The sequence below is a fragment of the Carassius gibelio genome, chromosome A7 (assembly GCF_023724105.1).
Source record: "Carassius gibelio isolate Cgi1373 ecotype wild population from Czech Republic chromosome A7, carGib1.2-hapl.c, whole genome shotgun sequence".
Lineage (NCBI taxonomy): Eukaryota > Metazoa > Chordata > Actinopteri > Cypriniformes > Cyprinidae > Carassius > Carassius gibelio.
The window spans coordinates 9141405-9202352 of NC_068377.1; the positions used below are offsets into that span (position 1 = coordinate 9141405).

A 60948-nucleotide genomic window follows, 5' to 3' on the forward strand; every position below is an offset into this window, starting at 1 on the left:
CATTGTAATGTCTCAAAATATTCCTTGGGTCATGACGACAACAGACATACAACTTTTCTGAAAAAATCTGAAATCTCTGTCCTCCATTTTGATTTAAGTTGAAAACCTACTTTTTCTATCTCCTCTTCAACTGTTGGTCAGATTTTCACCAAAATCAAGTCAGATCATCTTCAGACTGTAAGATAATTAAAGAAAAAACACTTTTAGCCCGGTAAAGCATGTCTAAATGTCCATCTTTGTTATACAGGTCCTTCTCAAAAAAATAGCATATTGTGATAAAAGTTCATTATTTTCCATAATGTAATGATAAAAATTAAACTTTCATATATTTTAGATTCATCGCACACCAACTGAAATATTTCAGGTCTTTTATTGTTTTAATACTGATGATTTTGGCATACAGCTCATAAAAACCCAAAATTCCTATCTCAAAAAATTTGCATATTTCATTCGACCAATAAAAGAAAAGTGTTAATGCAAAAAAAGTCAACCTTCAAATAATTATGTTCAGTTATGCACTCAATACTTGGTCGGGAATCCTTTTGCAGAAATGACTGCTTCAATGCGGCGTGGCATGGAGGCAATCAGCCTGTGACACTGCTGAAGTGTTATGGAGGCCCAGGATGCTTCGATAGCGGCCTTAAGCTCATCCAGAGTGTTGGTTCTCGCGTCTCTCAACGTTCTCTTCACAACATCCCACAGATTCTCTATGGGGTTCAGGTCAGGAGAGTCGGCAGGCCAATTGACCACAGTAATACCATGGTCAGTAAACCATTTACCAGTGGTTTTGGCACTGTGAGCAGGTGCCAGGTCGTGCTGAAAAACGAAATCTTCATCTCCATAAAGCTTTTCAGCCAATGGAAGCATGAAGTGCTCCAAAATCTCCTGATAGCTAGCTGCATTGACCCTGCCCTTGATAAAACACAGTGGACCAACACCAGCAGCTGACATGGCACCCCAGACCATCACTGACTGTGGGTACTTGACACTGGACTTCGGGCATCTTGGCATTTCCTTCTCCCCAGTCTTCCTCCAGACTCTGACACCTTGATTTCCGAATGACATGCAAAATTTGCTTTCATCCGAAAAAAGTACTTTGGACCACTGAGCAACAGTCCAGTGCTGCTTCTCTGTAGCCTATTTCCTGCACACGCCTGTGCACGGTGGCTCTGGATGTTTCTACTCCAGACTCAGTCCACTGCTTCCGCAGGTCCCCCAAGGTCTGGAATTGGTCCTTCTCCACAATCTTCCTCAGGGTCCGGTCACCTCTTCTCGTTGTGCAGCGTTTTTTGCCACACTTTTTCCTTCCCACAGACTTCCCACTGAGGTGCCTTGATACATCACTCTGGGAACAGCCTATTCGTTCAGAAATTTCTTTCTGTGTCTTACCCTCTCGCTTGAGGGTGTCAATGATGCCGTTCTGGACAGCAGTCAGGTTGGCAGTCTTGCTCCATGATTGCGGTTTTGATTGATGAACCAGGCTGGGAGTTTTTAAAAGCCTCAGGAATCTTTTGCAGTTGTTTAGAGTTAATTAGTTGATTCAGATGATTAGGTTAATAGCTTGTTTAGAGAACCTTTTCATGATATGCTAATATTTTGAGATAGGAATTTTGGGTTTTCATGAGCTGTATGCCAAAATCATCAGTATTAAAACAATAAAAGACCTGAAATATTTCAGTTGGTGTGCAATGAATCTAAAATATATGAAAGTTTAATTTGTATCATTACATTATGGAAAATAATGAACTTTTATCACAATATGCTATTTTTTTGAGAAGGACCTGTATATACCAGTTGGGTGCATACAACATTATAAGGGTTAATCCGTTCATAAAACTTCCACCTTCAGTAAGTGTCTTTCTCTCTCTTGGTGGGCTGTCATCATTCCATGGCACTATGGATGGCACACAGCTGTGGGAAACCTCTCAGCAGGGACACATCATTTCCTTCTGTCCCCTACCCAGGGTGGTGCATATCTAGAGCAGCACAGCGGCTGTGCATGCTCTGAGAAAGTAGGGGGTGAGTGTATAGAACAACAGAAAGGAACCACATTATGCACCTGTTCCAAATTTTCCAACTCGTACAATTTGTCATGGTCATTTTGTGCCGCTAAAGGAATTTTACTCACCTGCACCTCGTTTAAATGGAGTTGCACTTAGAAGGGGACACAGGCAGAATTTGCAAAAGAAAATCTCCAGCTGCTTCATAGAAATATGAATGACACCTGTTAACTGCATTTTGGCTGGTGTACCTTGTAAGGGAATGCACATCTCAACATCTGCTTGACTATCGACAGATGAAATGATAGATGCTTTGCTACACACTCACAGAAAATAGCGTATGGACATCATCCAAGAATAGTATCAACACTGAGTGAAAGTGTGTGTTATGTAAATGGCTGTTGGGAGTTTGTGTATGTCAGACGACACACTCAATTTAGCAGGTGTGCTTCGACAGACTTGAATTTGCGCCAAGCCGGCGGTGAAAAAACACAGAGAAAGAGGGAGAGCGAGAGAGATAGAGAGGCCATGCATCTGTGTGATGTGCTGACAGATGGGGACGGTTTAACTTCTAGAGTTCGGTTAAGATCCCAAGCTTCCTTGGGCTTGTCTGTGCCAAGCAGGTGCACACAAAAATACCAGAGAGGAAGAAAATTGCAGCTGCTTTTCTCAGTGGTTGTTAAGGAGTCATTCATAAAAGCTACCTTCCATTTGAGAGCCTGCCAAGGCCAAGAGTGCAGGTATTCTTTAATGGACACTCCATGTCTTGACCATAAGAATGGCTATATACATAAACAGAAGCACTTACCAAGAGAGAGACCCTTTAACAGGGCAACAAGGTCATTACCTTTATCTGCTACTTTATCTCTATTTATCTTATTCTTTAATAGCAAGGTTGTCTACTGACACATTGGATGAACAGCGGCTCATTTCTAGACTTCTGGCTATTTGCATCAAGTCTGGTCCACACCGCAATTTATTTACTGCAAGACCTGGCACTTGCCCTTTACATGATATTTACAAGCAGGTAAATATGAAATTGGATACAATCCTGAGAGCAATGCAGAATTTTTGTGCGTGCTCAGTGTGCTCTTGTTTACTTAAACAAAACTCTTGAACATCTGTCAAAAATCCTATCCAAACAGTTATTGTTTCTCATGGGTACATCTGTAGAAATCAATTTGCATGGCAAATCAGTGATAAAGTTCATTAGATGGCGATTTATTCGTGGAGTATGAGTGAGTTCCTGAGTTTGTGATCCTACAAACCTGGGAACATATTGTCAGTTAAATTATTGTCAGCTATAAATAAATTTTACAAAATAAAAAAAAATATAAATAAAATGTACAGAATTAATAAATTCATATATTTATCTATTTGATTATAAATGTTAACTTATTTTTAAAAAAAGAAAGAAAGAAAATGTATATGCTTTAGTTTAAATGGTTTTCGGTTTCAAAAGGAAGGATTTCATTTAACAATGTAGAAATTAGTAGAAATAAGTTAAAGCAAACTCTTAGGTCCCCATAAGAGGCAAACGCCATCTGAATAGGGCTAAAGATCCTCTGTTATGAACTCTGTAACTTTGTGAAATTAAAATATCGCTTCTTCTTTGTAAGTTTTAATTATATCAGACTTGGACCTTTGTTTCCAGCTTTGAAACTTTGTGTCTTTGTTTCTCAATGAACTGATCAAACCAGTGTTTACAAAAATTGTTGAACAGTCCAGACAGTAGGAGAGGGCATACAACAGTGAAAGTCCAACAGGAAGGGATACTGGGGCAATGACTGGATAGCTGAGGGTGACCCCTGGAACCAGCATAGGGAGGCAGCAGCTAGGACCACTGCTGGGAGTTGGCAAGACCAAACATAATGTAGATGACCAGGCGAGAGACAAAGGAGCAGAGAATTGCAGCTTGAAGATCACTTGCCAGAACCGATACAGCTGCAAGGGTGAGGGAACCAGTGGTCAGGGTACCACAGACGGCCAGGCAGGACTGGAGGGGGAGAACACAACAGACAGACAACACAAGACCGGACAAAACAACTAGCACACTAGACAAACAAAACAGGGAACAAGAAATTCCTTCCCAAAAAAAAACAAGAAAAAAGTAAGAAGTAAATAAATAAATACCAAGAAACTAAGGGAAAACACAAATAAAAGGTTAGGCCCTTACAGGAAAAAGCTGAGGGAAAAAACTAAACTAGAGATTTGAATCTAGCAAAAGACTAGAAGGATAACTCACGGGTAATAGGTGAAAATAAGCTTAAACTAAAAAGGAACTAAAAGAGAAGACCTGGGGAAAAAATAACTATTGGAGAAACAAGTAGCTGGGCTCCACAGGAAAGTCCAAAAGGCAAAAAACTAGATTTGACAAAAAAAACTTGAAACTGCAAAACACACGTAGGCAAACATTCAGCCAAAAACGAACCGGCAGCTACAAGAGGAAAGAGAGCACAATAAGAAGCATACAGCGACATGAGGAACAGGTGACAACACTCTGACTAATGAGGACTAAACAAGGGGGCGTGACCCGGGAAAACAAGGAGGTGGGACAAGAGGAGCACGTGGCAGACACAAGAGACACAACCATGCGCTCAGGCACAAAATAAACAAAGACACATTGAACAAAGACAGTACAAACAAGGCTGACAAGGCAGGATCCTGACATAGACAACCATTTACAGACATCCTTACAGCTCCTTTACTTTCAGAAGTCTTCCCATGAAAACATTGATCTTCAATAATGTATAGAATAACAACATTATTAGACAGAAGTGGGTTTCCTTGCTGGAAAACTATAAACCTTGGTCATTTGTATTTTTCCCTGTAACATAGCAGGGTATATTTAGAGCCTTCTCTTTTTAAAATACACTCACTTCCCGCTAGCTCAACATGTGCACTAACGGAAAACTGTGTTATTTTGTCATTGAGCTCAGTCGCTTGGTTAAAATCCTAATTAAGCTCTCCCCTGTGCTCTTGCTGTATCTATTTGCTGAGGAGAGCCTGTATGCCGCTGATATGCGGATCTCTCTGACATGACTAGTCTAGTCTGGTGCTGCAGAGGGCTGGGAGCAGCAGCCGCTAGCTGAGATAAGGCCATGCTAGCTGCCTGCATAACGTTCCCTTCTATCCTGACCTTATCACCGAGAGCAAAGCAGGTCTGGGTCACGCCACAGCCACCATCACACCAGTGCAGAGGAAGACAGGGCCACAGAGATTATAGAGAAATCATTATCTTCCTTTGTCCCAAAACTTATTTAATACCTGACAACATCTGAGGACTAAGAGATACACTCACACTTAAAAGATAAACACACAAATATACACTAATATATACAGTATACTAACATACTCATATACAGGAGCATCTAAAAAACATTTTGAACATCATGGAAAAGTTCTTTATTTTTTGTAATTTAATTAAAAAAAGCAAACTTTCTTATATTCTAGATTCATTGCAAATCACAAACTGAAATATTTAAAGAGTTTTTTTTTTTTTTTTTTTTGCTTGTTTGTTTGTGTGTTTTTCTGATGGTTATGACTCACAGCTTAGGAAAATAAAAAAATTCTGTATCTCAAAAACATGCAGCGTGGCAAGAAGATGATCAGCTTGTGGCACTGCTGAGGCATTACTGAAGCCCAGGTTGCTTTGATAGCAGTCTTCAGCTCCTCTGTATTGTTTGTCAGATGTTACTTCTCTTCCTCTTCACAATACCTCATAGATTCTCTGTGAGTTTCAGGTGAGGCATGTTGGCTAGCCAATCTAGCACAGTAATATCATGGTCATTAAACCACTTGGAATTGGTTTTGGCACTGTGGGCATGTTCTAAAGTCCTGCTGCAAAATGAAACCAGCATCTCCATAAAGACTGTCAGCAGATGGAGACATAAAGTGCTCCAAAATATCCTGGTTGTTGGCTGCATTGAGTTTGGACTTGATAAAACACAATGGACCAACAACAGCAGACGTCACCCCAAATCATCTCTGACTTGGTGAAACTTCACACTGGACTTTGGATTCTGTGCCTCTCCAGTCTTCCGCCAGACTCCAGACCTTGATTTCCAAATGAAATGCTAAATTTACTTCAAGAGGACTTTGGACAACTGAGCAACAGTCCAGTTCTTTTTCTCCTTACCCAATTTGAAATATTTCAGAAATTTTCTTCTGGTTCAGGAGTGGCTTGGTTCTAGGGATGTGACAGCTGTAGCCCTTTTGCTGAAGACGTCTGAGTGTGGTGACTCTTGATGCGCTGACTCCGGCTTCAGTCCACTCCTTGTGAAGCTCTCTTAAGTTCCTGAATCTGCTTTTCCTGACAATCTTCCCAAGGCTGTGGTCATCCCTGTTGCTTGTGCACCTTTTCCTACCACACTTTTTCTTTCCAGTCAACTCTCTATTAATGTATTTTGATACAGCACTCTGTGAACAGCCAGCCCTTTCACCAATGACCTTCTGTGGCTTACCCTCCTTGTGGAGGGTGTTGATGATTGTCTTCTGGACAACTGTCAAGTCTGTAGTCTTTCTCATAATTGTGGTTGCATGTTCTAAACTAGCCCAAGAGTTACCCAGTATTTACACTCAAAATTAATCAAACTAATCAAACTCAAAACGGAATATTCTAAAATATTGAGATACTGATTTATTTATTTTTTTCCTAATCAGTAAGTTTTTACCGTGAGAAAAAAAAACTTCTTTATTTCAGTTTGTGTGCAATGAATCTAAAATATAAGAAAGTTTGCTTTTTTTATTCAATTACAAAAAATAAAGATATTTTTCATGATATTTTAATTTTCTGAGATGCACCTGTACTCATGCATTGCACTGAAAATGTATTGCTGGATATTCCTATTTGATATCTTCCATGAATGTAGCAATATGTTGTCTGATGTTCGGAAGATGAAGGAACAAAATGCACTGCTGTTAGATTTGCAGAAGATGATCATACCAAATTTTATACTTCTGTCTCTGTTAACATTTGTTAAATATGTTTTACGATTTCATACATTTTATTTGCTGTGAAATCTATGTATCCATTTATCCAAGTGCCACCATGTCCATGTGAAGAAACTTCCACATCTATGCTTAACTGAGATTAAAAATCTATGCTTGAATTTCAAAGGTGGAAGCCAACTTTAAGTGCACTATCATTTTCCAGGTACTATGGAAGTATGGGAATTCATGCTTAAGACATCAAGCTTTGAAGTACAGAAGAAAGTTGCATGCAGTTTTACAACAATATACAACAGCACAGGTGCAAACACACATCTGGCCCATTCAGGTTCCAGCAGAGCAATAAACTGTGTTGTTGTGATGATTGTAAATGACTATATTTAAGCCATAATGGTTCACAACAGTCTGGCTGTACATTGAGCATATGTATCAACCTTTATCTCGATAGAAAAAGAAAAATCACAGATGAGATCTCTGATCAATATCTCAGATGTTTCTTCTAGATGGCAGTGACATTGTAACAGCAAATGTACTTTTATGCTGAAGTCTCTTAATTTTCTGTCAAAAAAAATGTTTAAGGGATCTCTAAAATGTCTCACACTGGGTTCCGATTTGAGTAACTCAAAAGTCAGAAATCTCTACAATGTAATCTGTTATTACTGCTTTATTTGGTTCCAACTCTTATTTGACTCTTATTTTAATATTGTACCATACTTTTAGTTTGTATTTTGTTCCTGTGTGTCTGTATTTCCATTTCCATTCTTATTGTGAGCATGATTTATCATTAGCAAATTAAACTGTGACCCAGTAGTCTTTGATTATGCTTTTCCTGTATTCCTGTACATGCTTTTTTCTGAGTTTCTGTTACTAAAGCAGTTTTATATTTCTCCAAGACAAAATATAGTGGATACATGTGTCAGAGCACTGATATGTAGATTCATTTGAAAGAGCAACCCCTGCGCGTAACAGTTTCCACTGTGAACACACAAGGAAAGTCCCTAAAGTATTTTGTGGTTTTGGGGGACAAAAATATTATATACTTAGGGCTCTGTTACAAAACTTCCACCTGCAACACATGGCCAAACTCCCGCACCCACACACATACACTATTCTCATATCCACTCTGCTGGCCACCATCTGTGTGAGTTTGGCAAAGACAGCCTGTGCATCTGTGTGCACATCCCCTTTCACTTCTGTCCCCTGAATAAGTGCGTGTGTGGAGGCCAGTGGGTCACAGCTGTGCACAAGCTTATTTCTCAGTACCAGCATTACTGCAGCGGGCCACATGCAAGGCTGCTACTCTCCAGCCTTTAGAAGAACGTATGTTAATTTTCTAAAATCTCTTCTTTTTTTTCTCTCTCTCTCTCCATTATCTCTTCTAAGAAAGTTTTTTTTAATTGTGTTGGCCAGCTGTATTACTAATACTAATTCTAAGAATTAGGGATATGAAAACTTTAAGTTTTTGAGATCATTTTCTAGTGACTAATTTATACAAGAGACATTTGACCTAAGTCAGTCAGCAACATAAGGAATAATCTGAATCTTCCAACCTAAACCTCTAGCAACACATATCAATACCAGGGCAACTATCAGTGCCCTAGCCTCACATTTTCTTCCCAAAATGCAAAAATAAAAAGTTAATTGGTGGCACACCTGTGGATGCATATAAAGGCACACCTCAAACACAGAGCCTTTTTCTTTGACATCATAGGAAAATCAAGAGAAATCAACCAAGACATCAGAAAAAGAATTGTGGACCTCCACAAGTGTGGCTCATCCTTAGGTGCAATTTCAAGGTGCCTAAAGGTCCCACGTTCATCTGTTCAGACAATAATACACAAGTATAAAAAACACGGGAATGTACAACCATCATACGGCTCAGGAAGGAGATGGATTCTGAATCCCAGAGAGGAAAGTTTTTTGGTGCAAACTGTGCGAATCAACTCCAGGACAACAGCAAAAGACCTTGTGAGAATGCTAGCTGGAACTGGTAAGACTGTGTCATTATCCACAGTAAAACAAGTCCTGTACCACCATGAGCTAAAAGGTTACACTGGTGCACTTCACAAAATAGATGGCATCATGAGAAAAAATTTTTTTTGGATATATTGAAGCAACATCTGAAGACATCATCCAGGAAGTTAAAGCTTGGGTGTAAAGGGGTCTTCCAAATGGACAATGACCCCAAGCATACCTCAAAATTAGTTACAAAGTAACTTAAGGACAACAAAGTCAAGGTATTGGAGTGGCAATCACAAAGCCCTGATCTAAATCTCATAGAAAATTTGTGGGCACCACTGAAAAGTCGAGTGCGAGCAAGAAGGTCTACAAACCTTACCCAGTAACATAAGTTCTGTCAAGAGGAGTGGGCCAAGATTCCAGCAAACTATTGTAGAAAGCTTGTGGACGGATACCCAAAATGTTTGGCCCAAGTGAAACAGTTTCAGGGCAATTCTACCAAATACTAAGGAAGTGTATGTATACTTTCGACTTTGATGAAAGTGATAAAAAAAGAATACATAAAAGTTCTCGCTCGCTTGATTCTGACATTTAACAAATGCAACAACAACAAAAAAAATGTTCATATTTATTGATCTAAAACAGAAAAGGTTTACTCTGATTTAATGTATGACAGTAAAGAAATAAAAGTTTTTGTGTTTTCTTTCAGAAGCGTATGTAAATATCTGGTTTCAACTGTGTGTGTGGGTATGTTTTGTGACATATCAGGACACAACTTTGTATAATGACATTGTATAAAACACTTATAAATCATACAGAATGTGGTTTGTTTTTTTGTTTTTTTGATAAAGTAAAAATGCACAACGTTTCCTGTTAGGGTTAGGTGTAGGGTTGGTGTAGGGAACATAGAATTTACAGTTTGTACAGTATAAAACCATTACACCTATGGGATGTCCCCACTTTACACAAAAACAAACGTGTGTGTGTGTGTGTGTGTGTGTGTGTGTGTGTGTGTGTGTGTGTGTTTGTGTGTGTGCGTGCGTGCGTGTGTGTATTTATTTATTTTATTTATTTTTTTATTCTGCAGATGCCAACCACATAACAGTATTATAACATAAACAGGGCTCTGAACAAAGGAAACGAAAACGAAAACTGGAAACAAACAACATTTTGGCAGGAACAGAACCATAAACAGAAACAAAATTACATTTTATAGTTCCAAACAGAATCGAAAACTTGAAATGGCCATTAACCGGTTAATAACGTTATTTTATCGTTCTATTTAATGTTTGAAATTTGCTGTCAACCAATCACGAGTTCCAGTAGTAAGGCATATGCAAATGTAACGCTGAAATGTTGCTCAGCTGTGAACTCATCATAGGTAAGTCGCAATGGCAATGCACCGCCCTTCGAGTTAATCTGAGGATAGTGTGAGATGAATTCAACAGATCACACGCACCTGCAGCGCTTCTGTGAATGGAGAAAACAGAAGATGTATAGGCTTACATTAAAAGGAATATTGGCATATACACTAAATATATTTTGCTTAAATCATATTGATAGATCAACGGAACGAAAGAAAAAAATTGCTAAATTACGGTTCATTGTGACACGTTCCAAAGTTTTCAGAAAGGAAAACGAAACAGCAGAGAGTTGGCCCCTAGTTTTATGTGATAAAAGTACAAACACTATATAATAAATCATTTTAGCATCCAGATATATTAGTCCAGATAGGAATATATTAATTTGTTTTTGGATTGATGTTTGTATAGTCTAAACTTTAGATGATTTGTTTTGGAGAGAAACTAATAACTGTTTTCAGAATGTTTGTTAACATTGTGCTTTAGCCTAAAGGCATTTTAGCCTTCATTAATTCAGAAAGTAATAGGGCTAATAAAATGCGACTTGAGACAAGACTTATGCGGGGGCTTGTAAAAAGTATTGTTTTTATTATTATTTTTTTATTATTATTATTATTTATTTTTTTACAATGCAGCAAACTTTATTCAATAACTTAAAAATACTTTAATGTCTTTAAAGAGTTGACAGATTTTTTTTGTTTGTTTGTTTGTTTGTTTAGTAGCCTGTATACTGTACATTTGGCCAAAATCTAGAAAAGAAGAAGTTGGCTGTGACTTAACTCAGCGGGTTATTGGCTAACGTTACCAGATCTCTCTTTTTTCCTTTTCTTTTTGAGTAAAGAAAATGCTTTACTTTATTATTATTATTAGGCAAATTATAGGCAAATAATATATATATATATATATATATATATATATATATATATATATATATATTTTTTTTTTTTTTTTTTTTTTTTTTTTTTAATTACGTTATTAACCGGTATTTCTTCCACCCAAACCAGTTTCGGAATGGGAATAATATCAGAGGGACGCAGGAACAGAAACTTTAAAATATTGATTCTGCTCAGAGTGAACCTATTTAATTTTTATTTTTTTATTTTTTTCGTTTTCAGGCCCTGAACATAAATATGTTAAGCATATGATTCTGTGGACTTAATCAGATGAACAAATCTGAATATAAAAAATGCCATGATGAAATGAGCAAAAACAGTATATTGCAACAGTATGTTGCAACATGCCTTCAGACTTAAGAAACATGCCTTCAGATGGGAGTCCTACAGAGATTCTCGCCCTTGAACCTGTTTGAACTTGTGTGCAGACCAGGAGGTGTTAAAAAGGAAGTCCAGGAGGAGCCCTACTGTCCAGTAGGAACAGGAAGCATGATCTGCCCGCAGACACAGCTGGTTCCTGCTAGAGGAAGCCTGGATGTGAGCTACCACAGCCACTCAGCCCTGTTTACTTTCGCCTGGGGAACCACCTGCTCACAAGGGGACAGGACACACACACACACACACACACACACACAAATAGCTTTAAGCAGAATTAAATATACACATATATACACACACACACACACACACACACACACGCACACACACACACACACACACACACACACACACGCACACACACACACACACACACACACACACGCACACACACACATATATATATATATATATACATATATATAAATATGTATATTTAATTCTGCTTAAAGCTATTTAATTCATACATTATTACAGACTCACCTTACATTTTTAGAATAATCAGCTTTATGTAGTATTGCCACAACTTTGGCCATTATGGTTGTTCCAAAAAGGAGACTTTGTTTAAACTCAATTCTGGAAACAAATGCATGTAGTGTAAGGCGTATGTATACGCATTGCCCAATTTAAGTACAGTCTCAGCCCACAGTCAGGCTGACCTCGCTGCCACCCATACCACCCCTTCCTTTTTAACTGTTGCAAAGAGAGTGAAAGAGATAAAGAGAGAGTGAGAGAGAGAGAGAGAGAGAGAGAGAGAGAGAGAGAGAGAGAGAGAGAGAGAGAGAGAGAGAGGGGCTAGTGGGAGGAACATGTGCTCACTACATGTTCCCTGCTGTGACAGAGAATATCACTGTTTGTCCAGAAGCCCATACATTTTGGAGAACGATACTGGCATTGCTACCTGAGCTAAAGAGAGGAAAGGAAAAGGTTTGTGGTCAGCATTTGAAAGGAGAAGAACTTTGTTTCAGTTCTGTGAGGGCGTGAGTCTTGCATCTGGTCTTCTCACTGAATTGTGCGATTGTCCATGCTTGAAGACATTTGCGTTGGTTACGGAACTGGACAACATGACAGACTATTGAGGGTGGAACTAGCTAACTGACTGTGAGTATCCTGCGGTCCTCTGGAACTCTATAAAGGAGTTGATTTGTGGAACTCTGTCAACCAATGCATTGAAATGAGATGGCTGGAGAGATCCATGCAAAGAGACGTAATAGGTCTGGGATCAGGAGAGTGTCTTCCACTGCTCTCCATGCACCCAGAGTGCCAACATTCATGCTGACCAGCCACAGTGTTACCCTGGATAAACGAGCCCTTCGGCGATTGGCCCTGCCTGCTCATATGTCTAAGAGACACTCCACAGGTAAGTGAAAGAGACACACACATTTCTAGAGACAGCATGTGCAGTGGAGTCTAGGAAAAAACTGCAAAATACAGTTGATGAGAGTGAACAATCAAAATGGCCTTTTTTCTGTGATGCTGGTCAACCAAACAACATTAAGTATTGTAGTAGAGAGGTCTGGTGGGATGCCATGCTGGTGCACAACATCCAAAACATATGCTGGTAACCCTATGCTAGCCTTTTTAGCCGGGCAAACATAAACTGGTACCTCTGGAAAAAAGGTCTTGTTTTTACTTTGTACCCTTTTTGGTGTAGTCAATAGCCAGGTAATGAAGGAGATTTTCATGTTGGGTGATAGCGGCAAACCATCCTGTGAGGAGGCAGATGTGGTGCGACTTGGGCAACAGCTGTGGCGAAATGATAACCGCAGCGGTGGAGAGATGTCAGAGCACTGGCTTCTCTCCCTTTGCTTTATCATCATACACACACACACTGCATACACACCAGTCTGCAGTGCAAAACAGACACCTACCACACATATAACAAGAAAGGGGAGTCTGGTCTGGTTCTCAGCCACACTAATCCACAGCTATTTGAATATGTATGCTTGGATGATATGTTGGGTAGAGTACATTAAGTCCTTCAATGTTGACATATTTGTAAGCTAACCTGGAAGTTAGCATCACCATGGTTCCTTTGACAAAATCCCAATTGATTTTTCCATTATCTTTGGATTATTGCAGAAAATAATCTCTGCAAACAACAAATGTTTATGACATTTTGTTATTTTGATAATCTGAGAAAAGGAACAAAACATTTTTGAATTTTGAAGCTTAAATACAATCGGCAGAAGCAAAAAGCTAAACGTAGGATATAAATGAACTACACCACAGTCACACATCACCACCATTAAACTCCCAACAACTCCTTCAGACTTAATTAATAATAATAATAATAATAATACAAAATAATAAAATAAAATCCCTGAAAGTTTGTTTTGAATAGTACGCAAGAGCACAGATGAACACAATTTGGCTGTGAAAGCGGATTATGAGTTGAGAACGTATATAAAAATGTCCCTGACAACCTCAGTAGTCTCATTTAACTACTTATTAGCAACTGTCTTTTTCAAGACAATTAAAAGCTTTTTAAATATAAATAAATCACAAGGGGGTATTCCTAATGCATTTTATGTCATAGAATAATACATGAAAAAATTGTTTTTGTTACCCCCAGACCTTATTTCAAACCCATTCAAAATCACTTTAGGATGATGCAACTGGAAGAGCTGAAATACTAACTTCCGGATTTTGGCTTACAAAGAAACAACATCCCTGCAGCACTCTATAATAAAAATAATACCAATGTTAAAATGTTTTGAACTCAAAGAATTCAGTGAATTTAAACTTGAATGTGGCATTGACATTGACCACACATTCTTTGATGTGTCCTTTGGTTAAATATTATTTAGCAAAATCATTCAAGCAACCATTTGACAGTGTACCACTATAGTACTTTCTAGTAAGGAGTCTGAGCATATACAGTATGTGTGAATAATGTGAGAATGCAACATGGGGAGGACAGGGGAGGGAGAGATTGAGACAAAACAAGTAAGAGAAAGAGTTAGACAGAAAGGAAAAGAGCAGTTATTCTTCCAATTTCCTCTGCACCAGCTTTGTGGTCTCTATGAGGAACAGATGTTCACATCTTGATACTGTGCATCAACCCTCTCTTCTTCCTATCTCTAGTCCCAGCACTGCAACTGCCTGAACGCACAAACCCAAAGTCAGGGTTTAACTATCAACACGCGCACCTGCGAGGGCACATCCATGAACAGATGTGCACTAGCAAATGAATACTCAACTATTTCTACAATTCACACTATTCACATTAAATTTATCTAAAGGCTTTATTACGTTTCCATACATGAGTTACAGTACATGAAGTGCACCTACCTTAATCTGCATTTGTGGGTGTCACACACTACCAAAAGAGACAGATACAAACCGACATTTTAAACTAATATCAGTGAACCAAAAAGTGTACAGTAGCCTATAGTGGCTGTTCTTTTGCTAAATGAAAGTGCTATTGCCAGGTGAAATAAATAAATATCATGGTCACTGTGTTTCTCTACTGCATGTTTTATTACAAATCTTGCAATCATACTCACAAATAAATCACAAATTTTGAGTCATATTTACTTATCCTTGCCTGTCTATTTTCAATAGGGATAGTCCACCCAAAAAATGAAAAATTCTATCATCATTTACTCATCCTTATGTTGTTCCAAAAATATTTACAACTTTATTCTGTGGAACATAAAAGAGGATATTTTGAGAAATGTCTCTGTGTTTTTTACCATACAATGGAAGTCAAAGCGCTGTTTGGTTCCCGGCCACCTCCTAAGTGTCTTCTTTGAAGAACATATTCTTTAAAAAAACCTGAAAAAAAAAATACTGTATGTATTTCTAGACCTTATTTACAGTACAGTAGGTGACCTGTAAGCCCCCTGTCTTCCATCCCAGTCCCTCTAAATCAGAGGTCTCCAAACTTGGTCCTGGAGGGCCGATGTCCTGCAGAGTTTATCTCCAACTTGCCTCAACACACCATCCTGGAAGTTTCTAGTATACCTAATAACTAATAAGGCATTAATTAGTGGGTTCAGGTGTGTTTAATTAGGATTGGAGCTAAACTCTGCAGGGCACCGGCCCTTCAGGACATAGTTTGGAGACCCCTGCTAAAAAAAAAAAAAAAAATCAATACATTTAGCTGTTAACACCATTAAACATCTGTGATTACAGTATATACGGTTATTTCAATATGAACTCTCTGTTTGCTAGTTGTTAAAAATTTAAAATGTATAACATTACATATTATCTTTTCACACCTTAATTTGAGAACGTTGTGCCCAAAACATTTTTGGAGCATCAAATGCAACAGATTTTTGTAATTCTGCATTATCGAATGCAGTTCATTATCTCTTGCTCATTCTTTCTCTCACTTCCTGTCCTGTTTCACGTCCTCTCTTTATCAGTGTTACCCTGTTGAGAAATGTCAAGCTCTTCATGCTCATACACACATTTCACCATCGCATCTTCTTTTAATCTCTGCGATTCAGAACTCTGATAAGCAATGAAGAAACATGTTGACGACACATCTGCTTCCGCAGTGCACCTTGTTCCTTTCTCAGTGTAAAAGCAGATGACTCCATTCCTCGTTGCACTGCCTGTGGCATCCTTCTCATTAGATAAAGTCCCTCTCTGAGCAGCCGTGCTTAAAATAACTTTCATTTACTGCAGTCTGTAAGGGTGACTCAACAAGGCCGTTGAATGCCGGAGCTTCAGTGGGAGAGGACAAAGGGAGAGGACAAAAGAGCTGTGTTTCTCTAGCAGCAGCCCCGTCTTATCTCTTTCCAGCACTCTTGATGGTGACTGCAGCCACAGGAAAGGATTTATAATGTGCAAGTAAAAAAAAAAAAAAAAAGATCTCCCTTGCTTTCTCTTTTGCTCTATTTCTACCTCCACAGAGACCGTCATTTCCATATGAACACAATAAGCCCAATCAGACGGGAAAATCTCTGCCACTTCATCAGATGCAGAGGAAAAGAAAGACAGACAAGGACGTTCTTAATGTCACTAGATGAGGGTCAGAGTATGAAGGGTGGTGTAGGTATAGAGATAACTGCTCATAATGGAGAGGTGTGAAACCATCCTCAAAGTGATCACTTGGAGGAGTGTAGACAGCAGTGGTATAGTCACATCAACAAAGACCTAAATGAAGCTAGGAAGGAGGACCTGTCAGGCACTGACATTGACGGGCTGTCTATGGGCGTACACTCATGAGAGCATTGCAATGTCAGTCAAACTGCTGTCAAGACGCTAAGAAGCCCATGCTGCACCCTCTGCTCCAGTCACTGTTACACTCTAAGACCAGAAACAAATGTAACTCTGTGTAACCATGTGTATATTGTGAACGCACAGTCCCATTATACATACTTCTGTTTGCGTTACACTTTTTAAAAAATGCATTGTTTGAAAATAACATGGCAACAGTAATATTCAAGAGCTGAAAATTTATTGGTAGGCAAGAACACCAAGAAATTGACAAAAACAAGCAAGATATAGCATGTACATACATATATGGCTGAGAAAGTCCTAAAATAATGGCATTTTATTTTATTTTTTTAATTGCATCTATTACAGGAAACTTATCATAGATGTGCTCCCTGTGGCAACATGTTGTCCAAATGTAATGGACCATAAAACCGGGATGTAGTCCGTTTCTGGCTTCACCCATCTATTATATTTAACCCTTTCTATTCAGCCATAGTTTCACAGCAAGAGGCGTAACAGGATTGTGTAAACAGCACGTGTGGGCATGGAAGGACCTGACAGGGTAGGACATGCAGGGCTATAACTCCCCAGCAGGGAAGAGAGACATAAACACTACATCAAGACCCAGGACAACCAGTGATCCATCTTCTAGACAACCAGGAACTTATAAAAGGAAATATAAAAGAATTAGATGAACAAAGTTTGAACCATATCGAAAAATGACTTCGGTATCTTGCCAATCTGAACACAGACATTGCTGAGATCTTCTTGAGATCTCTTTTGAAACTCTCTAGGACATGGAATTCAATCAATCTTTTTCTCAGTAGACAAATGCAAGAAGCAGGGGACTAAACTAAGCCTCAGTTTATTACTCTTGTTTTGCTCAGGCGAGCATAACTATGACTAGTGTTCATACTTTTTTTGTGGACAATGTAATCACTGGGGGGATATATATATATGTGTGTGTGTGTGACTGGGTTGGTCTCTTTATTGCAAAAAAACAATCAAGAACCACACAGACTGCTGTAGGTATAAAAATAAAAAATTTTAAAATGTGTTGCTTTCCCTTCAAATACTTTTAATATTAGCTGTCATGTTTCATCAAGTATATATATATATATATATATATATATATATATATATATATATATATATATATATATATATATATATATATATATATATAGTTAGTTAGTTAGTTAGTTAGTTAGTTAGTTTTATAATATTGGGAATAGTCTCAAAATATCAATTTAATACTTCAACACTGTATGCTTGTTAATAAGGGCCTTGAGTCTCTCAGACCTCTCAGAACTTGTAGATTAAGTGCAAGGTCAGAACACTTTCCTGACAGATTTTTTTGTAAACCAATTAAAATGGCATGTTTGTCAGCAGAAGTATATCAGTAATGATGATGTATTTGGCTGCATATTTAGAGAATGAGAGCCTAAGAATAAGCTCTTCCCAGTGCTGTGGTCCATTACTGATTAGAGGGAAGGATAAAATCTAATGTAATGAAATGTAAAGATTTTCAACAAATTATGCAGCCACTATTTTCTGGGATTATAAATAGAAATCGTATAATTAAAAAAAGTGTTTTGCTGTCACAAATAATTTTGCTCGTTGTCTCTTACAAAAATAATCACTTGACTAGTGTCATCCCTCATGGAGCATCTAGTTTTTCAATTATTAGCCCCAAGATCAGTGGTTCACAGAGGAATCCAAAGTTGTTGTTTTTTTAAGCTAAAATTTAAAAATGCAGCCCATTTGTGTGTTTGTGTGTGTGTGTGTGTGTCTGTGTGTGTGTGTGTGTGTGTGTGTGTGTGTGTGTGTGTGTGTGTGTGTGTGTGTGTGTATGTGTGTGTGTTTAGATGAATACATTTATTAATGTCCATTTTTTATCAGTGTATAACTCAATGTTTTACGCGGAACACAGCACTTAATATTTCTTTTGGTGTCTATAAAATGCATTCAAATTTGTTGTAGACCATTAGACATGATGTTACACTGCATTGAAAGCCCGTTTGATTCCAGATTTCTTAAAAGGAAACTTCATACAAAAAAACAATGGCTAACAAGGCAGTAAGGCAACTGCTTTAGGTTAAAGCAAAGCCAGGGTGTATGCACAGGAGACAGATCCTCACGTTTCACACTTGATAAATTTAAGACATTTGCCCTTGCAAGAAAAGTACAGACTGACACATCCATACATGTAGCCAAATTGCATTTGGCTGTAGAAAAATCCTCAAATATCTGGGCAGATATTTCTTTTCCACACCAGAGCTGACCACATATCAGTACGGTGGATTAAGAATAATGGGTATAGCAGAGCACTCAAGTCATGAAGAATATCTTAAATATCTGTGAACTGGGTATTAGCTGTCATGAGAGAAAGAGAGGTGGAGCCAGTGCAGTGAGGGCTACTCTTTTTACAGAATTCCTCAAGGCTGAGAGTTTTGATCTAGTGTAGTGTTCAATTCTATTGACATTAATTCTCTTCACACCCATACGCTAAACTCTGCTCCACTCCCACACTCCGACACACACACACATGCTTTTTCTCACACACTTCCCTTAAGTCTGTGAAGTGCATCTAAAACATTTTACTTCAATAATGTGACGTATATTTAGGTTAAACATGATAATCAGGAAAAAATATATACTGTAGGTAACATTTTGTCATTTTATCCATCATTCAAATAATAAAACAAACATTATTTGTTTTTATTTTTGCAATAACGTGCACAACTAATCTGTTGAAATACAATCATAAAGTAATTATGATCTATGCTTTAGCATTATCTAAGGGGCCACTGTAATAAAATGACTTCCATTTATTCACCATTTTCCTGGTGAAAATCTGTAACCATAACTAGTCACAGATTTATGTTCAATTTGTGATTTTCTGAGAGTGTTTTGACTGGAGGCTGACCAGGCGAGTGGTGGGACTAAAGAAAGTATGGGGCAGCTGTCTCTGTGTACTTTCCACCACCGGTGCTTTCTCCAACAGCAGAGTAGCTCTAACCATGTTTGTTTACATGTCTTTGCATCCCGTCATTTCTAAAAGGGGTGGGGGAAAAAGGCAGATGTGCGTTTCTCATCGGCTCACCTGCTGTGACACCATCAGATCCTCCCCCTAAAACTGAGTTACAATGCCAATGAATGGCTAGCAGGTGCGGTGATGGTTAAACAGTCAAAAATGGGGGAATCAACTGAACAAAATTAAGGGAGGGAGGTTGAAGAAGAAGTCGGTCATTATTTAGCAGCAGCTGTATTTACTAGATCTTTTCCGCCAACTCCTCAGAAGGAGGAATATGTTTTGCGATGAAAACTCTGCCCGAAACCACAAGAAAAAGTCATATTCATATTCAAATACACCTGAAAATGTCTGTGGAAATGCCATCTCTTATCCATATTCATAGCTGGTGCACGCAGCTCTTTTAATCACTCAAGTAACTGCTTTGCTATTCAGTTGAATTTTACCTTAGACTTAAGCTGAAAGTTATTTGTCAAGGTCTCAGAATAAGTCATTAATGTAAATTATAATTTTATAAGCACCTAGTAAACAGTTTCAAACACAATAAGTATCAGGTAGGCTATACAGGGGCCTGATATATGGACACTTATATAAATGTCAAATTAATGAATACCATTGCATTAGATGGCAAAGTATCAAAACCCATTGCCGTTTATTGCTATTTATTTTCAATGAAAAACATTTAACAAAATATTTAAAACAATAAACCAGTGGATATAGCCTACAGTTCAAAATGAAGACAAAAAGTAGTTGGACACCCTGTGATTGTCAGATAAGCGGAATATATCCATGATGAACTATACCTGCTTGAGAAGAACTCATTTTTATCCCCTAAATATCACCTTACTAGTAAAAGGATTAGCAAATGTGGTTCATAGCCTAGCCTACAATACTTGAACTTACCTATACATATCGTTTTATCCCAGAAATACATGTAAAACGACATATCGACTGTAGACCAATTACTAAAAGTAGGGACCATCCATCATCCATCTAGCCTACACTTAGACAGATTTTTTTTTTTTTTTTTTTTATGCAACACGATGCTCTAGAAAAATTAAATGCTCAGTTTGTAACTATGTTACAAAAACGTCATATCTCCAATCGGATTTGAATGAACTCGATCGGTCTTCGGGCACCAGCTGTCTGGCTGTCAATTGCCTGACGAATGTGAGTGTCTGCGCGCTTCACCGGCGCGCGCGAACTGATATGGGGAAACAGCGGCGACTAGCGGCGTGAGCTCAAACTGCGTTTAAAAACCTGGCAAAAACACCCGGCGTTGTGGAAGGACCATCAATACTGCTCTCATGAGAATCAATATGACATTTATATCAGAGACAGGGACAGTGCTTACGATCCCTCAAGAATTGCAGAAAATTGTGGGCACATCCTAATTATGTTAATAGCAGTCTATTTAAAATGTGATATGAATTATATTAGGAATCCTCAATATCAGAGGGAGTTATACAGCACAAGGGAGGTAGGCTGTCAGCTTGTGGTTCTGATGAGCTGTCAGAGAGAGAGGGGGGGGGTGCTGTAGCGAGAACGAGCGAGCGAAAGAGAGAGAGAGAGGTTAGGAGCGCAGGAGAACGCTTCTCTTCTCCAGATGGTGTTTTAAACGCAGACAGAAGGATCATTAGACAACACGCCGGCTTCCAACCACCGAAAACAACAAAAATAAACCAAAACGCGAGATGCTGCAGAGAGAAACAACGCAGAATGTGTAGCATCAGTAAGCTGGGACACGAATGATGTTTTTAATGGACCGTTTTTTCGCGTTCAGTGTGGAGGGAGTTCGCGAAGAACAGTTGGAATATTGACGGGAATATCTCCGAAACACTCTCTATCTGAATCATTATCTGAATCTGTAGACGAGGACTTTCGGGATTTACAAGAGATAATATTCACTACACTTCTACTTGGAAACATGGAGCATCAGTGGCAATATTAAAAAGGAAAAAACATCTATCTTATAGGAGGGATCACGGACATCGACTGTGGAATACGATATTGAAACCACCAAGAACGCGTGATCTGAATTGGAGGACTTTGCGATTTTATTGTGATTTGAGAAATCGAATGGAACTTTTTTTTTCGCCCTGTGCATTTTTCTAAGAAATTTGTCAACACGTTTCAAGATTTCGACATTTTAAAGGAGCGTAAAACCAAAGTCTCACTACTTTAATACTAAAGCTTTGCTGTGTTCTAGCTTTGTATGACATATTTTCGATTTCTCGAAATTGAATTACCTCATTATTTATTAGCTACTATAGCGAAACGTCAGCATCGCGTGCAATCCAGTTGAGAACTCTCTCTCAGACACTCTTTGATAAAACGTTATATATATAGGATTCTTATTCATTTTGGAAAGTTGTCACTTTTTTACAGTGATATTCAAGGCGAAATAATCTCCGTTTATTTCTATTTTAATTTTTCGGGTGGATTATTTTTTTGCTGCAAAATACCTCAGTTTGACTTCGACCTTCAAAAGTAAGTAATGCCTCTGCTTTATCTATAAACAATTTGTTCGTTTAATATCAACGTTTATTTCTCAAATAGCCTACATGTTAGACTGGACTTAAGTCTTAAGCGAAGACTATCAAATGCTTGTAGCAATATAGAAATTAAATTACCAAAGGCAACAACTTACCTGCTCTGTTTCAGTTTGTTTTTATATGCTGCATAAATGCAAAATTCAATTATATGAAATGCAAACATGATTGTTAAGCAAAAATAAAACATTTAATCATGCCACATTTATTACTCCATCTTTCTGTAATTATTTGTTTAGTTACGTTTTATGAAAAGAACACGCAAAATGCAACAAACATGAAGTTCATATTTTGCCAAAACAATCCCATCCTCTGAATTGGAACTAATTAGAGATGATCTAATTCAGTTAGGTCTGATCTCACAGAAATGTGCCAACACTGAGCTTTTAATTGTTTAACAATTTCTGAAGAGAAAGAGACCGTTGTTGTTTAGTGTAGAACCATATTTATCTGAGAGTATTAATAATAAATGGAATTGAGTAGAAATTACAGCATATAAGCAGTCTTCAGCCTGGCAATCTCACCACCTGTTTGTCTAATAAATGGTTAGTCTATACGAGCACAAAAATGAAGATGTGATCTAGTGCATTATGATGAATTGTTCATTGCATCCTTGCCAGCACACTGATGGATGAAACCACAATATGCTCTGGTGCAGCATAACTTGCCTAAACTGTCCTTCAGTCCAGCCCCGTCAGCATCCGTTGATGTTACTGCCATAGCACTGCAAACCACCATTTTACTCTTCAGTTGACCCCAGTGAAGATCAGCTGAATTATGAATGAACAGATGGTAGAAGTTCTCCCAACAGCTAAATGCTTAAAGGTGAAACCGCGCTGTGGCCACAAACTATCCTTAAGCATTACCACCAAATAGCCCTTTTAGCTTTTACAGACAAATGTCCCTGCTACATCAACTAAAACACCTCCACTAAGAGAAAGTCATTCATTAATCTTGAGTGATTATTCAATTTGCTTTCATGCTTATTCATGCTTTAGTAGATTTGTATAGATGAATTAGAGTCAAATGTCTCTGAGGAGACACTGCCTTCCATTGGTTGGGTGTTGAAATGGAGAACTTATTTGATTGCTTTTGCAGTTTCTGTAATGACAAGGGTTTTTGAAGTCAGTCTTACCTGCTAACTGTCTGCACTTAACAAACCTGGGCTGCGTTTCCCAAAAGCATCGCAAGCCTAATTTGATCATAGCTCCATTAGTGACTGGTTCTTCAACCAACTTATTAGGCTTACGATGATTTTGGTGAACACAACCAATCTTAGAATGATTGATAAATATATGTGCTTAAAATATTAAAACAAACTGCTAGATTAGAAAAATGACTATAGTATTTTTTTTTTTTTTTACCAAAATTCATACACATTATTTTAGTGAAAAACAATACTTTAAAAAGCTATAATGTAAAGTTGACCATGGTTCTGTAATCCAAAAACACATTGTAATTAGAAGTTGCCTTAGATATTACAAAATGAAACTTTATGATTTGCACTCAATGCAAATATAGTAAGGTTTATACTGGTACATGCAGTCAAGAGTTTTTCTTGTGAATGGTGTCCATTTCAATGATTGTGGCATATGTCTTAAATTTGCTAGTAAATAGGACGCCCGGGAGTGTGTCCTTCTGACAGTGCCCTGCAATGGGAGCAGGGACATGGTGTGCACTGGAGGTAATTATTGTAATTTGAGTGCGGGTGCAGGTGAAGTTTGCCGTCTCGTAATTAACGAGAGGAGCAGATGGTGGTGGGCGGGAGATGGGTGCAGGCAGACGGCCGGCAAAGCAGCAGGGGGAGGGAAGAAGAGAGAGCGAGAGCACTAGGGGGGTGGGGTCAGGCACTGATCAGTAAACACAGGCACATGATCGGCCAGGTAGCCTGACTGTCACCTGCACAAAAGATGTCACTCACACAACTAACCCCGCGATATGTGCACATAATACACAGCTCTGCACATAAACGCCAATTTACCTCTTTTGGCACAAATCAATACTATGTGAAGAATTCATCAAATCATTTTTTTTTTTTTTGCAGTTGCACAGTGGGTTGTGTATTTGGTGACATAAGAAGGACTTTGCATTTGACTACTTCTATGACGTATTTGCTGTATTTGGCCCAAGTGTTCAAGTGAGGATGAAGACCACAAGTCTGTGTCAAACTTTTCAAAACCTGATGGAACAGACTTAAAGTACTGTAGAAATGCAAGTGTTTACATAGCTTTATTTGAATTTTAAATACTTTGCATTTTAAAATCAATTTCTAAATGTCTGTTCAGTAGTAGCCTACCTATAACATGACAATTTTAATTTCTAATTAAGTGATAAAAATCAGTTCCAAATGTTGTACAAAATATACTAATCTATGCAGCAATAAAACTTGTAGCATTTTGTTTTACTGTCGAATTATATGTTATATCGAATTTTTTATAATATTTAACTTACGTTGGAAAGGTTTCCATGACCTCTCGTGATCTTGGCAAAAAGTCTCTGGATTTATTTCATGATGCATGATAGGATACACAAATATTCAAATGGCAAATTAATATTTTGCGCTCAATTATTTACTTATCAGGCAAGTGGCCACATGATAAGCAGGAAAATTACTCTGTGTAGTCTTTATCACCCAGCTACGGAGCCCCGCACATGACACGCAGGAAAAAATATAAGGCTAAGTTGTGTGCACGATTTACTAATTCGTTCCATCAATGTACTAAAATGTGCACACTATTACTATAGCGTTCCCTCAATTTACTATTGGGTTCACTCGATTTATAAACTGTGCGCACAACTTAGTAATTTGTTCCCTCGATTTGCTAGATCGTGCGAACGATTTAGCAAATCGAGCAACGCTATAGTAATCGTGTGCACATTTTAGTAAATTGAGGGAACAAATTTGTTAATTGTGCGCATAATTAATTTATTTTTTCTTGCATTTCATGTGTGGGGCTCCGTACCCTGCAGAGGTTTCTTTTGCAAAATAATCTGCTGACTTTAACACTATCCTCACCCTTGCTGTGACCCCAGTTTGGGAGCCACTAGTGTAGGCAATTTGTGCTGTATTAAATGGTCTGTTACGATAATCTGTTTGTTTGATTACTAATGCCTGTGTAGCACGGCATTGCACACAGAGGACAAAAATGTTCAGCCTTCATGATTTATCGTCATACGTGTTAAAATTGACAAAGCATACCAAACTGAACCAAATGATATAAATGCAAAATTATGAATTCATGAATATATAACGGTATCCACGGTAAAGCAAAACATATATAATGGAACAACATAATACCGGTTGTAATGTTCATACCGGTATAGCACCCACCCCTATTTGCTATCTAGCCATCCCAGCATCTAGAGATCACACACTGATCCTAATTCCTATAATGCATTAATGTAGTTGTGCAGTCACATGAGTCCTGAGCAGGGTGGGATATCTGCAAGCTTCAGAACAAGTTTTTTTTTTTTTTTTTTTTTTTTAAGTTGCGTGTGTTGAAAGGAATGCCTTCCAGATCCACACTGGAAAAGTGCATAAAATAAAAAAATCCAATACTGCACAGTGCACACACCACAAAACCAATGTGTATGTCATAGATACAGGAAGAGATAAGGTTATGTTTTAGTGCTCAATTCTGATTGTAATTGCTCAGATCCTTTTGTTGTCATTGTTGTTTGTTTGGCTGTTCACATTATTTTCAAAATGTGGCCAATATCAGATTTGAGTGTAAACTGGTCAGTCATGAACTGACCTGCATCCCCAAAAGAACAATAACAAACATGTCACGCACGCAGTATGCTGTCATACAGAAGTAAACATGGAAGACACAAAAACTAAAATTTATGTTTTCATTTAGAAGCTTATGTGTCACAGACACATAAGACAGCAATTTTGTGCACAAGTGGCAAGGAGAAGTAAAGATAAGGAGTAAGAACGCAAAATTTGTAAATTATAGGTCTACTTTTCCTTGAAGTTATGCTTGTATAGAGCCATCATCAGTGACCATATATTTACTGCTATGTAAAATTATGTAAAAGTGACTCCTATCAATAAAGAATTGTCACATGAATTCCGATATGACTGTTCAGACTAAGATCGCATTGCAAAACATTGCACCTGTATCTGATTTAGAAATGATCAGATTCCATGTGGTTTGTGTTGTTTACACTGTTGAAAAAAAAAAGAAACACAGATCTGAGTCACATGTGACTAACAAAATATAGGATTTGAGCCACTTTTCCCTGCGGGCTGAATGTACTGTAGACTAAGAGAAGAGACTCAATCAGTCCAAATTTAACAACAGATGAATGTCATATTTGATTAGCCTTCTAGCTAGATGAATTGCTGATAAAAATATCACATGAGCACAACATCGGTATTTCAGTGTGTCTTAATACTTACTCAGGAGTGAAGGCTCTATAAATCCTGCTGTTATGGCAAATTGTCCCAGCAGTCCTTCCGGTTGTCCTACCTTGGCAACCCCAGGCTCCCAACGGGAATGCCAGTGAGAAGGAGCAGCAGGGATGGCCAAGGGGGCAATTGCCATGGTTTCTACCCTGTTTATCACTCCAAACAGTGGGAAAGATGGCGACAGTGTGGTGAGCACACGTGTTTGACATTATTGTGACCTGTTGGCCTCTCTCAGGAGAAGGAGAATGTCAGAGAGCAGAGGAGCCGGACAACTTCCAAACATCTGGGGTAACAAAAAAACACATTCACGCCACATTGTAGGAGTGGGAAGTTCCCTCTGAGAGAGAAACCACATCACTCTCAAATACATTTACTCTACTTGCTCTTTCCTTCTCACAACTAAAGGTGTTGTCCTATCTTAATGGCACAATTGGTCAGATTTTAAAGATAAATACATGTAAAACTGAGAATTCTGTATGAACCAGTGTAGATAGACTTTTGGCATTCAGCATTAAGTCCACACTGCAACTTATTCTGGCCAGTGCCTACCCACTTAGACAGGAAGATACTGCCTGATTGCCATGTGAATGTTTTTACTTAATTGAAAAGAAGTTCGCAAACATATCAAACGTAATAACTATGTCTTGAAGCACACATTGTCTCCCATCCAACTGTGAAAATAGCCAATCAAGTTAAAGCTTGTATTCTCATGAAATGAGAGACTGCTCATGCTGATGTTTCTAGATTGCTGGATACTCATTTCTCTGTAAAGAAAAACAGATCTGATCTGATGTGATCAAATATGGGGCATTGTAAACCACTTTGAGAAATGGCTCCCACTGATTTGGTTTGTTTTGTTTGAATGATAAGCAAACTTTTACTAAATAAGATGCTGGAAAAAAAGATTGGAGGATTTAAGGATAAATTGCCAGCGGAAGTATTGCTGAGAGACAGGGTACCAGCTGGAGTAATCCCTGCTGGTAGAGGGGTTTATTAATCAAATAGTGTGGAAGTTCATATCACAGCTCCTGTCTGTGATAAAGCTAGTTCCTTACTCCTTCTCTCGCCCTCAGCCAGTAAGTTATCTCAGTTCTGAGTGGTAACTACAGATGAAGTTCAGTTATAAAGCCCTCACACACACACACATACAATTCTCCCCACAATGATGTTAAAGTATTGAGAAGGGGCTCTGGGCTGGATTGGGGCTGGAAGACGTACGATGTAGTGTATTTGCACAAATTAAAGCAGCCGTTATCTTATGGAAACAGAAGCAGAGCGCCAGACTATCCTGTCATTCTTGAAATGGGTTTGAGCTGAATTTCACTGCAGCTCCAGTCTATTACGAAGGCCTTAATCTAAAGCAGGGGTCTCCTCTGATAAGTTATTGTTCCACAACCAGGGATCCACCAGAAGGAAGTTTCATTTCCATACAAAAAAAAAAAAGGAAAATTTTCAAAACGAATGGAATTAGAAGAAACATTTTTGTTGATACCAAAATGTTCTAGACGGAGGAGGGGTAGATACTTTCAAGAGGATGTTTCTATAAGGAAATTAACACAAATTTCTGTAGAGACTTTATTGAAAGTGTCTATTAAGAGGAATGAAAAAGAATGCCGAAAGCTGCATTAATCCCACTCTTGACACAGAGAAAGAAAAGGAAAGTGAATGAATTTTCTTTATTATTAGGCACATGCAGTCATTTACAGTGAACCTTAAAATGTTGCCTACTGTATATAGGCAACTCACTAGGTTTTAGAACAAATACTTTATTTTATGTTCATTTATATTTATATATTTAAAAAAATTTTTTACCGTTTTTGTGTAATAAATGTAATTTCCTTTTTTTGTTTTTTTTTAAATTGCCACTTTTTTATGCTGCAATGTTTTGTTTATTTCATTAGATTTTATAAAATTATATTATTTTGTATTTGTCACTTGTTTAATCAATTTGTATGTTATATTACTTTAAATCTCAATATTTGGTGTAAAGATATGGTATAAAGTGGAACCTTTACGAAGGCTATAGATAAACAACGACTTTAAGGCAACATCAAATAAGAGCGAAAAGACAGAAATGTTAGTGGCTGAAAGTGAGAAAGATTATAAAATGAAAAGGCTTGGGTACCATATTGTATCAAAATGGTCAAAGTATTGTCCTTGGGGATCACTTTAGCAATTTCATCGAAAAAGAGAAAATTAATAAATATATGGATTTAATGTGTGTGTGTGTGTGTGTGTATGTGTGTGTGTGTGTATGTGTGTGAGTTAGGCAGGTTTTAGTCTTTTGTGCTCCACAAATCAGCAGGCTGTAATGATGCAAGAGCCAAAGCAAACAAGACTATCAGTACTAGGCTACAGCTGGCCATAGCCTAAGAGAAAGATAGAGAGAGAGAGAGTGAATGCTATGGAGAGACAGCAGCTGTCAGGCCCCGCATCTTGCACCTGTCACACAGGAAGTCAGGGCCTGCCACTATTTCCTGGATACGCCTCCTCAGCCAAACACTTCTGCTGATTTCTCAGAGGATATAAGGGACAGGGAGAGAGAGGGAGGGAAAGAGAAAGAACAAGTCAAACTAGTCAAGGAACCAGGATCAAGAAAGGAAGAGGAATAGAGTATGTTAGTTGTGTGTGCTGTCTTCACATATTCAGTAGATCTACAGCCTTATATCGGGACTGTGAAATAGAAATATTTTAAAATTCAGTACTAGCACATCGCATACTGTATGGTATACGGTATTTTTTTTACTGTAAAAATCCTTTGAGAACTATGGTACAATGCTATTCACATTATATTGCTGTAGATGAGAAACACTGACCAGCAGAAACGCACCCAAGCACTCTTTGCGCTCGTTTACATTTTCATCCTTCTCCCAGGTAATAGTGTGACAGGATGTGACATCACTTCTACCGCAGTAACAGATGGTGAGCATGGTGGAATGGCATTATAGCCACTCTTGTTTTTCTTCCAGTCATGTGAGCAGGGGATCTGTGGTGTGTGTCTGTGTGTGTGTGTCCAGGCCCTGTGTGTTTTGCTTGGCACGTGTCCTCATTGTTTGTTAGGATTGTCAAGGCGGGTCCTCTGGAGGGCTTCTGTGTCTAATTCCCCAGCCACCCCTCATGCTGCCTGTATGCAATTAACAGAGTAATTAAAAGCTTGATGAGCTAATTGGTGTTGGGTGAAGCTGCAGGTGTTTTGATTGGGGAGCTTGGTTGTGGAAGTGCGGAGAGCAAACAGATTCCTGCCATAGATCACTTTGTCTCTTTTTCCCCCCACTATTAAAATAATACATGAGTTTAGGGAAAGCATAGCTATTATAACTATTTATCAGCCTTGATGGGAAAATTGCAATTGTTCCATAATGATCATTCTTGTAGGGCCGAAGAACAAGAATGTCTTCTCATTTGTCCAAGCACCAATAAAACAGTCATGAGAATTATGACTCTCCAAGAAGAACAAAATTGTTTCATTATTTTGTTTATCTTTATGTTGTTTCCTAGCTTAATTTCCAGTATGAAACCGTTTATCCACAAAACGGCTGCACAATTTGACACAATAATCGAAAATCTGAAGTTGTTGTTTCATCATTATTTTGATGTTGGATGTACAGTCATGAAGAATGGGATTTTAGTCCAGTGAGATTCTACAGTTGGTTCACAGACCCGTAGAAACCTCATTGCTGGTTGCAGTCCCTTCTGTCGATTGGTGTTGAAGTGAATGTCATTTAACCACTGTGACAAGCAATGTTCAACAAAAACATTTTGCCCATAGTGACATCTTACTGGCTCAATATTCCGTTACACATAAATGTCAAACCTGGTTTGTTTGGCTTTGATTTTGTCACTGTCAGTGAAGACAGAAAAATTACTTGATGGTCAAAAGTTTCTTTATTACAATACAGTCTTTCACTTTCTTACACTTCTTTTACACATTGACTTTTTCTTGGTTGTCGTAGCTTTCCTCTCTCGCTAAAGAACTCTCTCTCTCTCTTTGAATATCAGTTGACAGATGTGTTGGCGTTGGCTGTAAGCTGGCATTACTCTTGGTCCCCAGGTGCCTGAGCTGAGGACGTTCCTATGTGTGTGCTTGTGAGAGTGTGTGACAGTTATTGATGTCCAGGTGTGTGAGAACAGCGACACACTGAGAACACACTGCCTCCGCCTTAAGCACAACGGTTACTTCAGGCAGCACAGGAAACAACTACAAATGCAACAAGTCCACAGAAGGGTGGAGGGACATGAGACTCAGAAGGTAGTCTTGGACTGTGAAACAGACAGATTTCTGCACTTTAAAACTAAAAAACTCAGACCACTTACAAGAACCTAAACAACAAGCACCTTCTTTTGTGCTAGCCTGTTCCATATTCCTGCAGAAGTGGACATACACTCTCGACTGGTGCCCAGTGCTGTCCTAACACACTCCAGATGGGCCGAGCTGGGGAGTTGTTCTTGGCATGTCCCGGCTCGGCTGAATGTCACAAATACTTTCCTTTATTTAGGAATGGCTAAGGCCAGGCGGCTGAGGAGAGGATAGGAGGAGCAGCTCGGCAACATCTGGATTTTATTAGCAGCCATTGGGAGAAATCTGTAAAGGAAGTTTTTTTCTCTCTTGCCTTTTGGGTAGTACTTGGCTTTCCAGAACCCTGACCACTGATAGAGCCTTCCCTGCAGAGAACAGATGGCACAGAGACTTCAGTACAATTTTATCAATAATAACAATAATAGTCAAGCGAGTATGAAAGAAAGAGAGACATCTACTATGCTAGCTTGTGTTTTGTATGCTGCTCCATAGCATGATATGCTTGCACCCCATGTGTCTTAACTTGCCTGATCGTCAATACTCCCTCAGTCAGCTTTCCAAAAAAAAACAATGCTGTTATAGTTTTACCAGCAATATTCAGGATGGTTATTCTGGTCTATATGCTGTATTTTACACACACCCCACCAGCCTGGACCAACAGGGTAAGAGGAAAGAACTTACTGAAGTAGACCATGACTTTGCCAGGTAGGTTCCTGAATCAACATCCATGTTGGCCAGTGGGGTCAAGGTTTGGCAGGTTAGCTTAAACAACTAGTCCATGCTAGTAGATGCCATAATGAACCATTTTGTCACTGGGAATGCTAATGGATAGCTTTCTCCAGATGTAGCTTATTGCTGTGACTTTAGGGACAGGAAAGATGGGGAAAAGATTGTGGTTAATTCTAGGGTTAGAACTAAGTCTTTCTCCCAGTTTATCCGCACCCTTCTTGGCTAAATCAAGGTAAACTCTCTTGAAAGTGTGTTTGAGTGGAAAATGATCTTTCGATAAACATGTTTCTTTTCGTCTGTTCATAAAGTGTTATAGTCGAGCCGAGTTGAGATATTCCCCTCTTACCGCTGTGTGTATGTCTGCTTCCTCATAACAGGAGTACATGAGGATCTTTTTGGAACTGCCATAAGAGAATGTGTCGCTACACTCTTTAACACAACTGTGGTTAAACATGCACCATTTTTGGTGACCCTAACATTCTTTCCCACACACTGGACACGCTGGACATCTCTCTCACACACATACATATACAGAGTCTCAATGCCCAGGGGTCTGTTCAGCTTTTGACTAAATATGAATTTATTGCCATCTGAATGTTTGTTTTCTCAAAACATATTTGCTCAGCTGAAGACTCCTGCTTAGACTCACAGAGAGTGTGTATTTGTGTGTGTGTGACCTTTCACTCTTTTTCTATTGTATTATGAGTGAAAAAGTTGTAAATAAGTAAAGGATAAGCTCTCTTGTCCAGTATGGAGACCACATGATGCTGGCAAATCAGATATGGACAAATTTACTTTCTAACTCTGTTTCAAAACCTAATGAGCTGCCTTGCTGTCTACTACCTACATAGGCAGGTTCCTTCTAAAGGGGCATCCTAACTGGAGATTGATGTTAGCAAGAATCCATTTGTTTTTTTATTAGAAATGATTTAGATCTAGTTGAGTAACCAAATATACCTAGTTACTGTAGTTACCTCCCACTATAGTTCCCACACTAGTTCACGCTGGCTCCTACAAAGGCCATTTTAGGGGCAGACTCATGTCTGTCTTGGGACATTGTCCAGTCAGATCCAAGTCTTGTGGCAATGTCTGTTTCTTCACCATAAAATATTAGAACGTGGGCTCCATTTCAGGGGTCTACTGAGGAGCTTCGGGTGATGATGAGGAGAGATGGTGGGATGGCAGGGGAGAGGGATAGCAAATGGACAGGTCTTGAAGTGCTGGCCAGGGGTCGAGCGCTGTAATCCTGCTGTTTTGATGAGATGCCTCTGTCTGTGTGGACTCGGCAGTGGCCTGATGGGGAGCAGATGTGGGAAGGCAGGCGGTCGGGCACAGAGCCAGAGCAGCTGGGAGATATTAAAAACAAGAGCATTCCTAGAGACTGGGGGAATTACAGTGGAGTGGAGAGGAGGGGGTTAGATACAGGGACAGGGAAAAGAAGCCATGTGAAGACAGAGAGAGGGTTACCTCAAGGGGCTTTTCACTGTGTTTGAGTGAAAGGTAGCTTAGTACAGACCAATTGTTGGAACAAGTGCCTGTGTGAACAAGGAATAATGTCTCGCACACACATTTACCTAGACATTTAAATGTTATATAGACATCTGTTGTTTTTATATAAATCTGATTATTTTGACAATAGAAAAACCTAGCCCATAATCCTTTCCCTAAAAGAGAACTTTGTCCCTTATAGGTCTATACATTTGCATCTGTCCCTTCTATAAAAAGCAAAACACATTACTTTAGGAGTTATTTTATATTTGAGGATATCCCTAGAAATCCCCAAAGAGTACTTTAGCAATATTTAACTAAGTTCTAGCTAAGTGTAGCTAAATAGAACCCTACACATCTCACAAACTCTAAAAAGAGCAAATCACAGAAACCAGAATTCTGGGCTTGTCATTATATGATGGATTCTTGTGTGTTTGGACCTTTTACTGAAAGCAAATGATCTCAAAAGACTCCAAAAAAAGCTTCAGAATTACAAACTGGAGCACTTTTGTGGTGCGCTTTTTCAAACTGATTATAGCACACAAAAGCAGATGGACAATGTTAGTTTTAAGTGTGCATTTTTTTTTCTTCAGATATCAAGCACATGGCCAAGGCAAAAGCCCAAAGAGAATGCTTTAACATCATTACAGAATCACAGCATGGAGGATCAAATCACACATCTAGGAGGTCTGTTAAAAGTGCATTGCACTGCGAGCTAGATCTATTTGACTTATTGATCTCTCAGTATGGTTCCTCCATCTCATAGAGATATAATTGACTGTATGTGTATGCTTTTCAAGACAGGATTTTCCCCCTTAAATGGTCTCTTTATAGCTCTAAATTAAGCTCTCAGTCATTTGATTTAAATATAAATTTATCTCAGATGTTTCTTGTAAAAGAAAGTTTGCTTTGTCTAAAACGCATTTCTAAAATAGAAATAAAAGGGTGTGGCTTATCACAAATTTTTTTTTTTAAATAGGCATTAAGCATGGAAAAATGTAGACCGTCTACTTCCAGATCTGGGTAAAGTCTTGAGTAAATACAACCATAAATCTATCAAAATAAACAAAAAATCACCTCTGAAATCTAATTATTTTAGTGAGGAAAATCACTCTGTGTTTGTTTTACTATCTCTTAGACTCAAGTCGGTCTTGGAGAAACAACTGAGATAAGAAAAAAATATTTTTCTTTGCTATAGGTGCACAGATACATAGTTTTGAGCAATTCATTGTGCTGCTTTTACACATGATAAAGCTGTCATGAATTTGAATCTTATGTTCAGTTAGTACCTTACCTAAGTATTTTTGGGAATTATGGAAGCACAGATGGTCACAGAAGGGGCTGATACATGAACCTTCTAATGTATTAAAAGTGAAATCCAGTGCCCAGTGTGTGTGTGTGTGTGTGTGTGTCTGCGATGTCCTTTAGCTGGTCAGATTAATCAGTTATCTGTAATCCCAGTGTGGATACAGGCAGAGCATTGCATATTTGCCTCTCTCCCCTTGTGTTTACTTATATTTGACAGCCCCTCTGTCTAATACTCAGTCCTGTTGTTGGAGTTCATGAGACTGCAGCCAGGTCATGGCAACTTCCACAATCCGCTGAGAATGCATGCAGGAATTACCATGTGTTGCTTCACTAAGAGCAAATTAGAAAGAGTGATTATGGCCTGTTTTTCTGTTTTAAACCAGAAGCCCTGGGAGGGAAGGGATGTTATTTATCTTTTTAAGCTTAAATAATGTCAAATCACAGAAATGGCTTCCTTCTTATAAATCCTCCGATATATATCTCAGTACTGTATCAGCCATTGGCCACCCTACTCACTAGATATTGACATTGGTGTGTGTATATATATATATATATATAACAACATATTGCCTGACACCTATTGAATGCTAACATTAACATTACCTCAGGTCATGTGTGACTGATTTGTGTCCGTGTGAATGCTTGCTGGCTTGTTCTTAGTGTAATGGCCCCTCAGAGGCTGCAAGCTGCTGGACTGAGTAACAGATGGACAGGCAGTGCTTGTGGCCTTAGTAAGATCTCTCTCTACCTGTCTACATTTGGCAATGACTGGGACAGTGATGCACAGAGCAGTGCTCCGTTAGCCCCGCACGGCAGGCCAGCCAGTGCCTATTTTGGTCAGCATGGCACTAGTCCTAATACATTGTTATGTTTATTGCCCTGGGGCACCAGTCAATCTTTAAATGAGAATTAAGAGCTAATTTCTCTTTTCACACCCCGTTTGCACATATTTAATGTTATTGCTATTTTATTGTAATTGTGGTGTTCATATAATGTTTTACATGTATCATTCTTTATTAATGTTTCAAGACAATTTCTTTGTCTCAAATGTTGGTGATTGAAAGAACCCCAAACCAAAGTTCCCATAACATTTAACAGATTGCAATTTTTCTGAGTAAAACAATAAACTATAAATCCTGTCTTTTGCATAAAAAAAGTGGTTCTTACCAGCTGCAACTGCAACAATCAAGATTTTGTTGGTTGCACAAATTCTATTTCTGTCACAGTGCACTAGGAATCATGAAATGTAATTGGTCTAATTTCCCATTCATTACAGGTAATTAATAAATTAATGCACCCTTCAAGTCCTCAAAGTTCCTTCTTTCAATTTTTGTTTAGCCTACTTAAAGGCAGCATACTGTAAACATCAAATATGTTATAATTAGCTGCCATTATGACTTGCCGGTTTAGAACACGGTATATGACAAAGGACTGGGAAAATACAAAATCAGCAGAAATGCTGTGCTCTTCAGGACCCTTTAGAATGTCCCATGTGTCGAAGTGGCCCCTAACCCACAGACCAGCCTCATACCTTGTCACCCTCCTGCAGCTGTCATCCCTCTAAGGTCGAGCACCAATTATCTGGCTGTTAGTAGTTTGACTACCCTGTACGTTTAGTTATTTTTGCACATGACATCTCGACCAGGCAGTGGGGGCTTTTCTCCGAACATGGCCTGGGGCCTCGACCAGTCAGGGTGGTGTGCTTGTTTTTCGGGAGTTCTGTCGGACTGAAGGTGACAGTGGAGAGAAGTAAGGGCAACTGATCCACAGTAAGTTATCAGCATTGAGACAAGAGCGCCTGTCAGAGAGTCTGCTGCTCAACACATGCTGCTCTACAGGTTCACACACACATCGCAACATATAGGTGAAACCTGCATATGTTTATTGTTTACTTTTATGCATTTAGTTAACCTATGCTAACAACATTTGCCATGTGTTTTTTGATACATCATTGTAATATTATGTTTTTTTGGATTCCACTGGTTTCTCAAATAACATAAAGTACTCAGTAAATACCAAAGAATATGAATTCGGAAATGATTTTTCAAGAGAAACGAGTTACAGATTTACACACAAAATCATTTGATAAGCATGAATTAGTCATAAGCATATAACATTTTTATAAATAATACAGTAACACAAAGATACATCATTATACAGTAATTAAACAATCCCCCCCAAAAATAAAAAAGTACTACCACACACAAGTTTTTTACATTTATCAGCTCTTTAAACAATATTATGGACTCTAGAATAAATAAATGAGCATTGAAGTTCTTCCCTCTGTGTTTGTGGCATCTAAACTGTCCTTCTTGGACAGACAATGTTGGGAAGTACCAAATGCGAACTGTCACCAGTGTTGCTGTGTGCTAATCTCAGTACCATCTGATAGTACTTCTTTTGAAATATCTGTGTGTACATAAACACACACATACACGTTAGCTTTTTGTGTTTTATGTGTACTGTATCCTGTACAAACTTTATTGTGTGATTCTTTGATAAAAAAAAAAAATAGATACATTTCAGGCTTTATTATCCTTGTGGGGACATTTGGTAGGACACGATGTAACGAATACCTGAACCACACATACACAAATTATATCTTATCAGTACTGACATATACATAACCTGCCTAATTCAACTGTCGTAATTCGGTGTTTTCTGGTTTGTTGGGACAGTTTCGCTTTGACACTGAAGAGAAAGCATGAACTCTGATGAACTACATTTCCATCGCATGACTGACAGCGATGAGTGTGCTACTTTACATGTGAAGATAGAACTGGGAGATCAGCATGTGATACTATGGTTAGGGACCTGGGTAGACAAAAGGATTGTCACATGACCAATGCAGGCCAGGCAGACAAGAGTGAGGAAGACTTGCCATGTTTGGTCCCTCAGCGGAGCACAGATGAGGGCCGGTGTGAACGCAGCCTTGTTGAAGTGTTCAGCACTGTGATGGACAGCAGCAGATCCAGCTGCACTTGTCACTGGCTGTCAAGAACCTGTCCATCGCACAAGAGTGGACAACAGGCGTGGGAGCGGGTGGGGGATGGAGGACATTGATGTGGATGTCAGGGTGATAGAGGGGTGGTGGGCAGAGGGGTCCCGTCAGCAGCAGCTGAGTAGCAGAACAGGTGTGACTGGATGTTTCCAAGAGCAATGACATTTACCCTCTGCCTCAGTCTGCCAAAGCCACACTTTATCTCTATCAGCGGGAGACTGCTCAGATTTACTGCTATGAAATATTATAAGTCTGTCTGAACGACTCACTAGAAGGGTACCGCTGGAAAAAGAATGCCACACGCATGATCTAGCACCGTGAACAACACAAAACATATGTGTCAAACATTATACAGTTTGAACAAGTGCCATGTAACTTTCATGTGTGTGGAAAGTAGAATTAAGTATTGGCCAGAGCTGTGGCTTGGCAGTTACCCATAGCATTTTACATGGTGATACGGGTTTGAATGTACATGTTGTTGTCCTTATCACTGCTTGTCTATCTCACTACTTTTGCATATAATGGCAAAGTGCTAAAAGAATACAACTGTTTTATGTCATCTGCAGGTAGCACACGACAGGAGGCTGGAACGATGCCAGATTCACCTGCTGATGTCAAAACCCAGCCCAGGTCAACTCCGCCCACAATGCCACCTCCACCCCCAGCTGTCAGTCAGGCAGTCAATCGCAACGCATCATTCACACCTACAACAAGTAAGTTATCCTATAATACAAAACATGCAAATATTTGTTTTTCGAAATTGCTGCATTCATAACACTCTAAGACAACAAATTCATCCAATCGGCCATTGTGACGTGTCAGGTGTATGTGTGAATGGCAACTTTTTATAGGTAGCTACTAGCTAACTTAATAATAACATATTTGAGGCAACTCTATGCACATTAAAATGTACAATGGGACAGTACACTTAATAAACATCTTCATAAACATTTTATTAGAGCCCTGCCAGAACATAGAATAATTTAAAGGAGTCTCTATTAGATCAATAGTAGTAATTGTCATGTTCTGAGTATTCTTATAGCACAGAATGCACTTGTAACATGACCGAGAGTGTTTGAGAGTGTTTGTGTATGATGGGTTGAGCCATTGTCTGGGTGTGTGAGTGCTTAGGATACACAGCAAGAGATTTGTTTACTGCATACGGAGGGATTCACAGGCAGCATCAGGCTCGGCAGGGCTTGGCAGATCTCGTTACCCTATATAGCAATGACGGGCCTTGTTGTTTCACCTGTTCAATGGGTAGTAGTGTAGCCTGCTTGCCACTCTAAAACCAGAACACAAGTGTGGGGGTCACATGGTAAACCCACATGTGTCCAGCCTGGAATGGCGAGATAAAAAGGGGCACAAGCGAATATGAAAGACTGTGAGTGTGTTCTGCAACATGAAGCCATGCACACACTCACACCCAGCAGTGTTAACATGCTTCAAAACCTGAAGAAAAGCTACCCTCTGAGGTGTGTTTGTACAATCATATGCTTCCCAATGTCCCAGAGGATTATGGTCTCTAACTCAAAGCACCTCTTGCTGTGTCCACTGCTCATGTAATGTTTGTTTATCTGTGGTCATGGCCTCGGGCACAGGTAACATAAGATATAAGGCCTACTCTTAGGGAGATTGAACCAAAGAACCACTCGACCATCAGAAGGAAGAGGAAAGAGAGCAGGGATGAGATGCAGAAGTGGAGATGGAGTAGACGTCTCGATGGGGCAGCCTGAGCTCAGAAAGCTGCAAATCTGCTCTCAGCTGGTGGACATGTGCACAGTCTGATTTAGACACACACCTGCTATTGGAATAAAAGTAACCCGGTTCAGGGGGCTATTTTTGGGACCTCTTTAACACGTTCCTCTTATAGTTGTGTCTTAGTGAGTGAGTGAGTGAGTGAGTGAGTGAGTGAGTGAGTGAGTGGGTGAGCAGTGGGGAGCAATAGACCGGGTGGGCGGCGTGTGTGTATGTCATAGAGAGAGAGATAGTGAGATGTTGCCGATGGTCCCATTCGCGGTGTGTTTGTTCAACATAGAGGATGAAATGAAGAGTACAGAACAATGTGCTTTGTTACTGTCATAGTGTATCTGTAGTTTCAGTCTGTTTTTTGACCAATCTCAGAATGCATGTGCCCTCTTCATGCTATGTTGAATCTTCCTGGAGAGTGCTTCCTAGGACTGATATGGAGAAAAATGAAAGCAAGATTACAAGAGTCTGCTGTGACTTAAATGATGCTAAAACAAACAGTGGCTATCTTTCCTCAGTGCTGAACGGGAGCAGCCACTCTCCAACGGCACTAAACGGAGCTCCCTCAACCCCCAACGGCTTCAGCAATGGACCGGCCACCTCTTCTACTGCGTCTCTGCCCACCCAGCAGCTTCCCCCTGCCTGTGGAGCCCGACAACTCTGTAAGCTTAAGCGTTTTCTCACCACACTGCAGCAGTTTGGCAACGACATCTCGCCCGAGATAGGAGAACGTGTACGCAGCCTGGTTCTGGGGCTAGTGGTGAGTGACTGATGGCTTTCTTTATCATTAACAGTATGTGCTGTCTCCTATTCTTTTCTCCATCGGGTGTAAAATTGTTTTCTATTTCTGTCTTATCAGAACTCAACTCTAACTATTGAAGAGTTCCACTCCAAACTTCAGGAAGCCACAAACTTTCCCCTGCGTCCCTTTGTCATTCCATTTCTCAAGGTACGAACAGGCATAACAACATTCATCACATACACACAAAGTTCTTCTGCCAGTAACCTTGTGTAGCCAGACTTTTAACTATTTGGATAACGCTAGATTCACATTGCATTGTGTTCTGGCCAAGAATTGTCCACTTAGTAAGGAAGGGGCCAACTGGTTAACTATACAACAACAAACTTAACCCAGGAATAGGTAAATCACATACAACTCTGAGAGAAAAGTGGAATGGTTGCACTTTATTTTACAGTACGTGTACTAACATGTACTTACAGTGTACTTACAGTGTATTTATCTAAGAAAGTTCTGGTAATACAACGTAACTACATGGGGTAGGGTTAGGTTTAGGGGTAGGTTCAGGGTTAGTACCTAGTTATTACATAGTTATTGTAATTACTATAATAAGTACATAGTATGTACATGAGGTAACAGGATCTGTAAAATAAAGTGCTACCAGTGGAATATACAGTTACACTTAAGGGTATCTTGTTTACTTTCTAATAACAAACATCAAAGATCATCAAGATTTGAGAGCATGAACCATTCAAACTTTGTCCAGCAATCCAGAGTTTGTCTTTGGAAGTGCTCTTTATAACAGTCAGGGAATTTTGTTTCCCTGCAGACTGATAAAACTGCATGCACCCTGCCTCATAAAACCAGCCAATCAAGTTGCTTTTTGAAAAATCTCTTGCCATATTTATGCAATATGCATCAGACAGTTGGTGAACAGTCTGTGGATGTGCCATCTGAAGCGGAGACTACTCCGCCGTAGTTCCTAAAAGTCTTTCTGTATCTGTATGAGGAGCTCTTCCTTATGGTGCACCATATGGGAAGGTTTGCTGGAGGAGGGTAGAGGGACTTTGAGAAATACAGGCAAAGTGACAAACAAAAAGAAGGTAGATAGATGGCAGCCAGAATCGGCACACACATAAGCAGACTCACTCTGCATTTCCCTGGCCTGACCACATACATGTTTTTCCGTACATGTGGATGAGTTAAGTCCTTTTGATAAAGCATCCTCGGCCCCTTCCAACCCCCACACTCTGCTGTGGCTAGGCTGATCTAGTGCTCCATATGGCCATCATTTGCGATTCATTAAAATTGGCACACTTGTGTTTACCCAGAGTAGAGAGGAGTGGTGTGGGCCAAAGAAGATTTCCTGGCAGATGTTGCAGCGGGTGCCATAAGCAGCATAGCTTTCCGTTGCTCTGCTGCTGTTGTTTTTATGCTGATCCCTTTCTGTCCACAGACATTGCATAGATCCAGGGCTCAGCCAAATACACAGATTCTCTGATGCATTGTTATTCTTTCTCAAATGATTCTGCATTGATGCACACAAAAAAAAATAATTGACTGCATATTTAATTACAAAATATTGAGTTACAAATATATTCTGCATTGTGACTCCCTGAATTAATGTCAACACATCTTTAACACGCATGTGAATACATAGACATAGATATGTAATCTCTGTGACTGGTAAACATACAACCTATTCACAAAACATATTTACAACTGCAGTGAAATACATATAGTGATAACACAGATTTAAACTGTCAGTCCCAAGTTGGGTGCTGAAAGAATGTCCTAGTACTGAAGGGGCATCAAGTCATATGCCACACTCCTCTGACCAGCTTAAAATCTAGGAATACATTACAAAGAGAAAATAATTCAAAAACACATTCACACATTTAAATCTCAAATGTCATATATGTATATAAGTTGCCATGGAGGCCCCCACCCCCCATCTTCCACTATGCTTGTGAGTGTGCTAGTGAGGTATAGACTACACAAGACATATCTCATAGTGTGAGTGTTTTATTCAAAGCAGAGCACTGTGGTACATGGCACCCAGCAATTGCTCACAGGCTGTTGTCAAAGGCCTGCAGAGTTGATGTTACACATCTGTATCATCAGCAAGCTGTGTAGCGTTATACTGACAGCCAGAGAGAAAAGGACAACAAGCAAGAGGCAGCAGAGTTCTCCTGCAGACCTCAGCAAGGCACAAACACATGGTGGGCCAGAGAAAGTGTCTGTTTTATTTCATCCTCGTTCTTTCTCTCGCTCTCTGAACACAAAGCCTGTAAAAAGACCAACATAGCTGGTCATCAGAATATGCTGTGTTTTAAATACTGGTCTCCACTTGGTATGCTGATGTCGCCACCAGACTAACTAAACTAAACTGCTAGAATTATTTGGTTAACCAGCTCCATAAAAAAAAACAATTATCCTGACCTGCATAATCCAATGATTGCCCCCACCAGGAATCTTAATTTGCTTAATCCTCAAGATTTACTTTATTAACTAAGAAAGCCATTCTGGTCAGGATTCACCATAAACAATAATGTCCATCATAAACCATAAGAAAGTACTGGTCAACAAGCTTCATTAACCAGTTCTGTTAGTGGTCCAGTGGCACCAAACCAGCCCTACTGATCCTGGAGATTTGTGTTTGTCTTTATAAAAAGAAAAGCTTTTCTTTCTGAACCACATTTTGTTTTCTCTTTCTTTCTGTCTGGTAGGCTAACTTGCCCTTACTGCAGAGGGAGCTTCTTCACTGTGCTCGGATTGCTAAGCAGACCCCAGCACAGTATCTGGCCCAGCACGAACAGTTGCTGCTGGATGCCAATGCCAGTTCTCCCCTGGACTCCTCTGAGATCATGCTGGAACTCAATGAGCATGGCAAGAGACGTACCCCGGACAGGTATACACACTTTAACACACACACAAACTTGTCTTTCTGTGTACCATTTTCATAACAAATACCTTAAGTCATAAATATCTACAAAGTCAAGCAAAAGGCAAAAATGTAGACAGCTATGGTAAATGTCAACACAACCTTGCCCTGGGCATACTTCTTCCTGTGTAGCTCTGAAATGCACGCACACTCAATGTAATAAGTGGAGGGTGTGGGAAGGTTAGGCCACACAGAAAGAGACTGTGAGGAGGATAGAGAGAAGGTAAAGATGTATGCGGCGTGTCTGCCAGGTGATGCCATTTGTCAATGGAGCAGAAACAGATGCTTTAACATCACACAAATGCTGGTCATTTAGAACTCTTAACAATCAGAAAATTAATGTTGGGATTTAAAGCACCAATATTTCTGTTTGTCTCCTTTTGTTGTTTCTTCTACTCTCTCAACCGCATTGTCTTCTGTTAGTTCCCCAGTAGCTGTCCATATGTCAGTGATGTGTCCAGATGGTGATTTTGCTGAACCCCTGCATGAGCTGATCCTGGGGGAGGGATGAATAGAGAGAGAGAGAGAGAGAGAGAGAGAGAAAGAGAAAGAGAGGGGTGGGGTAGAGGAATGGGCAGTCCCCTACTGTAATCCATACACCTCCGTCTCTGAAGCCTAGGCTTACCATATCACGGCAGGAGCCCCAGCTGTTGCTTTGATTTGTGGGAAATCTGGCCTCAACTGCAGAAATGCTGCAAAAGGTTGGAAGTTTTGGGGTTGGTTCTGGAGGCGGGCATGATGGGGTGTTGAACATGCAGCCAGATTCAGATGTCCATGCCAATTGCACTCTACTCTCAAGTGCAAGAAAACAAGCTTGCACAGTCCTCGCACACACATTTATTTCATGCTCACAGAAGGGAGAGGAGCTTTAGCCCTGAATGCCTGGCTGCTGCACTCAGCTAAACAGATTATTATCAACACTGCAGCACAGGCCAGCCAGATGGCTCCAAAACACCAGTGTCGCTGAACATCTGCCAAAGGGAGCAGCTCTCACAGTACAGCAGCTCAGGAGAGAGAGAGAAACGGGTGAGAACGGGAAAGATTAAGGGGTTGGGATTTAAGTCTGTTTCTTGGTATATTAAGGCTAGAATCCACAAATGGCTCACAGCTGGCCTCAACATTTGGACACAGTGGAGGGGCAGAGAGAAAGAGGGAGGTGGGATGGGTTAGACTGCAAGAATGAAAAACTATCAATAGCCCTCCTAACTCTCAAAAATGTAATTTCTACAGCATTTCCAAGTATATCTACAATCTTTGTAACAGGACCAAAGAGATTGCAGGGGACAGGGATGGCTTGCACCCGGAGCACCTGGCCAAACGTCCATGCACAGTGAGCCCCAGTCAGCGCTTCAGCCCCAGCAGTGGTTTACCTTCTCACCCTCCCCCCAACGGCCTACCGACGCATCCACCCAATGGCCTTCCACATCCTAACCCTCCTGCCCCACAGCATTACCGTTTGGAAGACATGGCACTTGCCCACCACTACAGAGATGCTTACAGACACGCAGAGCACAGAGATGTCCGGGATCGTCACCGGCAGACAGGTCAGAGTGGTGTAGTCTGTAGTAAAATAAACTAATAAGCTACTTGAGGCCATAGTTAAGTAGTGTTGTTAACCACAATGCTTTAAACAAGAATTCAAATTCTACACAGTCACAGGTGTATTTATATACAGTACATGCAGTTTTACAACAAATTTAAGTATGGCTAATCCTAACAGAGGTTATGGTTTAGACTTTTGAATTTGAGTAATATTGCCAAATGCAGAAATAATGTCAGGAATGCAGAGCATTGTAGAATTGCACTTATATGGACATGGATTCTCTATGAGTTAGTGCGTATGCTAATGTAGCACTGTGCTTGTGTTACAGCCGTGCATGGAGCACGTCAAGAGGAAGTGATTGATCATCGGCTGACAGACCGCGAGTGGGCTGAGGAATGGAAGCACCTCGATAACGTATGTGTGACCAGATGCTTGGTTTTTAATTATCTTTCATACATAAAGCAGAGAGCATAATAGTTGCTAACTCTGATGGGGGGAAACAAGTTATATTAGATTAATGTGGTTAGAATGATTTTTGTAATATGGTAGGTTCCTGTCCAAGGTGATCTAAGAACCAAAACCAACTTGACCAAGATGGTGCACCAAATCAAAAACAATGTCAACTTATGGACATAGTAAAGTGGTACAGAAGGGAAAAGGTGTCAAAGAAAAAATAGGAGAGCAACTTAGTGAAGGGGATGTTGACAGACTTAAGCTGTGCCACATTTTGATGGCACCTGATAGTAGATGACTTAGTTCAGACCTTTTCTGGATGACAGTTTGTTATGCTGTTATGCTTTGTTTTGCTTTTTGCTCACCTCACCATGGCCTCTACACAGACTTACAATCAAACACATTAAATAAAAAGGCCACAGATGGAGGGAGGAACCCAGTGGAGGACGTTCCCACTGAAGAGAACAGCTGAGACACGGCTTGCAGTCTGTGAAATCAGGCTTATTCTGGACCGTATCCAAATCTGAAATAAATACAGCCAACAACATACTCAAAGAGTGAAGAATGGCATCACATGGATGAGGGGAGAAGTTTTTGTGGGTAGGTGGGTGGTTGGGGAAGATGGGAGGAAAGAGGACAAAAGTGAAAGAAGGCTGTAGAAGCATGGGGGAAGATTGAATTGTTTTGGCTTCTCCCACTGGCAGTACAGCTGTTGTAGGGCTATTGTTGCTTAACCAATCAACCGCTCACTGCACCACTGGATTACACACACACTCAAAAAAATAGCTCACTAATGCATCAAAGTCAAATAAAATATAGCATATTTTTCTATTAGTAATGGCCAAAGGTGCGATATGGAATTGTTAGTGTGGACTTTAGGATGTAAGTCTAATGTTGGTTCATAATATCCTTTTCTACTATTTTCCTTTCCTTTCTATAGTTGCTGAACTGTATAATGGATATGGTGGAGAAGACACGGCGTTCCCTCACCGTGCTGCGACGCTGCCAGGAGGCGGACCGCGAGGAGATGAACCACTGGATCCGTCGCTATAGCGATGTGGAGGATATGAAAAAAGGTGGGAGCTCCGCCCAGCGGCCTCCTCCTCTTCCTCCCCACCACAACTCTTCCTCCTCCAACACTCCTAACAGCAATGACACACAGCCGCTAGGTACATGCACCATTGCCGATGCAGGCACAGATGCTCGGCATGCAGCATGTCTCACACATTCTTAGCGACTGCAGACACCACCCTCATCTAAATGGTTTGCGTCAGCCAACACACCACTCAAGATGAATGCGATTTAAAACTAAATGAAGCGACTTCAAAAAAATCGGACCTGTTTTTTTTTAGGTGACCAGTCAGCATTGGGATCCTACATTTAGCCCACTTACCTTACCTTACAGTTTGTCTTTACCCTACCTTTTCTAGTCTACAGCCAGGGTCATGGTGCAGCTTATCCTTTCTGTCACAGCATTGTCCGAACCCACACCGTTCCTTAGGATTCACAGAACAGTATTTGGGTTTCTCTGTAAGAGTCATTAGTACAGTGATCTATGATTTTAATTAGGTGTCATTTAAGGGAGACATCCAAAATGTGGAGAACTGTAGGTTCCTGGTATTAGGGATGGGAAACACTGTCCTAACTAGACTCAATAAAGTTCCCAGTAATGTAATTTTTCTGTTGCCATTGAAAAGAAAAATAAATGCATGACACTGGCAGTCATAACATATTCAATGTTTATTATGCAACTATGAGGAATTTTGTACTGATTATATTTCACTGTGGAAGGGTCTATCAGTGTTATGAGACAGAAAAATTAAACACGCATCCAACAAAATTCTCAATATGATTGCTGTAATCAGGACTAAATCTTTTTTTTTTTTTTTTATTACATCTGGTAGTCAACCTCCAAAAGCATGTCATGATTGTTTTGGTATTTTCCACGTCTGAAGGAGTATAAGAAGCTTTTCTCTCATCCAGGTAAACTCAAGTCGCTTTTTTCATGTTCTTTTACAGAAATTCACAGAGACTTCCTGCACCGTCCCCCATCAGGCTACCTGCCCGAGGAGATCTGGCGGAAGGCTGGTAAGTGCATTGTCTACTGTCAACTACTTCCACGGCGTGCACAAAGACATATGCACACTGGCCTGCAGGGCCTCACAGCCATAGTTATGCAAGGCCAGGAGCGGGAAAGACCATTGAATGTCATTATTGTTAAGAGCTCTCCATCTGTCACGACCATGTTCACGACCATGAAAGACAACTGCAGTTAAAGCTGCAGTGAGAATGCAGTAACCTGCCACAGTCAACAGCAGAGCAGCACAGGTAGGGCCAACAAACTTGACCCTGCCCAAAGAAAGGATGAAAGAGAAGTGAGGGAGAAGCACGGCTGGATTGTTCTTGTTATCTAGAGTCTGTTTTATTACTGTAGCTAGATATAAAGTAAAAAGTTAAGGGGGCTGTACAAAAGCCTGGTTGCCCTCTGTGCCATGTAGGTCATACACAATACTGATGGGGTCAGCCAGAGCACAGGTGGCATCACTCTCCCAAAGGTCAGAGGTCAAAGGGCACTTATTAACTGTGACCCACACCAGTAACATTACAGCTGAGTAAAATCAATATACCATTACTAATTTAAAATGCTGGAATACTGCTGCTGTTGTATGCAAAACTTAGCTGCATTTTCACTGTGACAAAAGCCTTTTTAACTTCAGTTGTTTTTCATACAGGTGCTACAAGTATCCCGCTCTCGCCAGCATTAAAGCAACTTCAGAACAAGCAGGGTGAGTAACAGCACCTGCATTACAAACCAACCTGCTCTTTTTTACATTTTATTGCATAGATGGCCTTGTATTATGTTCTAGTTATGTTTATTTTTACTTATTAAACTTTTTTGCAGGTGTTTCCCCTAAAGTATCTAATGTAAACAAATGAGACAATCATTGACATTGACATGTATTAATGTGGATAGTATAGCTAAGATGAATCAGACTTTGAAGTATTTGATGGAAAATGTTTGAAATCATATTTGGTGGCAGACTGAGTGTAAACCATAGTTTAAAGCATTGACAGTTCTCTTCTGAAACTTCCAGAGGTAAAATGAAAACAGATTACCAATAGTGAGACTACTAGGATATTTTTCAAAGGAGAACATTTGAAGAAACTGCTAATTCATTTATTCATTATCCATTCATTGCTGTCTTTGTGAAATAATTGAGATATTAAAGGGGTGCCAAACATGAATTTTCTTGCCTGTGGGTGTCCAGATTGTCATGTCCCTTTGTCTTTAGTGAGGCCTGTCTTTGAAAATGCAAGAGAATAGCAGAAAGAAAGAAAAAAGACAACTGTCATATCCCTGTGGGATTAAAATGTTAATATTGCCGCCCCATGTTTTCCATTATGTGCCAATTGCTCTAGCATCTGCTCCCAAGTCTCCCTGATAAAAATTAATTACATTTGCACTCATTTTAGTGGTGCATGCTCCGATTCTGATTAAGCAGTTTACTGTTTTCAAAGATACAAAAAAATTGTAGAGAACCTAAAAGATGAAGAAAGAAAGCAAAGAAGTGAAGAATGAAGGCAAAGACAGGATGAAAATATGAGGAAATGTGTGTGGGAGGTGCGGAGAGTACAAACTGAATACTAACTAGTTTTCCAGCTGAGACAGTAGTGATGTAGATTTGAAAACACACACACATACACTTAGTCAGTTAGTACCCTGAGGCAGAACTCTATGGAGAATTGAATGGAGGGTGTTTTATGACAGATATTTATGACCGGGCTCCTCATAACCAGCTTTCTAGAGTAAACACACTATGGGGCAAAGTGTATAGAGCTCAGACATATGAAAAATATGGAATGTGTGTGTGTGTGTGTACCCCCTGCAGCAATACACATGCATTCACCAAGCACATCATATCCAGACAGTTTTTGAAATCACCCACATACCATCTAAACCATAGTTCCACAAAAAATATTTATCTTCAAATCTAGTGAGCTGTGTAGTTGTGTACATAGACAGCAACCTTTTATGCAGCTTTCTAACATAACTGGAACTTTAAAAGTGACTGTTTTTTTAGACGCATAGGCAACTTCTTGTGAGAGGCGCAAGAGAATTGATTAATTTGGTGTTAGCATGTTGCTAAGCTAACAGCGTGATACTAAGTGAATCACAGAAAAAAAAAATCACTCAAATATTGGGCAAAATAATTCACTTTAATTTGATTGTACAATGTTTATGATTATTTTCAGTACTGAACGCAATGCAAGTATATGTGTATAATCATTTGTAATCTTGAAATCTAGCTCACTAGGCCTTAGAGTTTATGTTACATGTTCACATTTTAAGACAATGGAGCTCAAGGAACCCTAATGTTCAGAGCGCTAATGAGTCAGGTGTTGGATTTCTATTTTAGACATCACCCGTACACACTCACACCTGCATGTCCTGAAAACACACAGATATAAGTGCAAACACAAACATTTAGTGTCAAACTCTGTCATTTGTAGAACAAGGTTTACCAGAGGTCATTCTGGTTTCCTTCTTCTATATGGAGTGACCCAGCCTCAGTAACAAAGCCATGCATTTGTGCTGTAAAAATATTGTTAGGTAAATAGGCAAGCTTGTGACTAACCTTTCGAGATGTCTACTGCCTATCAACTCCGGATATAATTATAAGGTTGTTTGGATCAATTATTAATAGCTTATTTTTCTGACAAAATGTTTTAAATCTTGGATGATGTACATCTGTTTGGAGAGATGGAACAAGCTGCAAGCTTTGAGTGCTTCAATAAAGAATGTTGAGAGGAACAGCAGTGGTCTACAGGGGTATAATGTCTTGATATTCCCTTCTCATTTCCAGAGGAGGCAGTAAATGAAGTGAAGAGACAGGCCATGTCAGAGCTGCAGAAGGCAGTGTCAGATGCTGAGAGGAAAGCTCACGAAATGATCTCTGCTGAGCGCTCCAAGATGGAGAGAGCTCTGGCCGAGGCTAAGCGACAGGCCTCTGAGGATGCGCTGACTGTCATTAACCAGCAGGAGGACTCCAGTGAAGTAAGTACCACATGTAGCCATGTTCAGAATGGATGACAGCTACTGTATACCGCATACTGCCTACAATTGGATATTTCCTCAATTCATTTGCCACACTGAAAACAGTGTGCTCTGGTTGTTCACTGCTCATTTTGGCAAAGGCAGCAGGTCAGGAAATCTACACATACAGAAAACTCACATATTACACTGTATACACTACAGTGCACATACTTAATAAGTAGTACAAGTAGTACTATATGAAAGTTTGGCATTTGGAAACATGCCCTCATATAAACATGCTACATTAAACACAATAAGCTGCTTTAGTATGTGTTAGAATGCTTTTTTTTATCATGGTATGGATGTTGATATTTATTTGTTTAGCAAACATAAAACAGTTCTTGTTCGTCTTACTCCTACAGAGTTGCTGGAACTGTGGTCGCAAGGCGAGTGAGACGTGCAGTGGATGCAACACAGCGCGCTACTGTGGCTCTTTCTGTCAGCATAAGGACTGGGAGAAGCACCATCATGTATGCGGCCAGGGCCTGTCCGGACGTAACAGCGTACCACTCGGGACACCATCTACCACCACCATCTCCTCGTCCAGCATGCCCCCCACACACTCTGAGAGCACCCCTCCAGGGCCCCTGTCCCTGGTGGGCCAAACCAGCAGCAGTGGCAGTCCTAAAGAAGCCAGCTCCAGCAGCATTTCTCGCTCAACTACTCCAGCAACACCTGCCCTGATGGATTCCTCATCCCGCTGACTATTGAACCCCAAATCTTAACCCATGCCCAGCCATGTCTACTGCTGCTACAGCCTCCTTCACCCAAAACAAGCTGAGGAACCTCCACCATATTTAGCCATCCTCTACAAATGAACTACGGCAACCTGACCACACCTGCATTAAGAGCTTGTTTTCTCAATCTCCAACTCAGATTCCTTCACAAAAGGGTCTACTGCGTAATTTAAAATGAGCAGGGTCTGTTATACTGGAGGCCAACAAGAAAGCCAGGAAAACATTACACGTTTTATTCATGTATAAGAAAATTTTAGGCATAGCCTCAGTTACCTACACCCTTTAAGTGAGGTGTACTCTGTGTGAATTGGGGTGGCACCATACTCTGAACATGTCTTGACCCAGATAGGACTTAATATATGTAGGAAAGTTTCCCTCTGAGATGTCAGTAATGGACAAGAGCTTGTTGCCGCTCTGAAAATCTTCCACAGAGCTACGTCCTCACAACATGACAGATTGCATTTCCTTTTTTGGCTTTAATTAACACAAAAGAAAAGTCCAAAAATCCAAAAGAAATAATGATGGCGATAAGAAGAAGAATTAAACCTGTTAACTACCTTGCTAGCGAGCCAAGAAAATCTACACCAGACTCACCTCTCTGTACCGACGTGAACCCAAATGAATTTTAAGTGAAAAAAAGAACATGATCCAAACCTTTTTACTACACTGCCAAAGTTACTAAGAAGCACTCATCTTGTAACCAAACGCAAACAACTTCACCTCCTCAGCAGTAAAGCCAGCCCAAAGCTCTAAAGTCTGTGGAGAGGTGGCATAGTGACTAGACACTCAGACCTTCACTGTGCCCACTGTGCTACTCACTCAGATCCTGGGGAACACCCAATTTAGCCTGGATCCATCACTACGGCAAGGGAGGATCGCACCTGGGATCTTTAAAGCACATCACCCAGTCCGCTGCAAAGAGAAATGACATGAAAACAAAAGAGAAGGCGAGGATGAGTAAGCGAAGAGAGACACATTGGCCTCAAAAGGAAATACGAATGGCAATGGAACTGCCAAAAACCTCATTGGATTGTACACAAAGAATGAGCCTATTCTTCTCAAACATTTTCGTTTGGTTTTCCTAAATCTCTCTGAATGCTGAGACATTTCATTTTGTCGTACCATTTCATTCACCCACGTTTTCCAAAGCATGACAAGACTGTATAGTCTCCCGAGACTGGCGTAGGCTTGGTTCTCTTTTCTCTCGCTCTTTCTACCTCCCCCATCTTCTGTATGTTCATCCCTTTTGTCTCCTGACAGAACCTCTAAGCAGATATCCATGAAGGCATCAAACGTTGCTTGTAGATATTACTTTCCGTTTCTGGATGTCTCTGTCTTCAATATCTGCTTGTGTGCGTACTCAGAATGAGGAACGCGTTCTTTCTTTGTCTTCTTTTAGGTTTCAGCCGAACATTGGACAGAAAAAGACACTCTAATGGAAGAGAAGCTGTGTTGTACCTATTGTTCGATTTGTTGTATCAATACTGATGATGAGAATCCTCATGTAGAATATTTTATATTGCTCGCATTGTAAGACAGTGAGAGAACAAGAGGTGCAATATGAAAAGAGAATTCAGCTACTGAATGGAACCTCAGAAACGGCCCTTAGGGCATCTTATAATATAAATATACATATAAATATATCTAAAATTACCACAGTAAATTAATGTGAATGTACATAGTATTTAAAAAGAGGTCCAAAAATGAGTTTGCCAAATAACAGAAACCTTTAAAGTATAATGTCCAGAATTTTATTTCTCTCCATTTAATATTTTCTGTCTGAATGATCATTTTACAACGTCTGTTGTAAAATTGGAGGAGGAAGTGGTGTTCACATCACTGCTCGTGTCGATAACTGCCTGAGGACTCTGCTTACGGACATGTTGGACGAGACGTTTTTGTAGCCATAAAGGTGTCGAAACAAATGGCATCACATTTTTACAACACGCCAAACCACAATTGACTGACCTAGCTCGCCCCTCTGAGAAGTTCCCAGAGGAGGGAAGTCGCTAGAATGTGTGTGAAACATTGCCATCCTTTGGGCCAAAGTGTCACTGCATTGGTCCAATGTGTAATTTGCACACACAAACACACATGCATGCACATACAATCACAAAACCAAACCATTGAATTTTCATTATCCAGCAAACACTATCTGGTTTTGCTTAAGTACATCAGGTTGTGATCCAACATAGCACCAAAACATAACCCGTATTTATTATAGTCTGGAAAATATCAATAGAAGTTGCTGTGTGCATCGAGCAAGCTCTGCTGATCCCAACATTCATGTTCCTTAAGGGTTGTTTGTGATGGCAGTAACAATGGACAAGACTACCCCTCTGTGTAAAAATACTTCGAATTTTGCCACCAGCTTACACTTGCGGCCCTGTTTACAGCCTTTGTTTTGGTCAGTTATCATTTTCTGCTGTCTAATTGAATCGCCAGTTTTGTTGATTACGTGGCGTACTTCTGATATGGACCAAACTTGAAAGGCCTGCTTTTTACTCATTCTATTTTGGTGTTGCTTTAGGCATGAGGTGGGTCGATGGTTTAATTTTTCACATGGCATAAGCGAATGATCCATTACCGGATTTCGAAAGTAATATATGAACTCATCCAGAAAATAACAGCAACACATGATCCTGAACCAGTGAATTACGAGAGCTTCAGTCTGATGAAGTAGGTTTCTCTCTCTCTTCCGACAATTTGAGGATTTTTCATACATCATCCTACTTTTCCTTACTAGCTACCTCCTGTACACAAATCCAAGACAGTTTGAATGAATGAAACTAGCAGACATGCAAATATATCATCCTGCTCGAGGTATACAAGACATTTCAGCATAGAAACTCAAAAACCTTTTTCTGAATGTATGTTTTGTTCACATTTTCACGTGATGGGCCGACAAAGACCTTTTTCCATGGGCTGTTATACAACATGTTAAGCCAAAAACACTCTACAGAAGTACGTAGCAATGCAAAAGCATGCACCCTTTTGTTACTGTTGTGTTAACGCGGCAGTAACAAACCTCAGTTCTCAAGGGTGTGATGAAGTTTCTTTCAAATGTCTGTGCCATTAAATCGGATGTGTTATTATTCTGGTTGCTAAATGTTGACAGTTAAAACCAACTTAAACTAACTTGCACAGCAAAATATCTTTAAACTGTTGCTCTGCCATGACTTCAGTTTATCTGACTGTACAGTAGAAGAGTGTTTACATTCGTGCCCGCTATAGTGCCCCCTTTGGCAACTCTTAGAATTGTGTCATGAACTGTGTTCTGATACATTGGGAATGCAACAATGAGTGAAATTAAGCTAGCATTGTTGTAGTAGCTTAGAATGTTTTGAGCCCTGAACATAAACATATCTTATAAATATCCAAAATGATAAAAGCACAGACCAAAGCATAACTAAGCATCCATAAAAGCCGTTTGGATATTGTGTTGCCTAAAAAAAGCCTGGGTGAGCAGCAATGTCCATAAACCAAAGTGTTAAAAAAAGACCATACTGAAAGCACAAGACGACAGTATACACATCATCGGTACTATAATTCCAAGCCAGGGGAGTGCTTGTTCCTGGCATCCAAAGCATTAAATAAGATTACAAATGCTTCTCTAACATTTAAGCCAACCTTGCTTAAAGATTTCATTATGAGAATGCATGAGTGTGAGTGAGAAATAAAAAATAGAGTGAGAGATACTTTCCATTAATGATTTTGCTAAGGAACTTACTTGAATCTCAAGAGCTTTAAAATAACACCGTTAGCAAAGTTATGGTAGAGTACTTCCATAAACTCGTTTTGAGCTTTGCATGTCTGCTAGTCCAGAACTCATACAAATATATATTTGCAATATTTTTGGCCATTCTGTTACTAACCAAAATCAAAAAATATGCAAAGACATCTTCCACTGTGTGCTGTAGTTCTGCTGTTATCTGGTATTCTGAAGGGCCGTCATTCTCAAAGCAAATTTGTGGATGTCTAGATTCAGTCAGCATTTGGCCTTGTCAGTGAACCCATTTGGGCAGCTGCTCCGTTCAAAGATTGACATTGGGAAAGCGAGAGAGAGAAACTACTTCCTACACATTAAGTGAACATACTCTTAAAGTAAAATGGATTCTGAAGGTTAACTAATCAACATCTTGGTTTAAGTTATGACATCTTTATCCTGAAAAAACAAAAGCGCTTAAACCAGCCTAAGGTCGTAAGGTTTCTGGCTGGGAGACTTAAACCAGCTATGACAAGACCAGCAAACCGTTATTGACTGATTTCAGTCATTTTTAATAAAATATTCCTGCACATCAGTAATGTTGTCCAGTTTCACAATTTTTTTTTATTTTATTACTATACCATCCACTAAGTCTAACGATAAAAAACAAACAAACAAAAACAAACACTGTACAATTAAATCCTTTTAACAGAGAACACACAAGGCTGTAGTAGAAACCTTACACTAATATAGAACTGAACATTACTTTGACTAGCAGATTAGGCCGGGCATTGAAACGCACATGATAAATGTTATAACAGCAAGATACATATTTCTGTAATAACAAAATCTTGGTTTGATACATTCAGGCAAACATGATGTACTGTACTGTGCAATACATCATTATAGGAAAAGGCATTGTTTCAATAGGAAAAGTTGGTGTGTTGAAGTTTTTTTTTTCTCTCTCTCTCTTTCAAAGTCCTGTTATCATTCTCTAGATGATGTGAACTGTGCCAGGAGAGTTTTATTTATTTATTGCATGCTCTTTCCCCCTTTGCAATTCCCTCACCCTATCTTACTGTGCGCTTTGTTGGACATGTGACGGTGTAAACATTCTAAATCAGGTTATTGTCTGTGTTGGGATACGTATCTGTGTAATTAAAAAGGCAGTAAAATATGACTAGTCTCTCAATTTGTGCATTCTTAACATTTAAAATCTTTCTTCACAAAATGTCACATAAAAACACATATACCTGTCCATTTATCAAAGGCATTCCCCAATGAGGTACAATTGAAATCATGTTTAAAAGTTTATAGACATCCGTTAAAAGTATGAAATCTCACCTATCATAAGAAGGAACATATGTCTTGGCCTCTATATCTATCAATCACATTCCTAGTCAAAGAATCACACAGGAATCCTATCAAAAGAAATTATTCCAATGCCATGAGTATGTCAAAATACAAAATGACGAAACTTAAAAGGAATACTCTATACATTCCTATGTCAGGTATTCTTTTTGACTATTTTGACTAAGGTTATTTGGTAACATTAATCTTTAAGGTTTTTTTTCTTACTGTCAACTTTCAACAACACAGTTTATACTTTTTCATCTGTAATATCATAAAAATCCAATAAAAGGGTGGAGAAGCTCATAGCCCAAGTTGCTTGAAGTCCAGTGTTAAGTTTCCACAGTCTGTGATGATTTGGGGTGCAATGTTATCTGCTGGTTTTGGTCCATTGTGTTTTTTTAAAAACCAAAGTCACTGCACCCGTTTACCAAGAAATTGTTGAGCTCTTCATGCTTCCTTCTGCTGATCAGCTTTTTGAAGATGCTGATTTTATTTTCCAGGAGGATTTGGCACCTGCCCACACTGCCAAAAGCACCAAAAGTTGGTTAAATGACCATTGTGTTGGTGTGTTTGACTGGCCAGCAAACTCACCAGACCTAATCGCCAAAGAGAATCTATGGACTATTTTCAAGAGGAAAATGAGAAACAAGAGACCAAACAATGCAGATGAGCTGAAAGACACTGTCAAAGAAACCTGGGCTTCCATACCACCTCAGCAGTGCCACAAACTGACCACCATGCCACGCTGAATAGAGGCAGTAATTAAAGCAAAAGGAGCCCCAACAAACTATTGAGTACATGTACAGTAAATAAACATACTTTCTAGGAGGCCAACAAATGTAAAAAAAAAAAAAAAAAAAAAAAAAAAAAAATCGAATTTGTTGAGATTTGGTGGGTTTTTGTTAAATGTGAGGCAAAATCATCACAATTAAAAGAACCAAAGACTTCAGTCTCTGTACATTGAATTTATTTAATACATGAGTTTCACAATTTGAGTTGAATTACTGAAATAAACTTTTCCACGACATTCTAATTTATTGAGATGCACCTGTATATAGGCCTACCCTACTACAGTTTTTGTCAGTTTGTCAGTCTCATTGGGAATTTCTACACAAAGTCGTTGGCAATTTGGTAATGCAGCCTTAGGGATTTTTAAATGTGTTATTGCACTCAACAAACCAGTTGCTACTAAACATTTACTTATTGTGAGCCGTGTCCCGGGCACCGATCAGCGTCACCCTGGCAACAGAGGAGATCCACCTGCACACAATCACCGCAGTCTGATCGGTCCCAGGAGAAACCGCTCAGAGGACGACTACAAAAGCTGCACCCGAGAAGACACGGGTGAGAAAGCTCTCCAACAGAAAGCCAGCTAATGTTGTATCTCTTATCTCTCCAGAAAGCGAGTGACCGACCAGCCCGCCACCTGAGCACCGGACAATGATTCCCCTTGCACTCAGTCGGCCAGAAAATAAATAAAAATAACCACACACAACTAATAAATAATGATAGTCATTTTTTTTTTTTTTTTGGGTGAAAAAATAAATCTTTTTAAATAGTACTATATATTTTTTTTTTTTACTCTCAAGTTCATGTAGCCTGGTGTCAAAATTAATATGGTCACAGAAAAATAAATCATACAAAAATTATAAATACAGTTTAAAATGTCATCCTGCAAGAGATGTCGTGTCATCTACCAACACACTTTTTTTTTCTTTGTACATGAGCTGTGTTTGTGTGAAAAATAATCTTGCTCCTTCTTGAGCTGGATACAGTTCAACTCTTGTGCTGGAAATGGACGAGTCTGACAGCCAGTATGAGGTAGCTACAGACCGTTTTCCTACAGCCCTCAGGCAGGTGAGCAGCCAGCTGGCCCACACCTGAGCCCATCTGCTGGGCCTCAGTGTCTTATCACTGCCCAATGAGGCATGCCCCAGAAAGGCTGTCCTACAGCCTGGCGTGTAGTCTTATCTAAGGACATCTCTGCTTGCACAGGGACAGCCTTCTGTGACAAGTCTGAACCCTAGTTAAATGTGCCAATGACACATTTACAGAGTTTCTGGACAGTACTTGAAATTTAGATTTAAATGTGTACTATATAATATGTACAACCTAGAAGAGTGTCACCTGTCTGTTATCATGCCATGCCATTGAACCTTTCCGCTGCACAAAAGCCTGGTTATAGTGGACAAAGATTCTTCAAATTGTACATCAAGGGGGAATTTCCCAAATAATTGATTCTTTCCATGGCATCATTGTAATACTTTCTTTTAGAAACTTTATTTTTAGGTGCATTTGGACGATTTAATTAATAAATATTCTCATTTAGGCCATTTTTACACTAGCGTTTAAAACCAACACAAATATAGCCTCGGTTACTGAATTATATGGCTTAAATATAGCACTAGCCCTGGAGCTCCCTATCATGTTTCACCTTAAATTACGTTCATTATTTAAAATATGTTAATATTTTATAGGATTATAATTAACTTCATAATCTTGCCTTCCTCAGGATTATTCTTCAGTGTGACCCATGAGGAGAAAATAAATTGGGGAATGTAAACTTCTTATGTTCTTTAGTTTTCCTTTGCCAAGTGTAGTTATCGAAAATAAGTAGAAAAGATTTGAACTTTATGATTGGTATTGTATTTTAATAATGTAATATGTAACTCAACATGTTTTAATTTATTACAATCTATCCAAATTTGTTTCACTCTATCAACATAAGGAGGTTTGTTTCAAATTACTCATTTCAATTATGGACAGTGGTTCCACACAATTAGTTCTAGTTACTTTAACACAATATTTTCTATTTAAAGTTACCCCCTTCAACAAAGCATTTTTTTTCTCTAAAATTACATGAAAAAAAGTCAGTCATTCATCTTCTTATGGGAAATCCAGGCAAGCAGTCAAGATGGGATTCTAACAAACATTACACTGGAAAACGGTACACACATCTGGACCCTGTACGGTAAGCAACACAACTGGAATGTTCCCAGACCCAGAAACATAGTAAGGACATCAGTAAAACCATCCACGTGACATCAGTGGTTCAACCATAATTTTACAAAGCTACAAGAATACTTTTTTGTGCAAACAAAATCAAAACAGCGACTTTATTCAACAATTCTTCTCCAAATCGCATCTTACACCATTATCAACAGCACGTAAATAAATCATGCGCATGGTGCTACTGACCTAGAACACGCATGCACTGAGCCTTGATTACACGCAGAGGAAAGCAATGTTCATGCCTCTTGTTACTCTCCATAATGGCGGCATATGTGATTTGTAGAAGAATTGTTAAATAAAATTTATTATTTTTGTTTTCTTTGTACAAAAATTTTTTTGTAGCTTTGTAAAAGTGTGGCTGAAGCATTGTTGTCACATGGACTGTTTTACTGATGTCCTTACTATGACTCGTCCGAAACCGGACGTTTTTTGCTTAAAATACGCGATTGGTAATCGGCCGGTCTTTGGCCTTTTTTTCAGCCGGAAGTTCGTCCACGTGCTCAGACTACATCTACATGAGGGTGAGTAATTAATGACATGTTTATTTTTGGGTGACCTAGCCATTTAAACACACCTGAACCAGCTAATCAAGGTTCTTGGGAATTTTAACACAATGAAGTATTACTAGAAGTTCCAGGCAGGTGAGTTAGAACTAAACTTCACACAACACTGGCTTTCCTAGAGCAGGTCTGGACACCCCTGCCTTGCATCAAAATGAATGGTTTTTGGGAGGCGAATGCATTCATAATCTGTAAGTTTATAGTAGTACCACATATTTTGTATTTATTGTATTAATAAACCTAATCTTATTCTATCTGTCTTTTGTCAATTTCCAGTGGCCAGTGAGAGAATAATGTTTTAATACAAGGTTGTGTTGAGTGCAGTTGTTCTTACCTGTGTAGTGGGCACCAAGAGGGTTTCAGTATTTGTCCAAGGACTCTTCTTCAGTATGCAAACATCTTTATAAGTTTTGTAGTGCGGATCCAGTTTGGCAAAGATTGTTGATTCTGATGGGCCTAAGGTAATTCTGGATGTCTCAAATCTGTAAACACATGAAGTTCAATAAAAAAAAAAAAAAAAAAAAAAAAAAAAAAGGTTTAACAGCAAAAACCAATTCAATTATCAAAATATTAAGTGATTTATTTGTGTGATGGATGAATAGTGTCATGTTTACCATTCCAAAAGGGTGAACCTGATTACATATCTGGAGCATATGTATAATGTGAACAGCTCAGAGTAGTGTCCGGTTTAAAGTCATTGTATGACCACACCGCCATGTTCATAAACAAAGCTTAAAATACTTTCACTGTGCTAAGCCAGGGCTCTCCAAACTCGGTCACATGTCATGGTTAGACATTTATTGATTATTTAGCTTTTGCAATTAGTTAAAATATACATATTCTAACAAATAAAGGCAATTACTTCCACTTTTGAAAGTCATTATGTATTACTAGTATACAATTAATTTATACAAATAAATATATTTTGCACACAAAATGAGATAAGAGAGAAACTCCTATTCGCCATTTGATTAGTTATAGGAGGAAGTAGCTGAATGACGAATCATTCTGTCTCTTAACATCTCTTATTGTAAGCCATATGTATAATAAAAGTAAAGGTAAGTGATAGGACGTTTTATTTTTGGATAAACATTTTACTAATAAATACAATCTCTCTTAAAATACCTTATTGGGTTATGATAATCAAAACAGTTTGGTTTGATCTAGCGCAGAACTAAAACTTTAATGAAATAATTTTATGATTAGCTAGCTCCACACCAGAGAGCTGCTTTATAACAGGAAATCAAGTTATAATTCTAGCGACATTGACTCTGTATTTTCATGTTTAATATTGAAAAGCTTTCTATTGCATATTGAAAAGCTATCTATTGCATAAGGACTGTTATATAAATAAACGTGACTGGACTTTTCTTTACTGGAGTGCCTGGACTCTGGAGAACCTCAGAGTTCGTGCAAACATCCACATCGCTGTAATCAAATATGTTCTTAAGAGCTGCTTTTACATCGCGGTCAGTTTTTGTTGAGTTCATGCAGTTATTGCGAGGAAGGTATGGAGTTAGA

At 39.3% G+C, this 60948-nt stretch overlaps 1 protein-coding gene across 5 annotated transcripts; it reads left to right on the forward strand.

Annotated features, from left to right (window-relative positions):
• Positions 1–12320: 12320 nt before the first annotated feature.
• On the forward strand, positions 12321–55682 carry LOC128016587 (protein CBFA2T3). 5 transcript variants are annotated; one of them, XM_052601215.1, is made up of 12 exons: positions 12321–12901; positions 38103–38249; positions 39804–40045; positions 40145–40234; positions 42754–42935; positions 44232–44512; positions 44840–44925; positions 45905–46133; positions 46984–47052; positions 47697–47750; positions 49830–50020; positions 50422–55682. In XM_052601215.1, exons 1-12 carry the CDS (start codon positions 12721–12723, stop codon positions 50761–50763), a joined length of 2094 nt encoding a protein of 697 aa, XP_052457175.1. In that variant the 5' UTR covers positions 12321–12720; the 3' UTR covers positions 50764–55682. The 5 variants fall into 5 exon arrangements, with proteins under 5 accessions (XP_052457175.1, XP_052457177.1, XP_052457176.1 ...); XM_052601217.1 differs by having other exon boundaries at positions 45905–46040; XM_052601220.1 differs by lacking the exon at positions 12321–12901 and adding an exon at positions 21318–22237.
• The last annotated feature ends 5266 nt before the right edge of the window (positions 55683–60948 follow it).

Bases quoted from the DNA above. Each gene is read 5' to 3' on its own strand.
- LOC128016587 (XM_052601215.1), top strand. From the start codon at position 12,721: ATGGCTGGAGAGATCCATGCAAAGAGACGTAATAGGTCTGGGATCAGG. The intron at 44,513-44,839 runs GTCAGAGTGGTG...CTTGTGTTACAG, and splicing joins GGATCGTCACCGGCAGACAG to CCGTGCATGGAGCACGTCAA. The intron at 50,021-50,421 runs GTAAGTACCACA...TTACTCCTACAG, and splicing joins AGCAGGAGGACTCCAGTGAA to AGTTGCTGGAACTGTGGTCG.